The sequence below is a fragment of the Ziziphus jujuba genome, chromosome 5, assembly GCF_031755915.1.
Source record: "Ziziphus jujuba cultivar Dongzao chromosome 5, ASM3175591v1".
NCBI classification, from domain to species: Eukaryota; Viridiplantae; Streptophyta; class Magnoliopsida; order Rosales; family Rhamnaceae; genus Ziziphus; species Ziziphus jujuba.
The window spans coordinates 15,639,591-15,700,538 of NC_083383.1; the positions used below are offsets into that span (position 1 = coordinate 15,639,591).

The following is a 60,948-nucleotide window of genomic DNA, read 5'->3' on the forward strand; positions in this document are numbered from 1 at the left end:
AATGTTTCTTGGTCTAATCAAAAAGAATGTTATAAACCCACCACTTATTTTCTAAACCAAAGGAGAAGAAACCTCCTCTTGAAATGTTAATCTCATTTTTTACAGTGGAGACAAAAGGTAGATTTAATAAAAATGAAGCTAAAGTTAATGGAATTGAGTTAATATGGGAGCCTCAATGAAGAACTTCGAGCACCAAATGGTACAACTTGCTATGAGTTCAAGGGCAATTCTAAAGGTTCATATGCTAACAATACTAAGCCTAATCCAAAGCAAGTGATGGCCATTGAATTGCGAAGTGGTAAAGTCTATGAAACTCTAATGCCAAGTGAATGTGGGCCTCTTTTAAAACCTCTTATTGATGATAAATCCTTTAATGAAGAAGTCACTGGGAAGAAAAGTGATTTTGATAAGGAAGTTGTTAAAAAGAAAAATATTGTTGAGAAGGGTCATGTGGTGTTGAGAATTTTAGTGTTGGTGATGAGAAAAAATCTTTTATTTATGAGAATTCTTGTTTTCAAAATTCTAAATATACACCATTTGAAATTGTTTATGGTTTTAATCTTTTGACTCAATTAGATTTAACACATTTTCCTTTAAGTGAATGTGCTAATCTAGATGGAAAATAAAAGGTTGATTTTGTAAAGCAAATTCATGAGAAGACAAAAGCAAACATCGAGAGGAGGACGGAACAATATGTAAAGAATGTTAATCAAGGATGAATAAATGTTGTTTTTGAACCTGAAGATTATGTTTGGTTTCATTTAAGAAAGGAGAGGTTTCTTTTAGAAAGAAAGTCAAAGTTGATGCCTAGAGGGGATGGACCTTTTCAAGTATTGGAGAGGGTCAATGAGAATGCTTATAAACTCGACTTATCAGGTGAGTATAATGTGAGTGCCACCTTTAATGTTGCTAATTTATCTCCATTTACTGCAGGTGATGACTTTGATTTGAGGGTAAATCCTTTTTAAGAGGAGAGAAATGATAAGAATCCGCCCATACCCGTACAATCGACCACCTACTAGGGTGCTGATCCTTTACAAATGAAGATGGGACCAATCACTAGGGCATAAGCTACAAAATTCAAGGACAATCTAGTTAGCTTCATCCAAGGAGTGATTCAATTTCAAGAGGGCATGACAACACCCAAAGATCCAAAGCTCATATTGACGAAGGTGAAAATGGACCAGGCAAGCTGTTTTGGTACATTTTTGGAACTCGGGCAGCAAGGAATGGATTCAACACTTTATGAACTTAATCGATATCGTTAAGAGGCAATGGAATCATATCAAGGAAGAAACAAAATCATCCAAATTCAGTTTGTGTGCATAAGCTTTCTTTTTGGTCGAAAATACTTATTTTGGTACTGATTTTGACTTCTTTTGTTGATCAAGCAAGTTTGACTTATTCCAATCAAGGAGCAACGTATGGGAATCAATATTACTCCTATTTGACATCTCACATGGCATATTGGAGCTGATTTGGAGCCTAAACTAGTGATTAGATAAAGATAGTTTAGTTGTCAACTAGTCAACTAGTTTCCTAATTTGAGTTTGACTTTTTGTTTTAGGAAACTATAATTTATTTTGGTTTTTTATTTGATTATTTGCTGGGAAAATTAACTGAGTAAAGTTGATATTTTATTCTAAATTAATTAATTCCTAATTCAAAATAAAGGAATTAATTAATCCAAATTAAATTAGAAAAAGAAGTTGAAATCCGGCTACACTAAGAATTGTCTATGCTTGGCCAGTTTTGACCTCATCCTTCAGGGTTTTTATTTATTTATTTTTTTTGAAACCTATTTAAGGGATTAGTTTCTTAATAATATTCAGTACATTATTCATACAGAAAAATATTTGTGAGAAAGAATTTTCTTTGTTATCTTTGAACACCTAAAACACTTAATAAAAATCAAGTGTTTTAGTTTGACTTATCGATAGGACATCCATCACCTATTGTGGTGTCTTCATCATATACCAAGGTTTCTAATCACAAGTTGATTAGGAGTTAAGGTTTCCATTAGAAATTGAACATAATTAAGATCCGAACTAATAGAATACGGATTTAGGAGAAAGTCGACCTAGATTCGTATCATCTTTAATTGAGGAAGCTAGCTCAATTCTAAAAAAGGAGCTACCTAAAAAGCTTAAGGATTTGGGTAGTTTCATATCTCGTGTACTATTGGTGAATTGAAATTTAAGAGAGCTTTATATGACTTGGAGCTACCCTAAATTTCATGCTTCTTTCCTTTTATAAGAAGCTTGGTCTAGGTCAAGTTAAGTCTAGAAATGTTACTCTTCAAATGACGGATAGTTCTCTTTCACAACCATATGGAATTATCGTGGATGTGTTGTCTAGGATATGGAGGAAGATAGAGATGTGACTATCATTCTTGAAAGGCCAATGTGCAGGGCTTTTATTAATGTCTGAAGTGGTATTCTTACTTTAAGGGTGGACAATGATGAAGTGAAGTTTGATATTTCATATAATATGAAATTTTGGATAAAGTTCAATCTTATTACAAGATTGAGGTTCTTAATCCATTAAAAAAGTCCGTGTTTCATAAACTGAGCCTTAGTGAGATTGTCAACAATGCTTTGGAAAAGTCTATCTTAGAAGTTTGCCAAAAGAGGATGAATTATAAAGTGAAGTTCATCAATGATATTTTGGTGAAAAGAAGAATTCATAAGAGTCACAATAAGAACAAGAAAAAGCAAAGTTCCACATTCATTACCAGTGCTAAAGTTTAAGTAGTGAGTACTTGGGAGAAAGTTCCAACAAGTTCAGTTTGAAGAACATTTTTCCTTTAGGATATTTGGAGCTTAAAGATGAACATGGAGGTTTGTTTTGGGTGTTTTCTAAGAAGGTTAAGGACAATAATAATTGAAAAATGTGGAAGCTAGAAGTATGAGCATGGAGTTCTTTGGTTTCTACCACTGTTCACTAAGTCTAGCTAGAGATGTTAAATCATGCACTTCTTAGGAGGTCATCCATGTTTTCTAAAGCTTTTATTTTTATTTTCAAGTCATTATTATTACTTTGAACATGTTGTTAAATTTACTTGAAGCTTAAATTTGGTTTTAAACTTTACTAGTTCTTATTTTCTAGTTTTCTCATGTAATTTATAAAAAAAAAAAAAAAATTATAGGTTCTAATCTATTGGGAGCTTTATTTTTAAGTTTTTTGAACATTTTAAGGTTATAAGGAATGGAAATTCATCAAGTGCAAGTTTTAAAAAAGAGTATAAAAAATCAAGAAAAAGAGCTTCGGAAATTCATTTTTGTGAAAAAAAAAGTGGTGTAAACACTTAGTTTTTTCAAACAACAATCTTGGGACAGCAGGTTGGGCATGGCCAATCTTTTCTAATGTGTACCCTTACCACCTTCACTATGCATTGAACCTAGAATATCAACAAGAGACTTGCCTACTCTATTGACCATGGTACCCACGTTAGTTTCGTCATTCTTTTGGCCGTGAGACAACATGTTAAGTGTTATAATATGTGGTAATGTTAAGCTATTTAAATCACCAGAAGCCATGCCTACTCTATTTACCATGGTGCCTAAGTTAATTTGGTCCTCCTTTTGGCTACAAGATAGCATGCCTAGTGTTAAAATATGTGGCAATGTTTCCACCTTTTGGTTTGGTCCTCCTTTTGGCTTTGTTCACTTAAGTTGAGGATGTATGTTTCACATACTTTCTAGGTTATTGTAGGTCCTTTTGTGCTTGTATCATTTAGGACCCTTAAGTAAGTATTCAAGAACATCAAATGACATGTAACTAGTCATATAACCTAGATTAGGTGATGGATTAATAAGCTGCTTAAGGAGCTTAAGTGACTTAACCTACTTAGACATGCTCAATGAAGTCGCATGCTTAAATTTGGCCACTCACTCAACCAATGGAAAAAGCTATATGTGTCAAGCTTTTGTGGGACTACTTCATCTTGAGACAAGCAATATGGAACTAGAAAATGGCAAGTATGCATTGGACCAAAGTGTGTTGTCATTGACATATGGTTTCTTTGATATGAAGTTCTTAAATGTCGTTAGCTTGTATGGATGACCAAGTTAAATGCATTTACATTTATTTTATATGTAATATTTACACATGACATATCAATGAAAACTAAGTATTTTTGGCTCATTTCTTACCTTACAAAACCCTAACAACACATATACATAACCAACTTTAAATGAGCAGCTCATTAGTTGCTCAATATATATGTAAAACTGATATCTAAAACTTCACCATAACCATAACCTCAAGCCAAATAGCTTCGAATCCTCTTTAAAACTAGTCCTACCTTTAAATTGTTAATAGAGCCTTACTTGAATCATATGATTGAAAACTTTAAAGTGAAATAAAAAACACCTCTCGATTTTATTGGCTTCCTCTCACTTTTTAGCACGTTCATTAGCTTTGTTCAATGGCCAAAATTACTCAATTTGGTCCATTAAAATGAAGCCTTTTTTATAAGCCTATGACTGTTGGGAACTTGTTGAGTTTGATTATAAACCCAAATCATTAAAAGCAGAAGCTTCAGTATGCCAAATTAAGCTCCATAGTGAAGAAAATGCAAGGTTGTTCAAAGAACTCACAACCATACAAGCAGTTGTCATCGATGACTTTAGTATATTAATAACATGCTCAACACCAAGAGAAGCTTGGGAGAAGCTTTAAGAGGAGTTCCAAAAGAGTACAAGAATAACACAGAATGTAACTTCTTAACCTTATAAAAGAATTTGAGAATATGAAGATGGAGGAGAATGATCCTGGGAAAGAATTCTCTAACAGAATTATGAAGGTGGTAAACCGAATCTGATTTCTTGGAGAAACTTTCCAAAATCAAATAATTGTAGAAAAGATTTTGATTTGCCTCCCTCAGAAGTTTAAATCCAAAATTCCATCCTCGGAAGAAACTAGAGATCTTACATATATCTCTTAGGCTGAGTTGCTCAATGCTTTACAAGCCATGGAACAAAGAAGGAGTTTAAGGCAACAAGGTAAACTTCAATTGAAGCAACCTTTGTAGCAAGAAAAAAGAGAAAATAGCAAAATAAAGGCAAAGATAATCGGTTTTAAGGGGGAGACAAGAAGACCTATGGTCCTTGTTCAAATTTCAAAAAGTAAAGACATTCAATGAACGCTTATTTGTGGAGACCAAATGTTTAATGTAAACTTTGCAAGTAAGTTGGTCATGTACAGAGAGTTTGCAAGAAGAAATATGAAAGGCAAGAGACACAATATGTTCAGGAACTAGGCAGTACCAATATTAAATATAAACACTTTAATAACCATTTGAAATCTTGCAACATGCAAAGATACATGGATACTCTATAGCATTTGTACTTATAATATGAGTCATAACTATGAGAGTTTTGTCAATTTTCACCATAGAATTGCAACAAAAATCAAGGTAACAAATGGCTAGCTATGCAAGCACAAGGTAAAAGTGATATTGGCATAAAAACCTCTAAAGGTGATATTGTTATAAAAACTTCAAAGTAGCATTGTAACATCCCACATCGGTTGGAAAGGGGAACGAAGCATAGCTTATAAGCGTGTGAATACCTTTCCCTTCAAGAGGGCTTTTAAAACCGTGCGGGCTGGACCCAAAGCGGACAATATCTTGATGCGGATGGACGAGGCCGTTACAGTGGTATCAGAGCCAGTACCCAGATTGGTGTGCCAGCGAGGACGCTGGGCCCCAATGGGGGAGGATTGTAACATCCCACATCGGTTGAAAAGGGGAACGAAGCATGGCTTATAAGCGTGTGGATACCTTTTCCTTCAAGAGACCTTTTAAAACCGTGCGGACTGAGCCCAAAGCGGACAATATCTTGATGCGGGTGGACTGGGCCATTACAAGCATAGTTGTCATAGATGTCTTATTTGTACCAAATCTGTATGAGAATTTGCTTAGTGTATAACAACTCATGAAGACAGGGTACACTTTAAAGTTTTTAAACAAGTTTTATAAAATACCAAAAGATGATAAAATCGTATTGGTAGTACACATGAAAGAGAACAGCTCTGTGGTTAACTTTAAGCTCCAAAGTCAAACAATATTAAGAACCAAGGTAGATGAAGATTCAAATTTATGACATAGGAGGTTCAGTCAATACAACTATACTACTTTGAAGCAGATGCAAACATAACAAATTGTGTATAAATACATCAAATAGAAGAAAATGAAGTTGTATGCCAAACATGTCAATTTGTCAAGCTTACAAGGTAATCATTTCCTATGACAAAGCTCTAGAGCAAAGGAAGAATATGTGGCAATGTTAAGCCACCTTCTGGTCAACTAGAAGCAAACTCACTTAGGTTGAGTGTGTTGTTTCATATTCTTTTTAGGTTATTTTCGGTCCTTTTATTCTTGTATCATTTAGGACTCTCAAGTAAGTGTTCAAGAACACCAAATGACATGTAATTAGTCATATAAGCTAGACTAGGTCATGGATTAACAAGTTGCTTAAAGAACATAAGCAAGTTGACCTAGTTGGACATGCTTGATGAAGTAGCATGCTCGAATTTGGCCACTCACTCAACAAATGAAATAAGCTACATGTCTCAAGCTTCCATGGGACTACTTTAACTAAAAGTAAGCAATATATGACAAATAAATGGCAAGATGCATTGGATCAAATTTTGATGACATTTTATTCACACACATGGTTTCTTTGATATGAAGTTCTTAAGTTTCATTGACTTGTATGGATGACCAAGTTAAATGCTTTCATATTTCTTTTGTATGTAATACATACACATAGCATATCAATGAAAACTAAGTATTTTTGGCTCATTTCCTATTTTGCAAAAAGCTAACAACAAATATACATAATTGAGTTTGAATAAGCAACTTAATTGTTAAGCATTTGCTAAATCGATAGCCAAAGCTTCACCATAACCATAACCTTAAGCTAAATAACTTCAGATCCTTTTTAAAACCAACCTTACATTACTTCACTAAGTGTCACCACTTTTGTTGCTTTGGTGGCATGCCACTCACTTAAGAATCAAACCTTGGAGTAATCTTAAGGGTGTTGGAACCCTTAAAAGCAAAAGCCACATGCCACTTTCCATTTACAAAAGTTAAAATTCAGCCTTTTAAGCTCCTTTCCTTTCATTTACTTGCATTTTACTTTTTTTCTCTTTTCTTCTATACTCCATCCACTCCAAATCTTTGAAATTCATATTATCTAAAGTCTAAAACACTAATTCTTAGTTCTAAAGTCTTGTTTTCATCCCCTTTATTCTTTAAAATGAAGAACGTTGCTAAATTTTAAAAATTCAAGTAGTGATCAAATGTTCATCTCATCTTCGCAAGTTTGGAAGTTCATCACTTCATGTTATTGTTAAACCTTTTAGCCAAGCAAGAATTGAAGTATTAAAAGCTTCTTTAAGTTTTATTATACAAAGAAATGCTCTTTTTAAAGCTTAAATTTCAAAAAGAAGTGAAACTAGGATGAATTTGTGAGGTTGTGGTAATGGTGGTTCCACATTCTGTAGGGAGTTGGAATTCTTGAATTTTGTTTGTGTTGTTGTTTTTATTTAATGTTGGTTTTATGTTGAAGTTAAAGTGTTTTTACACGTTGGATGTCATTTTCTTCTTTCACGTTTTATTGTTGGAGAAGTTTGCAAGTTTAATTTGGTTGTTGGAAGAATTTGAGAATTTTTGCCTTCTAAGTGTTTGTGGAAAGTTCATTGTGAACTTTTGAAATTGAATTTGATTTGTAGAATTGGTTATCTTGAAGTGCTTCAAAGTATTTGGTAAATTTGTTGTGCTTAAAGTTTGAAAAGCAAGTTGTAGTTAGTTTTGGGAATTGTTACTTAAAGTTTGAAAGGCAGGTTTAAGTAGTTTTTTATGTGAATCCGCCCAAACCCGCATAACTGACAATCCGCTAGGGTGCTGACCCGATATCGATGAACACCGGGCCGATAACTATGGCTCAAACTAAGAGGTTTAGGGACAATCTTGCTGCCTTTATCCAGGGAGTAATTCATTCTCAATAAAGTTTGTCCATACACGAAGATACAAAGCCTGTTTTGAGCATACAAGTGGTAAAAGCGATACAGACTCGGGTAGCAGTTTTTGTGCATTTATGGATTCTAGGAAGTGGGAAATGAGGTCAAATCTTCTTGAATTCACTTGATATCATTAAGAAGTTATGGGAACTGGTCAATACCCAAGCTAAGCTGGTCATTTAAGGGTTGTGTGCATGAGAGAGAAACCGGTCGGTTTTTACTGTTTTCTTGCTGGCTTTACTATATTTTGCTAAGTTGGCTTTTTCTCTTTCCTCCAAGCAAGGGCAACGTGTGGGACTTCATGGTCATCCTATTTGGCATCCTACACAGCATATGGAAGCTGATTTGAAGCTTAAATTGGTCAAAGATTGATCAAAGTCAACTTAGTAAAAAAGATAGTATTTTAGTTTCCTAATTTGGTTTATACTTTTTGTTTTAGGAAATTACCTTTACTTTTTGTTTTTATTTATTTATTCGCTGGACAAATAAGTTTAGGAAAGTTATAATTTTATCCTTTTCATTGTAAATTAATTAATTCTTAATGTAAAATAAAGAAATTAATTAATCAAAATTAGGAAAGAGAGAGAAATTTCAGCCACATTAGGAAACAAAAGTCATGGCCAGTTTTGCTTTAGTTTTTAGGGTTTTATTTTGTTTTCTCTTAGCCTATATAAGGGCTTGTTTTCTAGGAAGAATTTATTTTGTAAGATTGAATTTCTCTTTATTCTTTTGAATACCTAAAACACCATTAGAGAGTGAGTGTTTTAGTTTTGACTTATCAATAGGATATTCATCACCTATTATGGCATCTTCAATATACCAAGGTTTCTAATCACAGGTTGGTTAGGGGTTAAGGTGACCATTAGAACTTGAACATAATTAGATCCGAGCTAATATAATACGAATTTAGGCACAGGTCGTCCTAGATTCGTATCAGTTTTAGCCATTGTTTGAAAAAGAATAAGAAAGTGTGTGCAGACAAACAACCAACAAGTTCCTAAACCTAAGAAGAGAATGACCAATTCAAGTCTTCCAAACCTAAATTCTTTTTGAAGAAAGCATAATCACAAGTCTGTAAACACTAGAGTGGAGTAACAAATTTGTGTTTCCTAAAACAAAATGGCTATTATAATGGAAAAAGCTTTAAGGCCCTTTTAATGATTTAGTGAAAACTAAGCCTTTTAATGAGTATGAGGATGTTCAAAATATAGAGAGCATAATCATTAAAAGAGGTTAGGACTGACTTATTCGAAAGCTGGCAGCTGTGGATGTCATTTTTGTGCGTGAATTTATGTAAATGCAGGTGTAGAAGAGTGGATCAAAATGTGATGGTAACAGAAAAGAGGGTTTCATTCTCCATATAAACTATAAATGACTACTATGAGATTGTGTCACTAGAGAATCTATGCTTCTTTGAATATTTGGGCAATGAATTTAATTATGATGATATCACAAAACAACTTTGTGTTTCCAGAATCAAGTTCTCAAGTGTGGAAGGAATGTACCGTGAAGTGAAGACATTTCTAAAGAATAGGTTGAACAAGTTTCCCAAAAAATAGAACAAATTTATTTATGCAAACCTTTTACCTACCCCATATGAAAATGAGATTTCAAAGCTGCATGCAGAGTTTCGTTATGCCATTTTCTCATGCATGTCCATATATATTGTATGGGTGACAAGAAACTCAATCCTTCATTATATCAATGGCAAAATATTGGATAGTTTCATGTATCCTTCATGATTATTGGGTAATGTAGAAGAGCTAGGGTTCAGGTCAACCCCACTCAAGATCCCCTCATACAAAAAGCACAGTAATGCTAGAAGCATTATCAACTAGAAAATGTGGATAAATGGCTAGCATGAACCATCATGTATAGGGTTTATAGATCTGTATTTAAGTGTCCCACCACCTAGAGATCTTTATGGCCAAAGGAGTTTGTCCAAAGATTACAAGAAAGGATTCATTTCAAAGCAAATTGAGCAAGTGAGAGCTCATGAGGTTAGAGAAGCAAAGATGAGTACATCTTCCACACCCAATATGAAATTCAAGGTAACATTTGTAGTATGATAGTTGATATTGGAATTTGTGCTAATGTAATTAGTAATTTGGTAGTAAATAAATTAGGGTTAGCAACTATTAAATATCCCGAACCACATAGATTACAATGGCTTAATAATAGTGGTGAGATGAAAGTAAACAAATAAGCCAAAGGACAATTCAGCATTGATAAATATGTGGATGATGCATTGTGTGATGTTGTTCCCATGCATGCTGGCCATATTTTATTAGGGAGACCATGGCAATTTGATAAGGATGCCATATACTATGGAAGAGAGAATTCTATTGATTTTAAATTTAAAGGAAAAGAGGTCAAGCTGGAGCCATTAACTGCAAAGGAGGTATATAGAGACTAACTTCAAATGCAACAAAGAAAGAAGGCCGAAAAGCTTAAGGAGAGATTTAGTGTGGCACCCATAGTTTCACCACCTATCCATGAGGTCAAAACCGAGCTTGTTATCCAAGGTAAGTATTTTAATCCCAATAGTGAGGTGAAAATAAGAGAGAAAGCCGAGAGTGAGAAAATTCAAGCACAGGTTTAGAATTAGGGTAAAAAAATGGAATCCATGAGTTTGAAAGAAAGAGAGAGGAAAGAGAAGAAAAAGAAGAAATTTTATCTTAGTTTTGGCGAAATCAAAAAGGCATTTTTGAGTGATAAACCCTTGCTGGTCATGATTTATAAAAATGTTTATTTAAATGATCAAGCTAACCCTGAAGAACTTGAATTGCCAAGTTCTATCTCTTATCTTTTACAAAATTTTGGAGATGTCTTTCTAGAGGAAATTCCTAAAGGTTTACCACCTATCCGAGGGATTGAACATCAAATTAATTTTATGCTGAGTGCTGCAATTCCTAATAGGCCTACATATAGGAGTAATCCCGAGGAGACAAAGGAGTTATAAAGGCAGGTAAATGAGTTGCTTGACAAAGGTTATATTCGTGAGAATATGAGTCTATGTGTTGTTCTTGTTTTATTAGTACCCAAGAAAGATGGTCATGAAGCATGTGTGTGGATTATAAAGCTATTAATAATATAACCATTAAATATAAGCATCTAATTCCTAAGTTAGATGATATGTTAGATGAATTACATGGTGTATGCTAACATTAAAAGGTGTTATTTTTACCGAAATGAGCTTGTATTTCTAGGATTTATTGTGATACTTTTTGACCCAGGAGATTGGGTTTGGTTACATCTAAGGAATGAGAGGTTTTTCAAGCAACGAAAGTCAAAGCTTACCTTAAGGGGATGGACCTTTTCAAGTCTTCAAGAGGGTCAATGAGAATGCTTATAAACTTGACTTGCCAGGTGAGTGTAATATGACTGCTACCTTTAATATCGCTGATTTATCTCCATTTTCTATAGGTGATGACTTTGCCTTGAGGGCAAATTCTTTTCAAGAGGAGGGGAATGATGAGAATCCACCCATACCCATACAACTAACAACCTGCTGGGGTGCTAATCCTATACAGTTGAAGACCGAGCCAATCACTAGGGTTCAACCTAAGAGATTTAAGAAAAGTCTAGTTGGCTTTATACAAGAAGTTATCAATTCTCAAAAGTACTTGTCAATACCTGCAGATTCAAAGATTGTTTTAAACATCTAAGTGGTGAAGGCCGATATGGGCCTGGATAGTTTTTTTTAGTGCATTTATAGACTCTGGGGAGCAAGGAATGGGTTCAACACTTCTTGAACTCAATTATTATCACTAAGAGGTCATGGAAACAAGTCAAGGCAGAAGTAAAAGCATCCAATAAGTCCATTTGCGCATGAAAGGAATTTTTGGCTGGTTTTGCTGTATTTACTGCTGGCTTTGTTGTATTTTGGTGATTTGGCATTTTCTCTTTGTTCCAATCAAGGGCAACATATAGAAATCATTATTTATCCTCTTTGGAATCCTACATGGCATATGGGAGCTGATTTGGAGCCTTTACAAGCTGAAAATTGGTCAAAGATAGTTTAGTTGTTAAACTAGTCAACTAGTTTCTTAATTTGAATTTGACATTTTGTTTTAGCAAACTATCTTTTATTTTGATTTTTGTTTGTTTATTTGCTAGAAAAATCAACTTAGGAAAGTTAGGATTTTATTATTTTGATTTTAAATTAATTAATTCCTAATTCAAAATAAAAAAATTAATTAATACAAATTAGTTTAAGAAAGAAGTGTGAAAATCGGCCAAGTAAGGTTTTCTATCCTATATGGTCGGTTTTGACTAGTATTTTAGGGTTTTATTTTGTTCTTTCAAAGCCTCTTTAAGGGCTTATTTTTAATAAGGAATCAACTTAAAATTTTTTTAAAAAAAATAATTTGTGAGAAAGAATTCTCTTTATTCTCTTTGAACATCTAAAACTCCATTAGAGAGTGAGTGTTTTAGTTTGACTTATCAATAGGACATCCATAACCTATTGTGGTGTCTTCATCATATACCAAGGTTTCTAGTCATAGGTTGATTAGGGGTTGAGGTGACCATAAGAACTTGAACTTAATTTTTTGATCCGGGGCTAATATAATATAGGTTTAGGAGCAAGTCGACCTAGGTCGTATCACTTTGGGTATTGTCATGCCCTTTTGAGAATTAATAACACCTTAAATGAAACTAACCAGGTTGTCCTTAAATTTCTTAGCTTGTGCCTATGTGATTGGCCTCGAATTCAATTGTACAGGATTAGCATTCCAGCGGGTAATCGGTTGTACGGGTAGGAGCGGATTCTTATCAAATTGAGGCATGAACTAGTTGAAAGCTTTCAGCAAAACATCTCAAAATGTTTGGTTGTATTTTCTGTGTTCACAATCCAAAAGTAAAAAAAAAGCAAAGTAGATTACAAAATAGAAAAAAAGGATTTTTCTTGACTATAGTTTTGAATTAAAAGGTTATGGAGTTTATAACTTGTAAACCAAAACTATCATTATCAATCGGTTGAGAAAAATGTAGCATGGAATTGGAACGAAGAAAAAATTGAGAAGAAAACAATTGTTATTTCAATTTAACCTTCAATTTCTCAACAAGAAAGAAGTGGAAGAAGAAGAAGAAGAGCCAAAGACTCCCACTTAAACACAAACTCTCAAACATGATGAGTTTACTCTTCATTCATCACTAAAGAAAATTCAACATGTATCAAAATATGAAGCTTGCAACTTCACCACATTAGAGCTTGAAAATTTTAATGTGCATCAAAACAAGATGTTTGGATGATAGCAATGCAAGAAAAAATAACAATGATTGAAAAAAATCAAACACGAAAATTAGTAGAACTACCTGGAAACAAAGAAGGCATTTGAGTTAAGTGGGTTTACAAAACAAAACTTAACCTAGATGGTTCAATGTAGAAACACAAAGCAAGACTTGTAGTGAAAGGCTATGCAAAATAATTTATTGTGGATTACAATGAAACTTTTACTTTGGTAGCCCCATTAGACACAATCAAAGTGCTTAGCATTTGCTACTCAGAAGAAGTGTCACATTCATCAACTTGGTGTGAAATTAGCATCTCCAAATGACTATCTTGAAGAAACAATCTATGTTGAATAATAGTTGAGGTTTCAAATTCATGGAGAAGAAAACAAAGCTCTCAAACAAATGAAAGCGTTGTATGGATTAAAAGAAGATCCATGAGCTTGATATAGCAAAATTGACAAATACTTCATCAATCAAGGATTAAGAAGGATTAAAAGTAAGCCAATACTATGCATCAATACCTAAGATAAATATACTCTCATTATCTCATTGTATGTGGATAATCTTATCTATACATGAAACAACGAGAACCTGATACAAGAGTTCAAAGAAGAAATGATGAAGACTTTTGAAATGATGGATTTGGGTTTGATGCATTACTTTCTTGGTATTGAAATAAACTAATAAAAAGAAAAGAAATTCATAACTCAAAATTAAGAAGTACACTAAAATAGTATTGGAAAATCTTAGAATGAACAATTGCAAGTCAGTAACTACACCACTTATGGCAAATGTAAAATTAAGTAAAGAAAATGGATCTGAGAAGGCAGATGGCAGGCTTTACAAAAGTTTAATCGAAAGTTTACTATATCTCACTATTACTCGAACTAACATCATGTATGCCGCCAGTTTAGCTTCAAGGTTCATGTAGAATCCAAATCAAATATATTTCAATGTAGCAAAGCATATACTTAGATATTTGAAAGGAATGAAAAATTATGGAATTTGGCACAAACTATGTGTAAATTCTAAATTGTTTGACTACACTGATAGTGGGTTGAATCAGTAGATGGCTTGAAGAATACTTTTGGATACACATTCACATTAGGCTCTAAAATATTTTTTTGGGCATCACAAAAACAAGAAAACCACAATATTTTGCTGAAGCCGAATATATTACTTTTGCAATAACAACGAGTCAAGTATTTAGCGAAAAAGAATTTTCAAAGACATGGAAGAACCTCAAAATCATGCTATAAAGATCTTTTATGAGAGCAAATCAACAATTGTTATGATAAAGAATCCTATATATCATAAGAAAGCAAGATCATTAAAATTAAATGTCATTTCCTACGGGATGCAGTAAAAGACAAAGAGATTGAGTTGATGTATTTCAAGAAAAAAAGAATAGCTAGCAGACATCTTCACCAAGGTACTACTTAAACCACAATTTGAATTACTTTAGAAACTGATCAGAGTATTAGAAATGTGGATCAAGGAGAGTGTTGATGGGTTGACCAAATTTCATGACACCTTGCGAGTTGATTAGTCATCCTTTCAAGCTAACATGCAAGCCAACACATGGCTAAACCATTTGCATCTAATCTAGTAGGTATCTTCATGCATTAGTTGACACGTAAGATAGCTAAGTGTCAACATATTTGGCATTTTCTCATTAGATAAATAGGGGCTTTCCCATTCGCAATGTACAGAAGAAAAAGGAAAAAAAAAAATCCTTACAAAGTGCTTGTAGTATGGTTGGGAGTTTCATCAAATGCTGAAGCTCTTATCTTCTTTTCTTACTTGTATTTGAAAATATTTCAATATAAGAAATTCTAGCCATTTCCAATATATTTTCCCTGTCAATTTCTAGCATTTTTCTATGAACCTTTCTCTCTTTTGCCTTATCATTACAAGTCAACAAAGATGTATTGATTCGAGGTATTACATATAGTCTACATTAGTGGAGATCACTTGGTTATATGAGCATATAAAGTACAAATTTTTAAAATGTTAATGCCTTGGGTAGTGTGGAGTTTATTTGAAAGCATGAGTTGCTATACATACACAAACTTGAAAGCAATGAAATGTTGAATGGAACATACATATTTGTTTTTCAATTCTACCTTAAAGCTATTTGGGAAATTGTAGTTGATAGAAAGATAGAATTTTAAGGCCACCACATCACATTATTTACTTGTTCTTAATGTTTTCAAAGTTTTTGAATAACATGTTTTTAAGTTCGCCTCGAAGCTTTAGTTTTTAAGTTTTCGTTTTATTAGTTTTGTTATTTTCAAGTTTAAATAAGTGGTGTTTTGCTTAAGGACAAGCAAATAGTAAAATTTGGAAGTGTGATTAATGAGCTTTATACGCACTAATATAGCCTATTCTAGCTTAATTATTTTGAAATTTCTCAAGCTTTTAGTTATATTTGATATATTTTAGTCTCTTTTGTAGGAAAAGTTTCAATGATGAATTTTGGAGGTTATTGGATAAAAGGTTGAAGAAGATTTGATTTTTTTTTTTTTTATCTTATTGGATTTATTTTTTGAGAGATAAGACAGAAAAAAAAATAAAAAAAAAATGAAGAATTAGGGCAAGCACACTCTAGTCAAGAGAGTGTACATGCCATTTTTGGCTTCCAAAAGGCAAAACCAGCACGCCTAGCATGTATACCCCTTTTCCAAGGGGTGCACATGCCGCTTAGAAACTTTCATAGAATGCGTTGACAAAAATACTCACCACAAAAGTAGATTTATTTTTAAAGGTAATCCCAATTGAACTATTTGGCATAGTCAATGGTATGGATTATATAAAGCAACTAACCTTGAAAGCAAACAAACAGCTAATGGAACTACAAAATAAGCTTTCATGAAGCGCCTTGAAGTCCTGAAGATGCCACCATAACAGATAAACCTGGACAAGCATTTGCTATATCATCAACATTGATTTTGAGCTAACCTGGTCTTGGATCTTTCCAAATAACTGAAATAATTTTAGGATATTTAGAAGGAAAACCCAACTTTCAAAGAATAGGCAACTCATCCAAAAAATTATGCATGAAACCTATTTGAATCCCATTGCCCTCAATGGTTGACTGCTGAATGAACACCATGGATCTAGCAAGCAGAATTGAGATGCATTCAAATCTAGCTTGATTTCAAGCATACCAAATCGGAGCAATGCAAGCTATGATATCCAACTACGAAAGATTAAAAATCTAAGGACTTTGTTTAATAGAGATCAATCTAACAAAAAAAATCATGAAAGGAACTTGTGAAGTCTAAAGGCACACATTATTTTATAAAAAAAAAAACAGATCTTTACGAAAATTTGATATTTTAATAATAGATAATCGAAAAAACTAAAGGGCAATTCTATTCATTTAAAACCATTAGCACACTACATTTTATAACACCCATATAAAATTTTATTTTTTATTTTATACTAATAAAATATATCAATTTTATCCTCAAAAGTTCGATAAACTATAAAAATATATGCTTGTTTGATACAATGTATACCACAATGCATGCATTAATCTGGTTTATATAATCCAAGTTTATATTTTTATTAATGAGGTATAGGTAACGTATACCACAATGCATACATTAATCTGGTTTATATAATCCAAGTTTATATTTTTATTAATGAGGTATAGGTAACGAAGAAGATATTGGTCTGCCCAATATATTTATTATTAGAGTTCATATATTACCCCAGTTTATACAATTCGAGCTTATGTTCATCTATTGTTTAAAGCGTGGTATACATAATTTGGATGAAATTTGGTTCGTGTGATATGTGCTTAAAGACATTTCTGACTTTTTAATCAATGGGGATTTTTTGAATATAAGAAAAATCATTAAAAATGTAATGTGCCTAGCAAATTATATAGTGTGAATAGAAATATCCAAAACTGAGTGCTTTTTTACTTTTTAACCATTTCCCCTACTTTAAATTTCAAATTTTATTTTAGGAATTAAAAATCATAAAAGTGTTGTGTGTGTTTACTTTTATTTATTTATTTTTTAGACTTGTCGTAAATAAATATATTTTAGAATGTAATTTTTTATTATTATTATTATTACAACTTGGAATGGTGAGGATTTTTACCTAGATTAAGGTTTGAAGACCTATCGAATTTAGAGATGTATCCCCCAACAATTTTCTATATATATATATATATATATATATATATAACTAGATTAAGGCTATCATTTTGGATTTTTAAAATCAGATGCTAAACACGTTTTGATTAGTCATTTGGGGCAATTCAATAGCAACATTATTTATTTTTTATTTTTCCTTTTTTCTTTTGTCAGCTAATGGATCAAACTCTCCAATAAAAGTGAAATAAAAAAATTGAGTGGTCATTTGGGACAATTCAATAACAACATTACTTTCTTTGGAGTAATAATATGGAATTCAAACTTGCCAACATAGGTGAAAAAAAAAAAAATGAAAATGAAAATTACAAACATCATTCCCAAAATGCCCCTGTCCAAGTTACAACCTTCGATACCAAGAAAAAAACAAAACAAAAGAAGTTACACTTTGGATACCTAATCACAGGATAACGTGTCACACGTTGGCCACACAGACTTGTTCGACACATACAGTAAGCAAAGAGACAATTTCTTTTTTACCTAAGAAACTGACCGTTAAGACCATGTCTGTCATTCAACGGCATCGAAGACTTACCGTAACTTTATCTTATACACCACACTCTTCTAGAGCTCCTCCTCCTCCTAGGTATCAAAATCAAACCGTCAATTTTCTTTCACCCAATGCTGATAATATCTTCAAAACCCTAACTAAACCCTTCCCCACCCCACTCACCTCTCTTTTTATTCCACAAATTTTCTCTCATTTTCCTCTGTTTCCTTTTTCTCCAAGTTTTTAGTATCCCTTTTCCTGAATTCTTTGTTTGAGTATGGAGTTAGAGAATCTCTGCTCCCACGTCGTCGTTTCGGATGGCCTTCTCTCTGCTGCGGTGGATGCTATGGTAGTGGAGACGGTCACTGCTGCTGCCAAGTCTGTTACTTTGGCCCTCTTGATGGTAAACCCTCTTTTTAATTTTTCCCCAAATTTTCTTTAATCCCTTGTGCCTTATTATTTTATTTTATTTTTTTGTCTGGAATTAGCTATTTTGATTATGTTTTCTGGGTGTGAATTTGACCAATTTCTTTCTGGGATTTGAAAGTTTTTTATTTTTATGATGGTTCAAATTTGTACAAAGAGACTTACCTGAAAATTAGTGTTTGTCTTGTACTGTGTTTTGCCAATTAGGGTTTGTTGGTCGGTTACTTTTGTCCTAATTAGCCCTTTTGTTTATAGTTTTTAAGTTTTTATTTTTCCCCTCTGTAGTGGATCTTTTGATTTGGTCAATTGCTTGCTTCCTTTTGCCTAAAGATAATTTGTCTGAATTTTCTCTTTGGCCAGCTATTTTTTGATTTTACTAGTCAAAAATAGTTTACTTCATAGCTGGTGTTCAACTATTTCTATTGTTTGTAGAGTATTGTCCTAAATTCTTCTATTAGATAGGTTGGGGAATTGAGGAAAATGTAGAACATGCTGTACAGACAGAATTAGCTCTTAGGATTTGCTAGTGTTCACAATAGACCTTATGTTCCGTTGACTAATTGGTCTGACGCCAAGGGCAAAAGAATGGCTCAGTTTTTGGTTTCTTTTAATTGTTGTTTCTGAAGTGCTTTGTATTGTTATTCTATTCTTGTTCTTCCAGCATTGTATTCAAGTTTGATTATCTTTTCAATTTTGCATGAAATTGACATTTAGACATATTTCTTCTGGTGTAAGCGAATGTGACACTACTTTTCTACAAATAGAAGTAGCCGTACGTGAAAGTTTTTCCCCAAACCCCTTCCCCCTAATGGAATCTTGATTGTTGAATAATTGAAACTAATTTATAGTTTGCCATTCACACTCTTCAATTTGGTTAATTCCAATTTACAAGTGAGTGCAAATTTGGAAAGAATACTTGATTGCATATATATATATATATATAAATGTTTTCCTTTGTTACTTAAAAGTTGGTTGTCTTTCTATATTGTTATACCTGCCTATTTGTGGACTTTTCTAATGCTTTGCACATGTTGCAAGTTTCTGCTTCTCTCTGGCTTGTCTCTGCTTTTGTATTTATTACCTAAGAAGACTTACATGATTAATTTTTATGCGTTATCATTAACCATGAACTCTGGTTTTGCAGGTGCTTAACGTCCTTGGTGTGCTTCTCAAGGAGACAGACACATTCAGAGGGTTAGTGAAATGGCCTTTGTTTCTTTCTTGGTTGCTTTGTTGAAATTCCTGTGTTATTGATTTTCATTATGGAGCTTGGTGAATGGTATTTCTATTTTGCAGGTTTCCCATCTCTGAGCTTTATGCAGTGAAAAAACCTGGTTCTGAGAACAAAGATGCCAGTGATACTGATGAGGACGATGATGAGGGTGATGAAGAAGGTGTGAATAATGATCAGGATGATGGTGGAGGTGAGGATGATGATGATGCTGGGGAAGAAGGTGAAGAAGAAGGAGATCCAGAGGATGAGCCTGAGGCAAATGGTGGTGGTGGAAGTGATGACGATGATGAGGATGACGATGATGATGACGATGATGATGATGATGATGACGACGATGGGGAAGAAGATGAGGAAGAAGAGGAAGAGGAAGAAGAGGAGGAAGAGGTACCTCAGCCACCCGCAAAGAAGAGAAAATAACTTGTCTGTTGGTTACTTTCTATTTGCCTACGATTTTGTTGCAATGGATCCTGGGTTAGTAGGCTTGTCTATCCGCACATATAGGGTAGAAATCTTTGCAATACTCTTGTTCTTGAAGATTTTATAGCTTCTTAATTTTAAAGCTTTAATTATTCCTATTTAGCTCATTGTTTAGCAATGCCTATCTGTGGGATCTGGCAATGGCAGTCCAACTTCATCTTGGGAAGTGAGTGTGTGTCTGTTTTACATTTCTTCTTAACATCCCATTTTGATGGCTTGTTTATTAAAGACGACATCAAACATTCTAACGTAAGGATTCATTGCATTTAAAATAATCCAATATGATTTTTTTACAGATTTTACTTTGAAAGGAATATTTTATTCGAGTGCAATTAGGGCAAAAACAAAATTATGGAACTCAAGGAAGGTTTTGAAGACATTTCAAAATTTTACTCTATTGGCACCAAAAAAAAAAAAAAATTAAAGGTTTCTTAATTTATTTTCAAAATTTTTAGTCCAAGAGTGCTGGTGTCAAAAGCTAGCTAAAAGTAGAAATAAGCATTTTCACGAAACAACAGCTGTGTGATATTTTTATCTTTCTATTTGGTTGACGAAGTATACAAGTTTATACAGATGGGGCTATTAAAATTAAACCTAAAATTCTATTTCTTGCTATGGGGGGCCAAAAAAAAAAAAAAAAAGGTTGACACTTTTTTACCTTTAATTACGTCTGAGACATGGAAGTTTTTGTTAATATTCACCAAGAACTAAATTGTACAGGCAGACACATCGATGTTCGGGATGTGAACGTAAACAATAGAGAAAGGAGCAACAGATATTGAATCTGACATATTTGTATATACTGGTTCCAAAGGTGGGATAGCTCCAGATGAATCCACTATTAGTGTTTTCCCATTTAGAACCAAAACTGGGCTCTGCAAATCCCCATCTTTAGCCATTAGGTGGTATTCTTCCTTACGATCTTGGCTTGAGCTTGTACCATTTTGATTGTCAGTTGAAACACTGACCTCAACTCTAGTTTGATCATCCAGGTTAATGAGAAGCAATGTGATTCCGAGCTGCAAATACAAAATCCTATGAATTTCCTATATTTATATAAACCATTTCCTTCAAGAAGAAGAAGAGAAGATTTGCGATTGTGAGTATATATGCATAGCTTACAGTATTTTTCTTAGAACAATGAGCGTAAGCACGCATTTTCTCTGTCCCAGAAAAGCTTGTTGAGAGGACATTGTTTCCCATTAAACGATGCCAAAGAAGAGCACTGCAGTGATGTTAAATTCATGTTTACTTCAAAGGAATTAGGAAAGTGATAGAAAATCGAAGACAAAATAATAATAATAATAATAATAATAATAATAAATAAATAAAATAAAATAAAATCTCCGTTTCTCTTCATGGAAAAGAGAAGAGGAGGTTTTACTTTCTTTTGCCATTAAACCTTTTTTCTTTTTTTAAATTTTTCGTTCCTTCTTCTATTGGGGGTCTGGGAAAAGAGCAGTGATAATGTTGTGGAATAACCTGTAATAATCTGGATTTGGGAGAAAGTTGTGGGAATTGAGAAGTCCATAATTTCCACCAATCAATGTTTGTCTGCAATATGTTTTGGTATCATAAGAAGCTGCCATACCAAGCTGGTCTAGATACCTGTTTGGTTGGTGGAAAAACAAGTTCTTAAATCCGTCAAAATGTTAAGATAGCAAAATAAGCAGCAGATAGAAAAACTCGGAAACCAAGCCTACCAAAAACTAAACACGAAAGCATTAGTGACAAGATTGTGGCCACTGTTGTATGCTCCTCCTGCTTCACCAACCCATGCCACTGCTGAAGTCCCTGATTTTTTAAGAATACTTTGCAAGCTGCTGAAGCTACTGGACTCTCCGCCAAGATAAGATGGATCTAGGATCTTGTCAATAAGATGTTCATCATTGCCTAAGTATAGCAAAAAAGATAGCAAAAAAGATAAAAATAAATATTTGTTTCTTAAACTGCTTTCCTGCAGAAAGGGCATATGCCTGAAGTTGATATATTACTAGGCTAGCTAACAGAATCTTAAGCACAGCAAATTGGGCACTAATGCCTCTTCCATGTTTGTCAAATTCTGAAGCTACCTGGACCAAGGTTATAAATGTGGTGGGTGACTACTTGAAGAGATTTAGTTGTTTTGTCAATGAACTCTGCAAACCAGTTAGCATCAAAGAACCCTCCAGGGGCAAGGACTAGTGGCTTAACTTCGGAACCTGCATAAATCTTTTGTACAATGTGTTGGAGTGTGTTAATGTCAGATGCGTATTGGAATGCTGCAACTCTTTCTCCAATTCCTCTCCCACTCAGTTCATTTCCTGTTAAGCAGCAAGCTTGACTTATTTGCTTTCTAGTATTCTGTTTCTCTTATATATCAATCATAATCTACAAGTTCTTACCCAGCTCCCAACCATGAATAGTGTATCCCTTGTTGACTGTATATTGTATCAAAGATTCTGCATTACTGGAATCCCATGCTCCTATAGCAGAACCTTGGGAATCTATCGTCCTGCCGCTTAGTGCATTTAAACCGAAAAATACAACAGCCCTGTATTTTAAAGAAAAACACATATAAAGCTGAGAATAGAATATATCCATTGTTGATAAACTAAAAAGTTATTACCCTGTTCTTTTGAAGAAAATGTTTAGTTCGTCCCACCGGGACATTGGCAAGCAACCTTGAGAGAAACCCAAAAAATCTGATTCATTTTTGACAAATGGATTACATGGTTGCTGATTATTTCTCTCGTATATGACTCTGTCTTGTAAGGTGCCTCCTAGTCTGATTTTCAGGGGTGAAAATGCTGCAAGTAGTATATAAAAATTCCGAATCTCAGTTCTCATTTTTGGGGCAGATGTTGAGGTTTATAAATGTGTTTGTAAGCATGCATCCCTTACCTTTGATTGCATTTAAAAGTATAGGATTGTTAAGGTCCTTCAAACAATAGAAAAAGGAAAGAAAATAAATATTAGAATGAAAATAATTAAATAAGCTTATGAGAAGGAGAAATAGAAAACAACTAAAAGAGAATAGAACGATTTGTAAAATCGCAAGCCTACTTAACAGGATCAAAGTTCAAATTCATGTAGAATAGGGAAAAAAACAAGAGGCAACAATAACAAATAAGTTTAAAAGCAGTACTAGGACTTTATACAGAAGTGATTACAGTTTAATCAAAAACATATATATGTATATATATTAAACAAATGAAGAACTTACAATATTAAGAAGAGAAGTTCTGCCCCAGCTACAAGTTCCATAGTCACACTTTTCCGGTGGCCACCAGTCAAGAGTAGCACACACAAAATCATCGTCAATTCTTCCTATTGGAACTGTTCCATTGATAAAAACAGTGCCATTGATGGTCTGTGAAGCGTCGGAGGTTGATCGGCGAATTATCCAGTAGATCAACAAGTAGAAGAGAAAGATAATTACCAAAGAACGCATCTCATACAAGGTCTATCTTCTGCCGTCTCTTCTTGTTTCTTTCTATCTGTGTTAGAGTGACAATTCCGTGCAATTGCAGGTTTGGTATTACTACTCACGATATCTTTTGTACTGGTTCAAGAAGTATTGTATACATATATACATAATACGTACATATATATATACATATATATATATCAATGCATACAATACAATATCTTAGGAGAATGTTTAAGAGCTCGAGATAAATTTATATACTTTCCAGGAAGCTACTGCTGAACACTGATTATGTTAATTAGGCTCTCTCTCTCTACATATATATATATATATATATTATCAAATTACAACAAGAAGAACTTCAACAGAGACTCAATAATAATAAAGCAGTGATAATCTGGTTCTCTTCAATATCAACAATGGACAAATTCTTAGTGGCATCATTTTGTGTCCGCAGCTTCAATCAACACAAGCAAAGTAGGGTCATTCATATTCACCAAAACAAAAAAAAAATTTAAAAATAAAAAAATAAAAAAATGAAGCGGGGCCATTCATTTGTTATATCTTAATTTTCTCAAGTCAATGAACGGATATATGTGAACAAGAAAGTGAAATTATTTATTCCCATCACAAATAAACTTTTTGAGCCTCAACTTGTGAGGAAAATCAGGGCAGGTTTCGAGTGTTTTAAAATTCTAAGGTAGGTAGGTTATGGAAATCATTAGTGGAAGTCCAAAATGTAATAACAATAATTGGCCTTAAAGGAACTTTGTCACAAAATTCAAAAGAAAAAGGATATTATTTGTTTATATATGTACAAATATATATGCATAATAATCAGTTCTCATGTGGTAGAGCTACAACTAAGGGAGGGTGACATTAGGTTGAGGTCAACCCAGTATCAACTAATTAATTAATCAGTATCCAATGACATGTCAGTCATAAGTATATATATATATATATATATACCGCACCCTGTAAGTGTATATAATATATATATATATATATGCATAACCGGAAATTAAATTCCAAGATGAGATTAGCTATACATACTTGAAGGTTTGTAGCTAGGATTGGAACTTTAACAACCAGGATTCCAGCGACTGAATTGGTTTGCTTAGTGTTAAAGGATATTCTGAATGTTTACCAGAAGAAGAGAACATGTGGAAGCTGCAAAGTTACCAGTCTTCTGATATGAACTCTCTGTAATGGTTCTCTTTTTTCCTTATTTTTTATTTCCTTATTTATTTATTTTTGGGTCAACAAATACAAGTTGTTTATTGACCCAAAAAACAAAAGAAGACTTACTAGTCTTCAAGAATTTAGGAAAATTCGGTGGGTTTTTCAATGTAAGGAAGCAAATTAATAAAGCCCATAGGCTAACCAAATTTGCTATCAATTATTTTGTACTTTGAATTTGGTTAAAAATGTAGCCACAAGTAGTGGTCCGAAGAAATTTCAAGGTGATTTTGCTTGTTGATGGGTCTTCTTCCTCCTTTTTGCTAGTGGGTTTTGTTTTAGCGCTTTTGTATATAATTTTTAAACTTTTAAATAAATACCTTGAAGAAAAAAACGAAGGGTAGTGGTTGACTCCTTTTTAGTTTTATTTTTTTGAGAAGGCAATGCATAACGTAAAACAAAACCATAAACATCAGCTTCCACGAAAGTGATTAGCCATTAGGCCTCTCCTCGTCCATACATAATCGTGAAAAATATTCAAAATTAAACCTTGCCAATGTATGGTTTTAGAGGTGTTCAGCAACTTGGTTGACTAACTTTATTTATTTATTTTATTGGAATGGAAGATTAGAACTCAAATTATTGTATTGGAAAAGGGTTTTTTTAGACAATTGACTTATTTTCTTGATAGGGATTTTTCATGTCCAGTTGTAGTGAAATTATAGTGGGTTAACTGTATTTTAATATTCTATAATTTAGACAAGTTGTACTTTCAATTTCTAAACTTAGATCATTCCAAATTTTAAATTTTAATTTGTTATATTTTGATCCAACTGAATTTTTATGGTGGTTAATAATTTAGATATTAAATGCAATTTAAAAAAAAAATAGAAAGCCAAAATTGCTATAAATTGTATTTTAAAATCAATTAGAAATGATGGAATCATTAATCACCATTAGCAACACCATTAGCAACAGAGATCTAACTAATTGAAATTTAATAAATTGAAACTTGAAGACCTAAATAGAAACATTTTATATTTGAAAGCTCGAAGTGTATTTTTTTCGGACCAATACTAAACTTTCACTACCCCAATTATATGTTGCTTGCACTTAAAATACCTATACTAAAAGCATCCTAAGGTCTCTTAATTCATTATATGTTTTCTATTTAGAAAAGTCAATATTTAAAAACAAGTTTTAACATGCTTTGTAATTTGACTTTTTAGAATATAGAATGGATTTGATTTTTTAGATTTGTGATCCACAGACGCTTTTTATATTTAATATTAATATTAATATAATTTAATGCTTATCAAATTTCATGACCACTAGATTATACCAATACATTTTAATTACTATTTATTGCTTTTGCCCGTTGGCTTGACTACTCAAAATAATTGAACATATTTGAAAAATCTTCCAAATATGTCTTTGACTTTAGAAATTTCTAATACATTTTTCCTTTCTTATCCCTATGGTCATAAATTTAATCATTGTACATGGGTTTATATATATTCGCTCATAGTTTTTGGTTTCTAAAAAATATGGATTTTCATATTGATAACCATGGAAATGTACATCTAGATTCTAATGAGACCCCCCAGTTTTCAATCCAACCTCCCAACTCTTATGATCAATATTCTTCGTTCAATACTCCAAATTTTCAAATGTGTACTCCATCAAAATCCAATTCTAAAAAACCATGAGGTTCAAACTTTATGGTGGAAGAAGATCTTATTGTGTCAGCATGGCTCAATATCAATTTGAATGCAATACAAGGGAATGAACATAAACACAAGTCTTATTGGACACAAGTGTGGGAATTTTTTCACAAGCACAAAACTTTTGCTTTAGAGTATACACAAATTTCTTTGATAAACCATTGGTCAACAATTTAGTTGGTTACAAATAAATTTTGTGGATGTATACCCAGAAAAATCTAGAAATCAAAGTGGTGTCAATGAGCAGGATAAGTTATTTATGATTTACATATTAAAAATATTTATTATTATATTGTTGCATAAATATTACTTGAGTTCTTTTTTTTTCTTTATCTTTTTCAAATTGCTAATGCAAAACTATTCTACCAAGAATTGAATAAAGGTAAATCTCCATTCGAGTTTGAACATTATTGGAACATATTGAGATAACAACCAAAACAGTTGGAGGATTGCCAAAAGAAAAAACCAATTATAAATAAATCCAAAAGCTCTTCCCTTGTTTCCTCCTCTTGTCCAACTCCAAAGACTATTTATATGAAAGTTGAAGATGACAACATTCAAAATCCTGGCTCTATAAGTATAGAAAGACCACCAGGATGGAAAGCTGAAAAAGAAAGGAAAAAAAAAAAAGGAATAGAAGAGACTTTGGAAATTATTCTTCAATTTCATACATAAATATCTTACAAGATATGAGGGAAGAGAAGAAACAATGCAATGAGAAGAAGTTAGAAATGTTTGAAAAATATATAACCAAGAACAAGAAAGGCTTGTTTATGAGCAAAAAAAACTTAAATTAGATCTTCTTGCACAGTAAAATGCAAACAGTATCAAAGTGAAATCATTACAAGAAGATCTAAAAATAATCCCTGAGTTTGTTTTTCTTAAACAATTGTTAGTTAAGGTTAGATATTATGAGTCCCATGTATTTTTCATATTTTACATGTAACTTTAAATGACAATTATTTAATAATTTCTTTATTTTTATTTGTACTTCGTATGAATCCTAATGGAAACTATATTATGTGTACAACAACTTGGTTTCTGGTTATATTTTAAAGATGACAAAATATTTTGGTGTGTTTAGAAAGGATTAAAGTGGTGGACTAGTTTTGTTTTGGAAATATAAAGTCCCATTTACTATTTTATCTCTTTCTGCGAGTCAAATGGACACACTACGCGAAAATTGATATCTAGCGACACTTATTTAGCGACGCTACGAAACAAACACGTCTGAAAAAACAAAACCGCGACTTTGAGGTTAATGCGTCAGTAAAAATTCAATAAATATACGACGTACTATATAGATTGTGCGTCGCCTGTTCTCTCCTCCACTTTTTTTTTTAGTTTTTTTAATTAATCTAATTTTAATTTAACAACAAATAACCCATAAAGATATTAGAGCAACATAATTGAAGTTGGTTTTTTTTTTTTTTTCTTTTTTGTTATACATGTAACAGGCGACCCACTAGTAAGATTGTGCGTCTCCTGTTCTCTTTTCACTTAATTTTTTTTAGATCTTTTAATCAATCTAATTTTATTTTAATAATAACAATCAATAAAAATATTAGTGCACCAAAACTGAGGTTTATATATATATATATATATAGTTAACAGGCGACGCACCAATAAGATTGTGCGTCGCCTGTTCTTTTTTTTTTTCAATTTTTTTGTTTAAACATTTAAAAAAAATAAAATCAAAATAGGACCATAACAAGAATTGAACCCAGGACCTCCTACACTCTCAAGAAATCACCACACTACTATGCCAAATCACTTATATGTACTAATACAGCAAAAATTGGCTAATATAGTGTTAGGCGACGCATTATTGAAACAATGCGTCGCCAAATACAAGAACAGGCGACGCATTCCTCAATAAATGCATCGCCTGTTCCTTTTTTTTTTCAATTTTTTTGTTTAAACATTTAAAAAAAATAAAATCAAAATAGGACCATAACAAGAATTGAACCCAAGACCTCCTACACTCTCAAGAAATCACCACACCACAGGGCGATCCTTCTTGAAGAGAATATGTCGCCTATTCTCTCAATTAACAAAAACAAAAATTTTGAAAGACATGCAAATTTTATAAAGAATAAAGGTGTACTTGAAAAACAGAAAAATAAACAGCAATCTTCGATATTTTGCTTCGCATTTTTAAGAAATATTTTTAGTTTTTATTTGTAGTTGAAAAATAAAAATATTAATCAAAGAAAAAAAATGCAATTGGGAGAAAAGGCGCGTTCTTGCCATTTTTTGAAAATTTTTGGCGCGTTTTTAAATTTTTACGCGCTCCTTTAAATCCATTTTTTCTTTTTTAAAACTACATCAAGTACACCAGCTAATCGATATTAGATTTGGAAGCAATCTAAGAGAGACTTAAAGAGTGAGATATTTCAGGTTTCATTTTTCATTTTCCTATGTTGTCGTTGGCCGAGAAGCTAGATTTCTCTTTGTCGCCCTCGTGATTTTTTGGTTTTCTTCTTTCTTTATCTCCATCGTTTAGGTGAGTTTCTTTTTTCTTGACATGAGGTGGGTTGTTTTTTTTTTTTTTTTTCATTTTAACTGCAGCTTAGGTTCATTGGGTTTGATTAATCTTGCTTTTTTAGAAATTATGTTTGTGATATTGCTTGACATTATTTTGCTAAGTTCAACAAGTATTTTGTGTTGAAGATTAACTTGAATCAAGATGGTCTATTGTTTTAACTTCACCACAACATCGTACGGTTGTTGAAGAAGATGTTCTTGGAGATACAAAGATGGCTCACAATCCATTTGTCATATAGTTGCCAAGTGTCGATGAAAATGATAATGAGGATGAATGTGAGAGTGACTATGTTTGTAATGACTGTGAGGGGAGAAATGTGATTCGTCAAATCTTAAGAACAATGGTAATATTTTTTAAATTTTCATTTATACTAAATTACAAATGTAATAATGATTAATATTTTATTTATTTTGCATAAGTGCTAATAACTTTTTTAATGTTTCCATATGCAGTATGAGGATATAATATCGTCAACAAGAGGTCAACTTCCATCTCAATGAATATGCATTCATGGAAGTTTAATTAATATTAAATTTGTTATGAAAAATACAATAGCTTACAAATTATGTAAAAATATATCAATGAGATGATATTTAATTTATTTGATAATTAATTTGTTATGACAAAATATTTATTTAAAATTTTTGTATTCTATTTATTTTGGATGAAGCTAGTTTTCATTTTTTTGTATTTTAATTATTTTTATATTTTTACTATTTTAATCACTTTTCACAAAATTTAAAAAAATTAAAAAATAAAAAAGAAGGGGCGACGCATTAAGAAATAATGCGTCGCTAAAAGTGTCGATCAGTCGTTAAATAAGCGACTCTATTAATGAGTCTCTAAATAGGCAATTCTACTAATGCGTCGCTAAATAGTCAACTCTATTAATGCGTCGCTAAATAGGCGACTCTATTAATGCGTCGCTAAATAGACGACTCTACGAATGCGTCGCTAAATAGACGACTCTACGAATGCGTCGCTAAATAGACGACTCTACGAATGCGTCGCTAAATAGTAAACTCTTTTAATGCGTCGCTAAATAGGCGACACTAATAATGCGTTGCTAAATAGTCAATGCGTCGCTAAATAGGCGACTCTATTAATGCATCGCTAAAAGTAAATATGAGTCGCTAAAAACTCAAAGATAGGCGACTCTTATAATGCGTCGCTTGTTGTCTTATAGATTTAGCGACAAGACGTTAGGCGACACCTTGCGATACGTCGTTATTTATTTTGTGCGACGCATTTATTGCGTCAGTTATCAACGCCATTCTAGTAGTGATAGTACAGTATGCTTGAAAATGACCTTCCACTTGTTCTTACAGGCTTTTATATGCACCCGAAAGCTTCAATGCGATCATCAAGCTTTTATAATATGGATTGGGTAGTTCAAGGGGACGTGTTGAGTGTGTCCTCTTGTTGAGTGCTCTTGCTACTCAACCTTTCTTGTGCTCCAAGTTGGATATTGACCCATTATGATTGAAATCTAACATGGGGTGGTAGATGTCATTTAGGTCAAACCTTTCCTAATAGTTGCCTTTATCATTAGTTAGGTTGTAACCCTTCTGATTAGGTCGTTCGGCTTGTGCCTTCATGAAGATTAAGTTGTCTTGTTCCAATCTTAGGTTATGGAGCGACCTAATGTCATATTTCGGTCCGAGTCTACTTAGACAAGCCAAGTGAAAATTTACTCATACCTAATTTATTAATTAAAACTACATTCCATCTATGCCTGACATATAGTAGATTAGTTTCACAATCAAGGCTGCAAATCCTAACACAAAACTTAACCTTTAGTCTTTACCACATGAAAGCATTAATTTAGTAGAACTATTAATTTTTTAACAAATCATTAATTATTTACCAAAAAAAAAAAATCAATTTCATCTTTTTAAATGGCTACCAAATTAATCAAGATTCCCATGCAAATGAAAATAAAATCCCTATATATTAAATTTCTTACCATTATTAGCTTTACTACATGCCATCATGTTTAGGAATAAACTAAAATAAAAGAAAATTTTCAACTACAGGCCTTGAGGTTTACCATAATTCAATTTTGATTCTCCAGCTTTCATAGATTATAACTACAGTTCCTGATATATATAGATGTTTATGTGATGTTAGAAGGGATCCTACACTTGCATTTTATTAATTAAACCCACAATCCATCTATATTTGACATATAGTAGATTAGTTTCACAATAAAGGCTGCAAATCCTAGCACAAATCTTAACCTTTAGCCTTTGCCACTTGAAAGCATTAATTTAGTAGAAATTATTAATTTTTTAACAAATCATTAATTATCATTTATTAAAAAAAAATCATTTTCATCTTTTTAAATGGCTACCAAATTAAATAAGATTCCCATGAAAATGAAAATAAAACCCCTATATATTGAATTTCTTACCATAATTAGCTTTACTACATACCATCATTTTTAGGAATAAACTAAAATAAAATAAGAACGAGAAAGTTTTTTGGGTTATGCCAGCCCCACCAGAGATCACCTCCATCTCCAAAATATATAATATACCAAGTTAAAGTCTTCAATGGCAGCTATCATGAAGTTTTTCATAGTCATTCTTTTCTTGTTCGGTCTTTTTTCCGGAGGTAAATATGATTTTTTTCGTAATCATTTTTTCTCGTTCGGTCTTTTTTCTGAAGGTAAATACGATAAAAACTTACCAATTCATTCTAATGGTGAACAAGTTGGTATATATATATATATATATATATATTTTAAAATATTTTCGCTTAAATTAATCAACATATATTCCTGCAAACCCCCTTTTTTTGCCGTTTAAGGCCATTCTATATACAACATTTTTAACCAGTATATTTGATATTATCCGGACTGGTGGCATAGTCTAATTTAATATGATGAAAAACAAAATCAATTATAAACATGAGATTTTTAACTATTCATCTTTTTATTCACTGTTGGATTAAACTATATATAGCAAAAATTATTTCCCAAATACATTGAAAAAAAAAAAAAACGTTGGTATCCGATAATGTCTATTAGCAAATTTTCAAATTAATTAATTAGCATGAGTTGAGTCACACAATTAAATCTTTTGAATATTCAACCATGACATACATATATTTTACACTAAATGTGAATATCTAATAATTACAAAACAAGTAAAGCTATACTAAATTTGTTTTTTTGCAATATATTATTTATGATATATTTGCAGGGAATTGTAGTCAATTGCCATGCAGTCTCAGTAATATAAAGGTTAGTCAATCGAAAACAGGAAAAATGGTGCAAGACAAGCCAGAATGGAAGGTTACGATCAAGAATGATTGCGACTGTTCACAAAAGTTGGTTACGTTGGAGTGCACAGGATTTGAAACAGTGGAGCCTGTTGACCCTTCGATCATGAGTTTTAGTGGTTCTGTTTGTCTTCTCATAAACGGTCAACCATTCCTCAATAGCGATCCAATCTCTTTCAACTATGCTTGGGATGCCGATGTTACATCTTTCAACCCAATTTCCTCTGTGATTAATTGTCCTTAATCTTTTAATTACATTTTCAAATTTTCAACTAAATCTCGTATCCACATATTTGTATTAATAAAAGATATATATATATATATATATTTTTATAAGTAGCTTGACACCAAATTATTAAGAAGAAGGTAGGTTATTTGCTTGCCCTCTAGTGACAATCTCTCTCTCTCTCTCTCTCTCTCTCTATATATATATATATATATATATTTATATATATTTATCTGAAATCATGGGTTTAAATCACCTAATAAAAATAAAATATAGATGTTATCTATGTGACACATAAATTGAAAGGATTCACTCTATACATGGCATATAAATGTCTATTGAATGGACAATCAATCCTATAATCAGTTGTCAAAACTTATACTTCATACGTTTGCAGCTTTCTAAATTTCCTATTATTTTGCTTGCCAGTATTATTTTACTCAAAACAAAAAGATACCGAATTCTTAATGGAATTATGAAGAAAATTTTCTAAATAAGAAATACTCCTGCATATCATATAATGCCACAGGGACTATTTTTCCATGTCAGAAAAAATTTTCTCCCTCCTTTCTCATGAAGCTTTTCTAAAGCCAGAGACCTTCAAGATTAATTTATTTTGATAAAATTATTATGATTTTAGTAGCTCGCTCATCATCTAATTGAAAAATAAAATAACTAAATCAACCTTACTGTAAAGCTTTGCCATTTAAGTATATGAGGTGTACAAGTTGTGTGTTTGTTGTAATTTGAGTGCTGAGCTGGTTTATCTGCTGCAATGTGGTTAAGCTGAGTCAGTTAAGTTTTAGAAACTGGTGTGCATAGGTTTAGATTGTATAAAAAGCTGTTAAATCAATGAAATCCTTATTTGAAAAATTCTAGGAAAATTTGCAATGTTTTTTTCTCTTCCTTTTTCTCTCAGCTTTTCTTGGTTCTTATAGATTTTCTTTTTCATTCTCTTTTCTATATCATGGTATCACAGCTGCGATTGTCGATCTAGTGAATTCGAGCATGGCAGATTCAATTCTTAGTGCGATTGCAGACAAAATGAGTGGTTCGCTGATTACAGTCTCACCTTTTCCAACTAGTATTCAGAAACTTGATGATGAGAATTTCCTAGTTTAGAAATATCAGATTTTGCCAATTTTGAGACAACACATGCTTGATAAGTCTGTGCTTATGGATGAACCAAACTTTATGAGGGTTTTTGTTTCCAATAAAGCTTAAGTCGTCGAAGAAAGCTTCTTGAAATATTCTCTTGAGCAACAGTTGTGGATTTTGCAAGATCAGCTTTTGCTAGGATGGCTGGTTTGCTGCAATTTCTGTGGAAAAGCTTAGAGATTTGGTAGGATTGAAGATACATCAAGAAGAATTTGGGCTACAATTGAGGAAGCCTATGTTTTTCAATCAGAGGTAGTGATTTTATTATGACTTTTGTACTTTGTTTTCCAAAATGAGGGGGAAAAAAAAAAACAAAAAAAAAAAAAACACTATTTTCTTAGTGTCACATTAATTCAATTATGTCATTTTATATGAGGAATTTGACAAAATCAGACACATACACTAATAAATATAAAAAAATACTAATAATAAAATAATTTTTCAGTGGAATTACATATATTATGTATAATTAAGTTCATTAAATTTATTGATCAAAAGTGTACAATTAGAGTGCAATGACAAAAAAGACATAATTATAGGATAATATGAAACTTTTTATAGTTGAGAGGTAAATTATAAAGATAATTCGAGGCCTAATTAGGGATGGGCATAAATCAATTAGACTGATTGAATTAGACTTGTTTGATTCAATTTGATGTTTTCCTTATGGTGGACTCATTTGGATTTGGATAATTTGTTTTTATCTAAACTATGCTAAAATAAGCTTACACATATATAATGTATAAATTTTTAAAAATATTTTTATTAAATCTTTAGTTATATTTTTTAGTATTTTTTAAATTACCGATACTGGGCCAAATCTTAAATTGAACTAATGATAGTCGTTTTGGTTTGGTTTTCTCAAATAGTTGGACTCAGTTGGATTTGTGAAAAATTAGTTAAAAATTAACATCGAATGGACGTTCTTCATTGGCCTATCCAAGGCATAATTGCATTTCCTTTTTTCTTTTTTCCTTTTGAATAATCTTTGCCTTTTCGAAATCATAAGATGAAACAATATGGTAAAGATTATAAAACAATCACTTAAAAAAAAAAAAAAAAAATCATAATTAAGTTGGGATTAATCAGACTCAACATAGACTCGTCACTCGCTCTGGGCCGTCAAAACGATTGAAAAGCGAGTCAACTCGTCCAGTTTTCGATAAAATGACAAGGCATGGGAAAGAAGAGGGTGAGTGGTTAAGGAAGAACCGAAAATGGGCACTTTGCTGAAGTGCTACAAACCCTTGTTCCTAATCCAACTCTCCGCATTTCCCAACTCAGCTCGGACGTTTCGACTCGGAACTCACCGTTTCTTCACCTTCCGCAAAGCCAATATCCGCTGCCTGAGTTCTCCGAGCTCTTCACAACCGTTGGTCAAAGAGAAAATTCGCGGCAAACCTGAGAATCCATGGCCGTCGGAGCTTTGGCTGCACAACACAATGAGCAGAAAGAAGGAGGCTTTCAAACCCAAAGTGGAAGGCAAAGTGGGTATGTATGTTTGCGGAGTCACTGCCTACGATCTCAGTCACATTGGCCATGCTCGCGTCTATGTCACTTTCGACGTTCTCTATAGGTCTTCTTCTTCTTCTTCTTCTTCTTCTTCTTCTTCTCTCTCTGTGTCTTTTTCTAATATGGCATTTATGCTAATTTTTGTAAATTTGTTTATTTGTTTTTTCGATATTAATTGGGTATTTGATTTTTGGGTCTAGTCAGATATCTTAAACATTTGGGGTACCAAGTTTGCTATGTTCGCAATTTCACCGATGTCGATGACAAAGTAAGTTTAAATATAGATAAATAAATAAAACCCATTGGTATTTATTGTTTGCATTTTTTGCTCTGTGAAACCGCTGGTCTTTTTTTTTATGGGTTAATAATCCGCTGTTCTTTTGGTTTGCTTTTTTACCGTCTGAAAAAGGGTGTAAATTGGTTCTTTGAGCTCTTGAAAGTATAATATTGTTAGTGCTTGATATATGTGCTTAAAAAAGGGTGGATGCCAAATACCAATTACTTTCCACATTGGTATGACAGGAATTGCTTAGTCTACACTTTTCAAATTCTGTAGATAATTAATAGAGCAAATGAATTGGGAGAGGATCCGATCAGTTTGAGTAGACGGTTTTGCGAAGAGTTCAATCAAGATATGTCCTATCTTCAATGCCTGCCTCCTTCTGTGGAACCGCGAGTGTCGGATCACATGCCACAAATAAAAGACATGATCAAGAAGGTAGATTGTTCACATTTTATTAACTAGGAATATCTGCCTTCTACATCTTGTGTACTTTACATAGGTTATACATTTATTTGTTTTGGCTTTGCCTATTATGCTTCTATGGTGAGCTGGTGTCCTTGCATTCGCCTGCTTGTTAATGTTCTTGAAAAGTAAAACAGGAAGCATGAGTTTGTGGGTGATAGAAGCGTGACTTATGATTACTACAATACTAGAACATAAGACAAGCTTGTCTTTTCATGTTCTACATCGAAAACATTTGTTTCTTTGTTATATGTCTGTCTCTGTGTGTGCATGCTTGTGAATGAAAGAGAAAGCATGGAGAGACAAAGAGGGGTAAGGGTTAAGAGGGGGACCTGGAGCATAATGTATGCGCTTTGAATGTCCATTTTGCTGTTTTGAATCCTAGCCTGCTTAACATCAAATTGATTGAGCAAATTGGTGTCTTTCTGCAATATTCTCAGTCTTTTTTATTAATTCTACTTCAACATATAGAAAAAGTTTCAGGTTTGTAATATGAATGATAAGGCTCACCTATTTATCTGATGTTAATATAAAAGTTAGGAATTTCTCTATTGCCCGTGTGCACTTCTTCATGTTGGTTCTGCAATTATTTTGAAGAATGCATATATGCTGTGCATTGATTCTGAATATGTTTTCTTGACAGATTATTGATAATGGGTATGCCTACATAGTTGATGGGGATGTATACTTCACTGTAGACAAGTTTCCAGAATATGGGCGTCTATCTGGGCGGAAGTTAGAAGATAACCGAGCTGGTGAGCGAGTTGCTGTTGACTCAAGGAAGAAAAATCCTGCCGATTTTGCTTTATGGAAGGTATTATCTTGCCTGGCAGACAGATTATGATAATGTATATGCACAGTGCATCCATGCATCCAATTATCATGTATGGCAAATATGACATTTGGACTATCACCATAGCTGCCTGGCCCTGTCCATTTACAAAATATATTGATTTATTTAGCAATCTAATGTATAAAATGTCCATAGACCAAGATAAGCAAAGTCACACTGACACTTTGTGATATATATATATATATATATTATTGTAAGCTTAGAGGTGATTAAATATTATTAGTCGTCTAGAAATTATTCATAGAAATTATTTTCTGTGCCAATTTTAGTTTAAGTTTGTAGCATAAAAGGATTTTGGTAATTTCGTTGCACATTACAGGTGAATGTGAAAATTGCCCGTAATATTACAAATTTTTTATTGTCTTATCTTACATGTAAGTGGTTTCAATTTTTGTAACATGGAAGCTAGCACATTCTCTTTTTTCATGTCAGCAGCCAAGTTTGTTCAATATTTGATTTAGTTCCTTTTTTTTTTTTTCTTTTTTTTCTTTTTTTTTTTTTTTCCAGTCAGCAAAGGAGGGGGAACCCTTCTGGGACAGTCCATGGGGTCCTGGAAGACCTGGTTGGCATATTGAATGTAGTGCCATGAGTGCAGCTTATCTGGGTTACTCTTTTGATATACATGGTGGAGGTATGGACCTTGTGTTTCCTCACCATGAAAATGAAATTGCTCAGAGCTGTGCTGCTTGCGAGCAGACTAATATAAGCTATTGGATACACAATGGATTTGTCACTATTGACTCAGAGAAAATGTCCAAATCCCTTGGAAACTTCTTCACAATTAGGCAGGTTAGAGATTTTCTGCCATTTTCTGTGGTCACCTTTTTCTACTCAGGGAAAAAATATATATATATTGGCCTCCTCATTATTATCTCTTCATAGCACCGTCATAGATCTATTGGACTCTAAACTAGGACGCACTCATGGACAAAGTGCCATTTGCCACCAGACTGCCTCTTGAGTTACATATAATCTGCTACATTTAGGAGTCATTTGGTATAGCTGATGAAATAGAGCTTTAGCCAGTAGAGTTTTTTACAATAGATCTTTTTAAAAAAGAGTTTTTATTAAAAAGTTAATAAGTATTTAGCTGTAAATAAAAAAGCTGAATTAAATGTTCAATGAGTTTCCAAATAAGCTAAAAAAGCTGTATTAAATGCTCATTGAATTTTTTATATAATTTTTTTTTAAAAAAAAACTTTTCTAAAAAATCATAAAATTTGGGCTTCTCTAAAACAGTTTTAAAAAGCTGTTTTTTTTGTTTTTTTAATAAGTGCTTGTTGATTTTTATCAAACACCCTTCTTTTTTAACAAAAAAGCTTTTGGCTTTCAAGTAGAGCTATTGACCCAAAAAAAAGTTCTGTCAAACAGGCATTTAATGTTGTAAATTTGTGATTTGTGATCTTCCAGGTTATAGACGTTTACCATCCATTGGCTTTGAGACTTTTCTTGTTGAGCACCCACTATCGGTCACCAGTCAACTATTCTGATGTACAGCTTGAAAGTGCTTCAGACCGTATTTTCTATATCTATCAGGTACTATAACATCTGATTCCTTGGATAAACCCTCTCTCTCAACTTGCTCACCTGTCAGCATGCGCAGATGCAAATATGCTTATGCACAAGCGCACAAGAAAATAAAGACAACCTCCTAAATCTTGCAGATCACACCTGTTAGTCTGTCGGCTTGTCCTTTCTGCTGTTTTTTTTTTTTTTTTTTTTTTTGAATTTATTTATTTTGGATCGTTGATGAAAGCTTGTTGACACCATCACATTTTAAAGCTTGTTGACATTTCGTATTTTATTTCTTTGAACTTACCCATAAATATATAATTAGAAACTAAATTCAGTGTCACTTTTTATACTGCTAGAAGATTTCTTACTTATTCATATACTTGCCATTTTTTCTATTTGATTTATTTTCTTTCTAAGTTTCAATAGATTTATTTGGTTGCAGACATTACTTGATTGTGAAGATGTTCTAAGCCAACATGATGAGGCAACTCGGAAAGATTCCATCCCACCTGATACCGTTGATGGCATCAATAAGTTTCATAACGTTGTTGTGGCATCAATGTCGGATGATCTTCGCACTCCCGATGTTCTGGCTGCACTATCTGATCCATTAAAAACAATTAATGATCTTGTACATACTCGTAAGGTATAGGCCATGTGCTTCAAGGTGTAGTTCGCTCATTATTCTTTAATTGAACTCAGTGGATATAGCTTCACAGAAAAATCATTTTGTCTAGGGTAAGGATTAGGGCCTTTTTCCTTTTTCCTTTTATTTTATTTTTTCTTACAGGGTTTAGTGGAGGGAAATAGCCCTAAGAGACAGAAACCAACCTAGAAGAAAAGTCCTCAAGCAATTCTTAAGCAGCAGCCTCGTTAGCCAAACTGGGTGCTCTCTAAGAATACCTGCATAACATGCAAGTATTTTGGAGTTGGTTTTGCTATACCAATTCAGGATCCAGATCATTGGATTTGATCAGGAGTATTTGCCTTGGTTAGATTAAACTAAATTCTAAATTGATCCCAAAAAAAAAAAAAAAAAAAAAAAAAAAAAGGAAAAAAGGCAGTTGAGGGCTCTTGTTTAGTTGCTGAGTGTTGATCTCATTGGTTCTCCATGAGTCCATGTCATGGCCCTATTTCTCACTGATAATGTGTACTTTTTGAAAAAGAAATGGAAAAAGTACATGATCTTTGTGACATTGCAATTGTTGCTACTTGCAGGGAAAGAAACAAAATTTACGAATAGAATCACTTGCAGCTTTGGAAAAGACAATCAGGAATGTGTTGAGTATTTTAGGACTCATGCCTGCAAGTTATTCCGAGGTAAAGTAATTAGTGAATTGAGACTACTCTCCTTCACCACCGCAACATGTATGCATTTTGTAGGAATTTATCATAAATTCACAAGATATCTGTCGGTCTACCATGAATTTGATTTGTCTATTTAGCTCACCATTAACTACATAAATGATACAGATCCTACATCAACTAAGAGAAAAAGCCTTGAAGCGTGCCAAATTAACAGAAAATCAAGTCTTGCAAAAAATTGAGGAAAGGACAATAGCAAGGAAGAATAAAGAATATGAAAAATCAGATGCAATCAGAAAAGATTTAGCTGCTGTGGGAATTACCCTTATGGACAGCCCAGATGGAACAACCTGGAGACCAGCTGTACCACTTGCACTTCAGGAGCAGCAGGTTACAGAAACTTAAATGGCATCTGAGATCAATATTCTAACAACTCGTCATTATTACAATACATTACAGATTAGGGTGACTTTGTGTTTTTTATTATTTGGCAACATGTGGAGGATGCCATTAGGGAGAGTGGGTACATGATGTTGGAATTATATCTTGACATTTTCTCCGTTGAGCATGAGGTCGAAGTTTTTGGCGACTTGTAATTAGCGATATAAGTTTTGTTAAAGTGAAATAGTTATGTTATCACCATAAGATGTAAATGATTTTTGCATCAAATTTGTATCTACTGCAATATTTTGATGCTTTTTGATCTTTCATTGCAATTGATTGAGGCCTTTGCAATGTTAAAGAGTTTTGAATGCGAGTTGTGGGACCCGAGCAGCATTTACTGGTCGCTTAGGCGTGAACGTAAGTCCTGTTATCATTGATGATTTTACTTGTATTTGGATTTTGAGAAGTAAAAATTAAAAATTTAGTAACTTCTTTTTCCCTTAATGTACTGCAAATATAGCCCCTAAGTTCTTGAATTTATGCTTTGTTTACTTTTTCCAATGCATGACCAAACTCAACATTTTGGATCCTTTCAGTCAAGAATTAAAAACTCTACCATTTGAGATAGCCAATACGTAACTTGTGCTTATGCATCATACATAATACCATTATGGAAATTTTATAAAACCTCTTGTATTTGTAATTTCGTTATATTTGCCATTTTAATTAAAAAATCATACGTCAATAAAATTATACACTAATAAACTTTAATATCCAACTTTGTCAGTCAACAACAATTTTAGCGTCTATCAACTCAGACAATAGTGTCAAAAAACGATGATTTCTAAAGTCGAAAAGAACATTCAGAAAATCAATAAAAGATACAATTATACTGTTGGTTGTTTTATGCTTTTTTTAATGTGAAATGAGAATCAAAATAACATCATATATTGCATTGTAGTCATGATAACCTCCACAAAAGCAATTGATTGAAAAAATATTATACTGTTCCGAATTATTCCAATGTTTCATACAAAAACTGAATCTGTGTATATGTATCCTACAAAGAATTTCCTGCCAGTCCCTGTAAAATGTAATCTACCAAATTTTTGACACATAGATGTGCAAATGATGATCCACAAGTAATGCTGATGGCCCAGAACAACTTTCCGAAAACCCAGATCAACAACCTGCGAAAGGATTTCTACATGTTTCTTCCGATATAAAGTTATCTCCTTTCTTTATGCCAGAGAACACACCTTATCTGGAAAGAGTTCACTAATATTGTCAAATACAGATTCGCCCAGCAGATCTTAGCTAGGAAAAAAAAAGAATTTTTAAAATCAAACCTAAATATAACAAATGTATGCTAACCAAAATGCTAGGCTCTCTATCCCACAACAATCCGAAAGGAAAAAATAGTCATTGCCAAGACTCGGGAAACTTTAAAATAGATTGAAAATAGAATAGTGGTGCAGCAAGAATTACCTTGTCTAATGCTACTGCAGCAAAGGCGACTATCATCTATATATGTTGCTTGGACACCCATCATCCATGAACCCACTGATATATCATCATGAGCATAAGTCTTCAAGGAAGCACTGCATATTAAGGAGGAAAATGAAAATGTAAGAGATATGAGTCTTAGCAACAGGAAAAGAATGGAAATATAAAATCGCGCAAGGAATTTATATTTTATTATGGTGAAAGTAACCAAACAAATAAAATATATAACCGGTCAAACAGCTTAACACCAATGATTTGTGCATCTCAGATTATAATGAATTATACTTGGCTTATTTACTGCTCAAAGTTTTAACCAAACTTTCTTTTCTTATAACTTAAGCATGTATTAAGCATTCTATTCACAAAATCTAGAACGTGAAAGTAGATCAACTTTTCTATGCAGTCATAAGCTACAGCAAACAAAAGTGATAATTAAACACTATATTTAAGATTCTTAAAGTGATCGGTCCAAAGATGGATAAAAATTTTACACTTAGCACACAACAAAGAAAACCTATGCACTCTAACACTTCAACAAGAATTTCATACCCAAAACTAGATTTTTCCCCAGCTAAGGATAGCAACTAACCTGTTAATATTAATATACAAAGTCAAATTCTTGGAGAGAATCATAAGTGAACCAGATGCATGTCGGAAGTACCTGAAGGAAAACAAATTTAGAAAAATCTAATAAGATTTAGATAAATAATAGTTGTGCACAAAATTCTCTAAGATGCTTTTAAAAGAGTTAATGCAAAGGATAATAATAGAATAAAGAATAATAAAAGTTACAAATAGATTTTATATTGATATATAAAAGCAGGGGTAACCTCTATCACATCCCAAAAATACGAAAGCTTGCCACTATGTTATTGTTCATCCTAGCCAAAGGGCTTGAAATGGTATAAAGTAATGTGAAGATATTTAGGAACTTAATATAGGTTAAAAAAAAATAACAGGTGCCAGAACTTTTCCAATAAATGCATTTAATTATAGTCCCAAGATGTAAATTCCGCAAGGTACATCTCACCACTTAAAAGAAGACCATATGTTGATTCCAAGTTTTTAAACCTTGGGAACTAGCTAAATATAAATCTTACCTCTAGTTTCCACATTAGGCACTTTTCCTAGATATGCCCAAAATTATAAAGTTGCATCCAAAAAGAATAATTATCATACTGTAAAAGCAGTTTGATGTTTGAATAGTAATCAAGGTACCAACTTTAAGCCAAAAGGGATTTAAGCAAGTACACAAAAGACAAAAATCTCAATGGTAGACAAACAAACAATGAATAAACATATCAATATAATGATCTAAGATATCAACATAACAGAATGCAAACTGCTAAAGATGAGAAACGTCATTAAAAAACCCTATCATAATTTATTCAATATAGAAAAACAAGAGTATGTATTTACTGTTTACCAGACTTTACTTATAATTTAAATAACATGTACGAAAACTGTAGAGAAAAATAAACTCATCACTTACGATTTCTCATCTCCGAATTTCCACCACTCCGGTTCATACCAAGGCTTTCCGCTGAAAAATCAACATCCATTTAGATGCTAGCAAGATTTCAATAACCTTCATATTGAAATGCTATTAAACTTAAAATAAGCAAATAATAATCTTCAAGCCATCTAGGATAAATTGCATCACTACATATTGACAAGAAAATTATAAGGAACAAAAGGAAAATCAGAAAGATCTATTTAAACCAAACCACTGAGAATGACAGGAAGCTAAAAAGTGAAAGATGATAGGTTGAAACAATATCTTCCATCATTCTTAATTATCTTAATATCTTAGACTAGTACTTATGATGCACACACATATATAAAATACAGAACTGCACCAACACATCACAAAGATTTTCTACCAGTAGAGTGGAAACTTCTACAAAGGTTTACTTGTTCCTGCAATCCAAAAATAATTGAGGAATAAGGGAGCTTTTTCAACCCAATCAGAAAGTACACACCATAACTGGCCAACGTCACCATTAAGACAGGTATAGAGTGATGTAATAAATAACATGTGAGACCGAAAAAATAATTAAAAATAAAAAAATAAAAACAAATGGAAATGTTCAAGGTATACAAGATCCAGAGAGAACGAATATGAGAGGAGAAATGAGGCATAGGAACTCCTCCAGCCAAAACAATTTAAGAAACATATTTTTCTTCTAATAGTAAACAATTTGAAATATTAAAGTATCAAAAGGGGTAAATTATAAGATGTACTTATACATTATATGTAACCAATGCCCAGTATATGCAAACAAGCATGCTAACATAACTATTTCCAAGATACTGACACAGAATTTATGAACTTGAGCGATGGTTACTAACTGAAAGATATAAACCAGTATGTATGGATACTTGTTTAAATGATGATTAATAATAACATGTAGAATATATAAACTCCATACTAACAGGATACATTATATAATTAAAACATAATTTAGAAATTAAAACAGTTATGCAATCAAAATAACACAGAATAAAGTACAACATAATACATACTCCTCAGATATCACATCTCCCGATTTCATGCATCCAATATAAGAACTGTTTTGACCACGACGACGATCAAGAAGTCCAATTAACCCCTCTGATTAGAAAATAGCGTAAATAATGGGTCAACAAATTTTGATGAATATATTAACTTGAGATAGTCTAACTAGAATAGAAGCTCAACCAAGATCGAGGTTAATATTATCATCAACTTTGACGTAAAATTCTGCATCCCAGTTTTGAACGGCAGTACTGAAGAAGATCTTTGCTTTCTTCGGCAACTCTTCTTGAGCCTCCTCATGACCATCCTAATAAAAATGAGTGATAAGACATATTCAAACTCCACTTCTAGCTTGTTCATAATCCAAAATCAATTGAAAACGAAACCTACTCCAACTTGAGAGAAAATCAAACTTTATCAAACAAAAACAAAATAAGCAAAATAAAAATTTCAGTTCAAACGGTTAATTGGTACATTACATTTGAGATTTCCCAGTAAAAGCCTAAATTCTCAAATGCGGATATGAAAGTTTAGAGTACATCCAGAAGATCTAATATATACAAAAGATTTTAATCCAAAACCTTTAAAAATATCTCTGAGGATGCATTACCATATACAAACATATAGACATCAGCTCATAGTCTAAGATCATATAGACATCAGCTCATAGTCTAAGATAAAAGATGGAATCACAAAATTTTTGGTCTCTGAAATTTTGCTGCTTACAAGAATTAGGAAATCCTTTGTCGAGCGATTTTCCTCATCAATAATGCGATCTAAGCTATCACCCCGGTTAGCACTGCCAATTTCACAAGAATAAATTAATTAGGAGATCAGTCCATTTATATCTACTGTAATTAGACCATTCTTACTATTAAAGCAACCTAAAGGATCAGGAAAATCATGTAATGTTGAGAGGATTAAGGTGTGAGAGAAAACCTCCGACCAATTACAAAACGTATGACTACTCCTTTTTCTTCGAGTTTTCTCAATGCATCACCTAAAAAAAATCATTAGAGCATATGTCTAAAGAATTATTTGCAAATAAACATTCAAAAGGTGAGATATATAGTACTATCCATGCTATATAGCATCTTATGTATGCTTGTTAAGCCACATTGAAACAAAACATTATCAGTTACGAGGGAGGGGGGTACCATTTGTTAGAAGTTGGACTAAAATTTTCCAAGTAAAAATCACAAGCTTCAGAACAAGTTGAAGATTATATATAGACTATTATATCAATAAAAAAGAATGTTCCTGATACGCCAATGGTGTTGGCTGCAACTGAAACTTTCAGTGCATCAGCAATATTTTGAATTGCAGTATACAGGAGTTGACTAACTGTCAATACCAATCGGTTTAATTGACAAAAATCAAGAACTAAAAGGACTGATGTTAACAGATCAGATAGGAACACTAACAACTACTAACTTCAAGAACGCCTTCCAGACTCCACAGTGACCAAGTATTTTTTTCCTATACACCTTCCAATGGTGCTGAAAAACAATGTAGCTACCTAGATTGGTGGGATTCAAATTTACGAAACTGATTCTTTATAGTGTATATGCTGGTTTTTTGCTAAGTAATCTCGTTAGAAGGTAGACCGTACTTATTCTAAAGGCTGTCAAATACAGGAATACATTTTTTATTAGTTAGAAGTGTTGGAGTAAAAGAGACCCAATTTCCTCCGTGGATAAAATCCTTTCTACATTTTTTGCTTATTCTATCATTCTATTTGCCGAGCATAAATTCATTCTAACTGATACACAAGAATCTTAAAAATTTATGTTTAACATGTATCAGTTATTTATCAGTTAACAATTCATTTCATGTATCAGTTATTTATCAGTTTAACAATTCATTTCATGTATCAGTTATTTATCAGTTAACAATTCATTTAGCTTTATATCGCTATTTTTGGCTAACTTGAAGTATGAAACCAGCACTTCAAATGAATTTGAAAACTACTTTATCTTAGTTAATATGTTTCAAAATAATAATAATAACAACCTACCACATATCTGCATACTTTGCATTTGCAATAAAAATTCGAAACTTCACATGAATTTGTAAACTATTTCTCCCGACTTCATATGTTTCAAAAATATGATCTCCCACAAGTCTGCATGCTTTGAATTTGCAATAAGGAATCCAACTCACCTGTCGGCATCCAAGATCCTCTGAAGACATGGCGCTTCGATTTACTACCAAACCCTGTATAAACTCCAATAACAGCTAGAAGTTGGGCAGAAGAAGATCCACTTTGTCGCAATTGATTCTTCAGGTATCCTTGACTCTTTGCCAATGTCAGGTCCATCTCAGCTTCCACAATCCTCCTCTCCAGATCTCTAAAGTATCAATTCCATTAATACATATAAATTCACCCAGTATAAATCCAACAAGAACTCATTACAGGAAATAATTAGGAACCTACTTGCATCCAAGCACTGTCAACTTATCTTCGACTGAAAGAACCTTTGGTCTCTACAAACATAGAATAGCTATACATCAGAACAAACATTTTGAATCAAAACGTCAAAAGTAAACAAGCATCAACAATCGTTGGCATCCTCATCTCAATTGGTTGGAAACCGCAGCAAAAACTATTTTACAAAGTTAAAATTTTAAAACAAAGAAATGGAAATAGTTAAAAAATTTCGTGGGCAAATTCAAACGGCTGTACAGGCCACAAAGAGCACAATCACTGTTTTGTCAGATCCTACAGTTATAAAATCAACACTAATGAATATATTTTTAATCCATTTGAGTACATACTCTACTCTAACAGTCCCTATCAACCAAACATATTCCAAATAACTAGACTGGAAATAAACCTGGTCTGCGTTCCGCTTGAGAAGGGAAACGAGCAATGCTCTACTTTCCGAATCTTGCCACAACCTGCACAGCAAATTCAAAAGGGGAAAGAAAAAATAAAAATTAGTAAATAAAAAAAGATGCAAATTCAAAGTTAAGGCTGGTATGTTCCAGTAAACTGGAAATTTTCAGGATCGAACTCAAAATTCTAAGTACTTAAACAAGTCAAAGTTGAATTGTAACTAAGGTTCAATTATCAAAATCTACCAAAAATCCATACAAAACAAATTAAAAATAAATAAATAAATAAGCTTAATATTATAAAATCTCATAGGATTGGAATTATAAATCCACCATAATTGTCAGTAGCCAAACAGGAAAAAATAAATAAATAAATAAATAAATCGTTATCGAGATTGACCAAACAAAATTCAAACCCACATTCCCCACTAGACTGAACCAGATAACCACAATTAAGCACCATGTCAGACTTTAAGTCCAGTCTTCCACAATAATCCAAATTTTCCTACATTTTGGTGGGAAACAAACAGGAATTTTAAATAAACAAATAAAATTTGATAAAAGAGGAGGAGGATCGCACCGTCCGCCGACATAGAGCCAAGCCACGCAAGAGAAGAAAGCTAATAGGAGCGTAGGTCTGGAGTTCTGAAGAGGCTTCGATCTCCACCGTCTTTCCGATTTCGCCGTCGTCGTCGGCAAGCTCTCCATCTCAAAACGGTAGAGATAGAGAGAGAGAGAGAGAGAGAACGCAAATGGAGCAACACTATGCACCTATATATATATATATTATATTATATAATCGCCGATTAAGAGAGAGAGAGAGAGAGAAAGAGATTGTAATTGAAGAAAGAGGAAAAGAATCAGGATGAGTGTTTTTATGTCTTCAGAGAGTTCAAATAGAGCTTGAAATTTGCAGGAAAAGAGAGAGATTTCGAGCAGAGCCTGAGCGGTTATTACCGTGGCCACTCTGTTTATATGCCTCTCTCACATTTAAATGGTCCTTTCCTTTTAGGAAAGTTATTTCCTTCCTCAGTCGTTTGGTCGGTTAAATTTTTTCATTTCATTTTTTTTTTGGGTAAATTAAATTTTTTTCATTTCTGGTTTTAATAAATTCTCCCAAGTATATATTATAATGTATATATACATTATAAATTCTCCTATATGCATTATATATATAAAGTTTTAATACATTATGAAATTTTCAAGGATTATTTTTCTTTCAATAATAATATCAATAATTCAAATTTTAATATGATTCCTTTATATATATTTAGTATGATGTTTAAAGAGATTCAATTTCTAAGATATAGTATTAAATAACCGGCTATTTTTATGTTCTATATTTTTTTTCCTTATTTAGGATTCAATAAATAATAGGGTAGGTATTCTCAAAATAAATAAATAAATAAATAATAGGATAGGTCCCTCAATCCTGTACCAATTCCCATAATAACCATTTGATGTGAACATATGAGCTAGACAATGAAACTAAAAGGAGTTCAGGGAAAAAATAACTACGTAAATAAAGAGTTCAGGGAAAAAATAACCAAGTAAATAAATATCAATTTTAGGCCTGTTTAGTTAGAAGAAAAGATGGTTAAAATATATGAATTCATGAAAACGTTTTATTTTAAAATATTTGGAAAATTTTGCTTAAGGAAAATGCAAAAAAATAAAATAAAATAAAATAAAAAGGATTAATTATACCTTTTATAACCTAGAATATATATTTAGAGAGGTCTATGGGTGCTTTACAATTTGATTGCATGTCAAATTACAAGGTATATATGATTGAACCTTTGATGTCCTACCCATTAAAAAACAGAAACAATGAATTGAGATAATCTGCTCCAACTGTAAATTAATACATAAATCATGAAATTACTTGATGATCGTCAGCATCAAAGCACAAACATTGAAACCTACTCAAATTTTTATGGAAGTTCAACCGTAACCAGAATTTTATCAAGGCCAACACTAAAGCCTTGTACCCAATCACAGGATTCAACAAAAACAAATGCATTTTTGTGGTTAATTTTCTATATGTAGAGTTTCGTTGAAAAAACAAAATCCTAGTGACCTTAATGTTTAGCAATCTATCTAAGCTTCTGATCACGAAAAAGCCCCGGATCTTGCATGCATGGTCTGCGGCAATCAAATTTTGCTTCCTAATTGCTCCTCCCAGCACCAGGTAATAAGTTTGCTATAGATGGAACTCCTTGGTTTCTCATTTCTTCTTGTGCTCGCCTCATTTCTTCGGGATCTATTTTCAAGATAAAATATAGATTACAAGGTTAGTTGAAGAATTTGATAAAATACACTAGCTGAAAAACCCAAACCATGAACCAATAAGAGTATATACTGTAAAATGCATTATACAAACAGTATTGGACTATAAAGAGCAGGTCATGCAAGAGATTCCACCACAGAGTTTATACCACATAAACATGGAGCATGCATCTAGTTGAACAAAATGGAGGATCTAACCATCCAAATAAGACACAAAATATGAGGCAAGTGTGAAGAGAATTTGAATTAAGGAAAGGACCAAAAGATGCTGTTTACAAGGAAGTTTATGTCCATCAAAATAAATAAACAAGGCTACAACAGTGAAAAAAAGAGGTACATGTCAGCAAGAAGGTTTCAAAAAACTGTTCAATGATTGGAGAGTTCCAAGATTAACTAGGCAGTCGTTCACAACAACCATACACGCGAGATTTTGCAAGCTTCTCAATGTACAAATAAAACTAAAAAAGGTATCTTCCACCAGATCAATAATAAGATCACTGATTGACAAGCCAAATTACACAGGTAAACATGCCATTATGTCAGGTTCCACACTTAGGAAACTCCAGAGAAAAATTAGGCAAGCTATATACTCCCACAAGACATGTTGTCCCAATTAAATTTAAGACATCTCATAGCCACAAGCCCATTGATGAATAATGAAATCTTATCAATCAAGTATAGAAAACTTACCCATGTTCTCTACTAACTTAGGCATTAGGAACACAACAATCAGCATAAATCCAACCATCAGACCCATTGGGCTTTTTACTACTGACATTATGGAGAAGGGTTCCCTTATCTGTAAGAGAAAAGATGCCATGAGTTCAAAAAGCAATGATTATATAAAAGTAATATGATACAAAGAGTCTTTAAAGACGAGAGAAGTTCATCTAAACAAACCTCATAATACTGTTCTTCGCTCAACGGCTCTAAAACAAACTCATTTAATCCCCTCCTGTTTTCTGTCAGCGCTGCCTGTACCTTCCCAGGGTTTCTGGCACTAACATCAACTCGGACCTAAACATCATTATAAATATGCATGAATGGGGAATCAGATTTGCAATGATATACTTGAAAGAAAACAAAATAAAGTTCGTTCATTGAAAGCAGAACCCCACCGGTGAAAAGAAATAGCCTATTGCAGCCACTTCAATTAGATGAGTCCCAGCTGGCACGTTATGGCTTTAAGCAGACATGTTAAGGACTCAATGTACTGAAGATTGAGTATTTTGTTATTAAAACATTAATTAAAAAAAAATCACACTGTAAAAAAAGAGATTAAATATTGAACAATACAGATTAATCTTCTACCGAAAAAGTAAAAAAGAACCAGAAGTTCAAATCATATTTGTAGACATTATACACCAAAAGTATTCATTACTTAAAACGATGCGTACACCAATAAAGTAGAAGGATACAATGAGAAAAATCCATCAGGCCTCAAAAAGGTAATCTTATGGCCACCATTAAGTATAACTTTGATATTTGATATTTTCCCAGGAAGACCATATCCTTTAGACCCAATACCTGCAATATAGATTAATCAGTCATATGCATAAACTAATGGCTTAATTCAAGCTAAATTACAGAAGACAGAAAGATGGTATAAGGGGGAATAAAAAAAGCAGAACTGAAAGGTGCTATTTCTCCATAACAATTAATTTGTAGTCCAAATTTCAAATAAGTGACTTAAGCTATTCTCTCATGATGCTATCTCAATCAAATAATCAACATCTATGATTGGTGTGTTGAGTTGGTAATCGCATAAATCCTTCTTAAAAATTATTATCTAAGACAAACTATCTTCTCAACACTCACCCATATCTACATGAAATCTTTACATGAAACGAAAGGATCTTTCCTCATTCTTCTGCAGTGAAAGATTTAAAAAAACACTAATCCTAGAGCCAGCATCTAGACATCATTTTAGAAAGAGCCCATTATTGCTCGCAACTAAGGAAGGAAATTTTGGCAATGGCTTTTCTCGTTCATCTGATAAATCCTATTATTCTTCTTGTGGGACATTCTCTTCTTACTGTTCTTCATTTCATATGAGGCATTTTAAATATCAGTCCATTTAACTACAGAATAATTCATGAGGAGCACGGCAAACAAAAGCCTAACTCATATTTTACGACATCAAGGCATTTTAGGGCAGCCCTCTATACACAATGTTTTCTGGAAAGTTCACATAAATCTCAATCTCATCATTCAAACGAATGACCAAATATTGAACTTCCAATGGACCAAGGAAAAAATAAAAAATAAAAAAGGGACTGAATTAGAAGCAAATAGCAGCCATAAAACAATAATAATAATAATAAAAATAATAATAATAAAAAGAAAAATAAAAAAATAAAAAACCTCAATTTTAATATCTATCTGGTAATCCTAATCGACCTTCAAACTTGAGACCAATAAATGATAAGCAATATAAAACGTGAATTGAGGATTTCAGTAACCTAAGCTTCACATTCCAATTCATATCATTACTATTCACCCAAAAAAAAATATATACATATATTCCTCATTTTTAAGCGGTTGGAGATTCGTGAACATGGGGAAAAAAAAAGTCACAAGTATTGATTTTTAACAGCAAACTACATAATTCTTTTATATTACATGAAAATTTAAAATTAAAAAAAAAAAAAAACCTTCAAATTTCAATTTTTTGGGACAAATATAACTAAATGAAGAGGAAGAATCTAATCCAAACTGACAAAGAACTTACTTGGGATCTTCACTCGACCATGAATAGTGTAACCATCACCGGAACTGCAAAAAAACGTAATTAATTGCAAAATAAATAAATCGAACAAAAAAAAAATCAAACTTCAAAACTCGCTAACATATTGTTCTTTGTTAGATTACGACAAAAATGAGAAGAAATAGTAGGGGGGAAAAAAAACAAAAAAGATCAGAACCGACAAAACATGAGACGGAGAAATCGTACCTATGAGAAATTGCGAGCGAGGAAGATATAAGAGTGAAGCACATCTCCAAGAAAAGTACGAGAACTATTGGATTGGATCGCAAGCTCGACGCCATAGCAGGAAGAGCTTCGCAAAGTTCTCTCGCAGAGACTTCTTCGTTTTCTCAGTTCTTTGAAGGCTTTAGGTTTTGATCTGGTGTTCACTCGCTTTTAGTGGATTGCTATAATGTCTCCCAATCACGCCCGTAGGCTGAAAATACATACTTCTGTTGAAATTTTAAATCAAGTAATTTAGCTTTTAGTCAAGTTTTTCATTTTAAAATACCGGCCTTTCACTAAAAATTAAAAAAGGACTAATAGTTAATAAAGGTATACAAATATAACAAGACTATCATATAATCTGTATCTTATCTTTCCAAATATATATATACAGTCCGTCTATGATGCGGACGGTTCTCATACGGACTATAGTATTGATATTAGTGATAGTTTTTCATAGTATTGATGATAATTTTCTAAAAAACCATCGTTAATACTATAAAAAACCGTCACTAATACTGCGATTTTCATGCGAAGCGTAGTGAAAATTTCCGTATATATATATTTTATTAATTTTATTAATATAATAATCACAAAAGTCTTTCTTTTGTATTTTGATGGTGTCTCAATTTAATGGTAAATTTTTGAAGTTATACTGCTCATCATGAACTTATATAATGTCAAATTAATTGCTAGTGTTCTTTTTCTTTTTTTTATCATTAATTAACTCCTAGTGTTCGTTTGACAAAATTTATGTCAGCAGTTTCAATTGCTCTCAATATTCTTTCAAGAAGGAAAAAAAAAAAAAAAATTGGTCTCAATAGTTTTACTTTGTTGAGTAATTTTGTTTTTTTTTTTTTTTTTTGGTTTCTTTTTCAAATAAAAGTTAGATTTATAACTTTATTACAATCATAAAGAAGGTAGAAAAAAAATTTGAAAAAATATTGGAAAAAAAATTTGAAAAAATACAATATTGAAAATTGTTTAAAACTGTTTGTAAATTAGGTTTATTTTGATATATATTTTTTTTATTACCATTTAATGTATGCTTAGTCGCTTCAATAAAAGAAAAAATAGTTAATGAGTTTGACAATAGTGCAATAATGGTTTAGCATTCATGTAAATAGATACAAATATAGAGTAGTTCCACAAAAAAATGAAAATATTTCTTACATGATAAATAAATAAATGAATAAAAAGGGACGAAAAGCTGATTTCTAGTGTCCTTGTAAATCTGATAAAAACAATTTCAAAGCTAAAAGTTTAGCAAGTACAATGTGTGCTATATATATATATATATATTTGGTCTCCAACCTACATTACATCATATATATATATATATATATATACAAAACAAACACATAGACAAAGAATGCATAAACACAAATTTTCATTTAACCAAAAAAGGGATTATTACAATAAGGGCTCAACACTCAAACTCTCCATTGTTGTGACAAAAACAAACCTAAGCCTGTATTTCATTTACACAAAATCTAGTATGCCATTACATTCATCCTTTTTTTTTTTTTTTTTTTTTTATTATCCCTCTCTGAACAGATGCCAATGCTCCATACCGATCAATGAGCAGAAATCCCAGAACAGAACAAATCAAGAATTTGGCATCCGAGCAGAACGGCTTTGAGAGTATAGCCCCACAAAAGAATTAAGGATTGCCAAACCAAACCACAAGAGTTATAAGCAAATGTTATAAGCCCAACTTCTTAGAAAGCCAGCCGGAAAGATTAGCTATTACGAAACCTGCAAACACCTGCTACATACAAACGAATACGAACATGAACAATTCATACATGCAATGAGCCGTAAATTTAAACCATTTCATTCTGCATTTTAACTGCATTCTAACAAAAGCAAAAAGTGTCTCTTCGATAAGTAGAATTTGAACAGAAAAAGTTGGTAAGGTCACATAGCTACCATATCATAATCATTGGACGAATTTAATAATACATAGTTTATAAACAACTTGATCTAAAGATTCGATCAATTCACCCATTATAGGGTGAATGTCCACCAAGGACAATGAATTCTAACAGCTCCTGACAGAGATTTTTTGCCCTAATTTACACGTCAGGCCTCATAAATCATAATAAACAGTCAGACACTTACAGACCTGTTTCCGCAGAAAAAACAGATGACACTGAACACCTTCTAACAAGAAGTAGTTCCAAGGTGTTATAAATGTTTGAGTTTTCTACCATTTATTGTGCTTGATTCTAAAATTGGACGCATATTTGTGACAGAATCATACCTGAGTTGAGCCAAGAATGTAAACTGCTGAATAATGACGGCCATGGATCACCATGTCAGCCACCATAGCAAGAGGAATGGTTAGGGACATGCCCAAGGTGGCCACCAGTGGGGTTGTCCATACCACACACAGTGCCCTATGTAGAAAAATGGAAGGTTAAAATAAGAAGAAAAAAACAACGTGAGTGCATGGATCACAGATAAAAATTGATCACATAACATACCAAAAGTAGTCAGAGAGTACACTTCCCACTAAGCCATTGGCAATAACAATTTCATCCACTCTAGCAGAATGAGGAATTTGAAACTTAGGCTCAATTCCCAAGGCTGTCAATGGCCAAACTGCGGAAAAACAAGAATTTTAGCAAGCAGCTGCATTGAGATCTTTCAAAGTAAAAACTTGACCCGTATTTTTGTTGGACAGATATATATATAGATTATTGTCCTAGAGAACTCTTATAAGTTATCAATGAGAAAAGAAAATCAATGAAAAAGTGACATGTAATTGGTAAAAGATTATTGGCCTAGACACATTTCACCAAGACAGCATTGAGCCTTGCCTGATATATGGCCCCTAGGTTCTGGTCATCATCTTCAGAAGGCAATTTGAAGATTTGAATTGAATGGTCAGGAAGCAAAACATAATAAAGGAAATTTAGCAGGCCAACCATGTGGAACACAAAGACTTGCAGGAGGAATCATGAGAATATGTGATAGGATGAGTAGGCAGGCTTTTTCTGTAAGTTGTAAATGAATGTTGGGTTTTGTTTGGACAAGAATAAGCTTAGCTGAGGAATACCAGGGAACGGTTCAGGTGGAATGTTCAGGATATTGGGAACTTAAAATACATGTCCCCAGTATGTCCAAAATGTTTAAGCATTAATATAATAAGAGCATAGCAAAGATGCTTTTAGAGGCCTGAAAGTAGAAGAAAAGACCCAAGTCAAAATGGGACATGGAAATGACTGAGTAGAAAAAAACATCATGATTCTCACTATCTGAAAAACAGAGACGTTAGTGTCTAAAGACACTTACCAAGCCACCACAGTGCTACAAGTGTGAACAATCCAATGTATCCAAACAATTTTTGCACATCAACCCTTTCACCTTCTTCACCAGCGAACTTTTTTAGCAGCACTGCAACGTTAAGAGTAAAATAAAATAAATTTTCGGTGCAGAAAATTCGAAAGAAAGAAACATGTAGATATGAAAGAGAAGTTGCCAACCTGTAAATAGACCATATGACATAGCTGAGAGAAGGCCAAAAAGATCACCAACAAGAGAGCGCTTCCCATTTCTACATCCAAATATCAAATGTCAATGTTAAATATGCATCACCCAAGGCAAATTGATAATATGAAATAGGTGGACTGCAGAGTCTCCAAATATATATACATCAATAGAGGATCACATCCCCACATTCCTCCTCATCTCCCTTCCCCTCTCTTTTGCAGAAGTTCAATAAGAAATCCGATCAACTAAAAGTTATTGATAGAATTGATGCTACAGTTTATGACCATTTACCAGCCTATTCATCACTAGAACACTTTAAAAATGCATTGTACAATATAATATCACAACAAAGTGTTTTATGCCAAATGGCAAAGAAAAGAAATCCTTATTTAATCTTCCATCAAGACATTCCTATTAAATGCAAGTGAATAAGAAGTATGTAGTGATCTGGATGGAGTTAAAACTTACGCAGAAGCACCTAATTCTGACTCATCTGAAGCCCAAGTTTTTCCCAGAGTCGTCATTACAACACCTGCCATGCTAACAAAGACAGCAAGCACTTTGGCTACATTTAAAGAATCCTGTCCAAGAAATGCTCCAATAAAAAGAGTAAAGAGTCCTGATGTAGAGGACAATACAGTTGTACTTGCAACACTTGTTCGTGCAAGTGCAGCATTTGATAAATACTGCAAAAGGCAAGGAAAAGGAAATAATCAGAATTCTCCTGTGATCATTCGTACTAATTTAAGACCATTAAATCTATCAATATTAAATAGAAAATTTCCATGAATTGACTTCAACTCAGTAATTGATAAATGAAATCTGTACAGCAGATATCATGTGAAAAAAGACAATGCTAATATCCATGTGCATTATTTGGTTCAGCAGCCCTGGGGAAAATTTCCAGGACTCAGCAACACGACAATTCCAGTCCCAAACTCTGATATTGTCACCCAACCAATTTTCAATGTACATACACCTATCTGTAAATCATTAATTCTTCACATTGGAAACCTAGTGGAATGGCTGATCTCCCCCAGAAAATGGTTCCAACGTGCTTGGCACAAACTACTCCTTCGTGGGAAGAGACAAACAATATATCGTAGAGCTATCAAAGTGAAACCTAAAGTCTACTAGTTACCCGCAAGACATGCACCTTATATATTGGTTGAACAATAAAATGAGGCCTTATAAGGGTCACAACTCAGGCACAAAACTTTGATTGACCTATCTATCTGACTCAATATAAATACATAATGTTTAGGTCATTTAAAATATAAAGACAACAATTGCTACAACAGCATTGTCGTGGGCACGGCAATCTCAAAAGCTGACATATGTCATCCTGAAAGAACTCTACATCATGTCACTAGAGCAAATATGGTGTCTTTTTCTTTGGCTCAAACGATTACATGCATGCAAAAAATTACTAAATGTAAGAGACTTAGATGTAATAAAATGAATAACTATTTCAGAAGCAATAGCATTATCATACAATCAGATGAAAAATCACATGCAATCTTTTCTTTCCAAAACATGAGCACAAGAATCAGGCACAGAGGTCACATGGTTAAAAGGGCAAAATATATTGTAGAAAGTAGCCTCTGGAACTTTGTTACCTCTGTAACAAACCAGATTGGGGCTATATAAAATCCATAACGAGCAATTTCCTTGGTTGTAAGCTCTTTATCATGTTTCAGGACATCCAAATCTTCTTTATGTCTAGAAACCAATGGCCTTCCTTCTGCATGTGGTGAAAGGGTTGCTTCACTGTCTTTTCTAGTCAAAGTCCCTTGATGCTCCAATTCAAAGTCTTTCTGCCCTCCATTGTATTTTAGAGAAAAATCACTTATGCTTTCTGCACCTTTACCACCTTTTGAAGATCGATGTTTCAGTAAATTACAGAACCAATCCTTAATCAATGCTATTGGGAGGTAAATTACCATAAGTGAAGCTCCAAGATACGTTACAGCAAATGGCTGCTTGTAGTCTGTAAATATATCCTATACAAAAGATATGAATCAGCTAAACCTTGACAAGATATTTGGCTTGAGCAATAGCACACTGCAGGATTATGTAAATACAAAGAACAATCAATAATGCATTATAAATTACAAATTAGAGTCTTAAAAATTATAATTTAGGTGGATATATGCATAAATACTTGCTGCAAGCTATTCGACATGATCTCTACCTAAACAGGGGCATAAATTTGAAGAAGCAGATAATATTATTAAGTAATAAAAGTTTTATCCCTACATTGAGATGATTGATGACTAGAGTGTTGTTCGATCTGGCCGCTAAATGATATCCAAAACCAAGTCTTTATCATCCAAAACTCAATTAGAACTTTTATTCATAATTTTGAGATGGAGAAACAAAGATAGTGAAAAATTGTAGTCTTTGGAATCAACTTAAAGTGAGAAAGCCAACTAACTAAAATGGCGCACTAGATGACAATAAAGGTTAAAACTTTAGAAGGTTTTGGCATTGACTTTATAAAGTCAAGTAATTTCTGAGGATCTCCACGTGTCCCTCAGCCCCAAGGGCTGTCTGTTTACAAATGCTAGCTCTCTCCTGGTAAAGAACCGATCTTTCCCCTACCATTTGACACAACCACCACTTCATGATGTACACAAATTCAAAATGCTTTTCTCTGGGGTATGTTGGTGACAAGGACCATTTACAAACGCATGATAACGTTGAAACTTGAATGGAAACCCAAAAGGGTGTCATATAATTATAATTGTTTTGATTTCCAATGAATTACAATAATGTACTAAAAGAGAAATGATTTTTAATTAAACACAAGCTCAGTGCCTTTAATTAGCTAAAAAACTAACATCCAATGTTCCATTATTAATGCGCTAAGGCAGCGGGATAACTTTTTTCTTTCCTTCAAACCTCTCCTCCACATAAACAACATAAACTGATAGACATATAAATTTCAGCAAATGAGTACAATTCCATATCAAAATCCAACATTTTTCCAGGCAAAATAATTAGCCACAACCCCATATATGTATATATATATACATATAACTCATAAATCCAACAAGCTATACCAATCACATGGAAATGCATTTTAACAAATAAAACTCCACCAAAACCATCCACAAAACCAAATCCAGAACGTTACAATAACAAACTTTGATCAATTAAAAAGAAAGATAAGAAATGTGAAACTAACCTGGGTGACCTCTGCAGAGGTAACCCAAATGACAACAACAGCAGCTATGAGGAGCAACCCAGCCCTGTATTTCCAACCCATGATTAAACCAAAAAAAAAAAAAAAAGACCCAGAAGGAGAAAATCACAGGATTTTCAAAGATCTATGTGGTCCTCCCAGATCTTTTAACCTGGGTTTCAAATTTCACTGCCCACCGACATGTCTGGGGGTGAGATCTTATGAGGTGGGTTCCAGTTTCCGGGAAAGAATATTCAGGACACAGAGAGAAAGTTAGCTGTAGGCTGTGTTTATGGGCGTGCTTGTGAGGAAAAGAAAAACACAGACAATGAGGTTGGAGGAGAAATTCTTAGGAAAAAGAAAAGCCAACAAATTTGGGGGAAAAAAAAAGTGAGAGAGAGAATGAGGAACTGTTAGAAATCAAGTTTGGTGGAGGTTATTAGTTAATTGCCCACCTTCTCTCTCTTACATTGTATAAATCTTGTAATAAATTATGTCTTTTAATTTTTTGTTCTCAAATTCCTTTTATATTTATTATCATTATTGTTATTATTTATTATTTATTTTGATGTTTCGCTCCCTCTCTCTCTCTCTCTCTCTCTCTCTCTCTCTCTCTCTCTCTCTCTCTCTTCCTTCTTATAGTCAGTTTCTTTTTCCTTCTCTTCCTTTTTCTATCTGACTCAATTAAAATCCTCCGATCTTGTAGCAAAAAATAAATAAAATTAAAATCCTCCGATCTATTTCCATGAAAGCAGGGTTTTTCTTATTCAATGCCTTAGAGATTTTAGAGGACCCTCTTTGCCCTTCAGTTTTCTTTTTTTAGTACCACATTGCACACCATCATCTATTTGATTTGAAATTTCTTTCCACCAAAAATAAATAAATAAATTATTTTGGTAATTCTTTTAAATTTAATTTCGGTGATTTTGTTTTATAATAATACTATAAAAAAGAAAATCAGATTTATATGTCAAATTATGTGTCACTGTCTTAATTGCATTTATGTTTGAGTTTTTCTCTTTTTTGGTGGGATAACTAAGATATCACCTTATTACCTAATATATAAAATTGAATAAATTTATTTATATAAACTTATTATTGTTTTTTGTTCTATTTTAATTTATTGGGAATTGGCGTCATGTGGACTTTTAAGAAATAACAACTCACAAACAATAGATACCTTCAGCTTCAAAGCGGAACAACAAAAAAAAAAAAAAAAAAAAAAAAAAAAGGTCGCTTGCACATGCTTCTCATTGTAAACATCAATAGCAAAGTTATTTTATTCCATAAATTTTTTTGAAGTACTAATTTATTCCACAACCAAACATAATATTTTGGACCTCACTGTGTATTTTTTTTTTTTTTTTAACCAAAACCTTATGTAATTAATTAACCCTAACCCTTTTAAATTTGCAGCCTATAAGCACATTTTTTCCCGAGTTGTTTATTTATTCATATACAAGCTCAATATATATACATATATGTACATTTTTCAAGCAATATATATATATATGTACACTTGCATTTCCAGACCCTACCTTCTTACCAAAAGAAAATAAATAAAAAAACAAGTTGGATGTTATGCTCAGCATTGTCTAACAATATTTTTCCTTCCTATTAAAGGTAATATCATTGGCATGAAATATGACTATATAATTTTTTTTTTTTTTCGGACATACTTTAAAATGCGGGAGGGTGATATTTTTATATCTAGGTTTGACCAAATCCAATAGTTAGGAGGTTAGAGGATTTGAAGCCAGTATTATTGTATGAAAAACAATTATGGGACATATACATATTTTTGATAAACAATAAATTAATGTAAAATTACCATATTTTGGGTTAAATTTAATTAGTATTTTTATCAAATGTTGGACTAAACTCAATTAATATTTATGTTGTCAAAATACCAACTAAATAAGAAAATAAATAAAATGGAAGATTACAAATAATAGGTTTCGATTTGCCCAAAATGACAACGTTTTTTTATTGTAAAATTTTTTGATAATAATTTAATTTTCTAGAGTTAATTTATAAAAAAATGCATTAATTAATTAGTAGGTAGAAAAGACAATATGCATGCGCGGAAGCATATTCCCCTTATAGTGATCACGTTGGAAACCCATTCTAGCATATATACAAAGACAAAAAGGTTTTGTATTTTTATATGATGTAATTTTTATTTTTAATTTTAATGATTATGAAGATGAAAATTACAGAAGAAATGTCAATA

General features: G+C 32.7%; 7 protein-coding genes across 17 annotated transcripts; 3 read left to right on the top strand and 4 right to left on the bottom strand.

Annotated features, from left to right (window-relative positions):
* The first annotated feature begins 17,983 nt into the window (after nt 1-17,983).
* On the top strand, nt 17,984-20,167 carry LOC107421164 (phosphopantothenoylcysteine decarboxylase subunit VHS3). Its single transcript, XM_016030341.4, has 3 exons — nt 17,984-18,331; nt 19,499-19,548; nt 19,651-20,167. The coding sequence occupies exons 1-3, from the start codon at nt 18,206-18,208 to the stop codon at nt 20,003-20,005; spliced, it is 531 nt and encodes a 176-aa protein (XP_015885827.3). The 5' UTR covers nt 17,984-18,205; the 3' UTR covers nt 20,006-20,167.
* On the bottom strand, nt 20,070-24,817 carry LOC107421895 (heparanase-like protein 3). 3 transcript variants are annotated; one of them, XM_048476339.2, is made up of 10 exons: nt 24,528-24,817; nt 23,271-23,544; nt 22,949-22,985; nt 22,674-22,854; nt 22,450-22,598; nt 22,138-22,368; nt 21,769-21,925; nt 21,548-21,673; nt 21,188-21,290; nt 20,070-21,084 (listed from the first exon to the last, which is right to left on the bottom strand). In XM_048476339.2, the coding sequence occupies exons 2-10, from the start codon at nt 23,496-23,498 to the stop codon at nt 20,773-20,775; spliced, it is 1,524 nt and encodes a 507-aa protein (XP_048332296.2). In that variant the 5' UTR covers nt 23,499-23,544; nt 24,528-24,817; the 3' UTR covers nt 20,070-20,772. The 3 variants fall into 3 exon arrangements, with proteins under 3 accessions (XP_048332296.2, XP_015886737.3, XP_015886732.3); XM_016031251.4 differs by having other exon boundaries at nt 21,769-21,958; nt 24,528-24,815; XM_016031246.4 differs by lacking the exon at nt 24,528-24,817 and having other exon boundaries at nt 21,769-21,958; nt 23,271-24,497.
* A 6,579-nt stretch (nt 24,818-31,396) lies between these two features.
* Nucleotides 31,397-32,549, top strand: LOC112491941 (uncharacterized). The gene is made up of 2 exons (XM_025074440.3): nt 31,397-31,541; nt 32,132-32,549. The coding sequence occupies exons 1-2, from the start codon at nt 31,481-31,483 to the stop codon at nt 32,452-32,454; spliced, it is 384 nt and encodes a 127-aa protein (XP_024930208.1). The 5' UTR covers nt 31,397-31,480; the 3' UTR covers nt 32,455-32,549.
* A 2,128-nt stretch (nt 32,550-34,677) lies between these two features.
* On the top strand, nt 34,678-40,220 carry LOC107421146 (cysteine--tRNA ligase, chloroplastic/mitochondrial). 7 transcript variants are annotated; one of them, XM_048475442.2, is made up of 9 exons: nt 34,685-35,170; nt 35,311-35,374; nt 35,663-35,824; nt 36,495-36,665; nt 37,212-37,493; nt 38,115-38,240; nt 38,662-38,865; nt 39,438-39,539; nt 39,693-40,220. In XM_048475442.2, the coding sequence occupies exons 1-9, from the start codon at nt 34,812-34,814 to the stop codon at nt 39,927-39,929; spliced, it is 1,707 nt and encodes a 568-aa protein (XP_048331399.2). In that variant the 5' UTR covers nt 34,685-34,811; the 3' UTR covers nt 39,930-40,220. The 7 variants fall into 7 exon arrangements, with proteins under 7 accessions (XP_060672966.1, XP_048331399.2, XP_048331402.2 ...); XM_048475445.2 differs by having other exon boundaries at nt 35,030-35,170; nt 35,307-35,374; nt 35,629-35,824; XM_048475443.2 differs by having other exon boundaries at nt 35,030-35,170; nt 35,307-35,374.
* A 666-nt stretch (nt 40,221-40,886) lies between these two features.
* LOC107421845 (hydroxyproline O-galactosyltransferase HPGT3-like) lies at nt 40,887-47,743 on the bottom strand. Of its 3 annotated transcripts, none has more exons than XM_025069923.3 (12): nt 47,351-47,743; nt 46,770-46,833; nt 46,370-46,419; nt 46,096-46,283; nt 44,872-44,932; nt 44,659-44,731; nt 44,116-44,239; nt 43,941-44,028; nt 42,907-42,957; nt 42,004-42,075; nt 41,397-41,509; nt 40,887-41,220 (listed from the first exon to the last, which is right to left on the bottom strand). In XM_025069923.3, exons 1-12 carry the CDS (start codon nt 47,476-47,478, stop codon nt 41,150-41,152), a joined length of 1,083 nt encoding a protein of 360 aa, XP_024925691.3. In that variant the 5' UTR covers nt 47,479-47,743; the 3' UTR covers nt 40,887-41,149. The 3 variants fall into 3 exon arrangements, with proteins under 3 accessions (XP_024925691.3, XP_048331406.2, XP_015886673.3); XM_048475449.2 differs by having other exon boundaries at nt 40,887-41,225; XM_016031187.4 differs by having other exon boundaries at nt 40,887-41,172; nt 47,351-47,740.
* An 873-nt stretch (nt 47,744-48,616) lies between these two features.
* Nucleotides 48,617-52,268, bottom strand: LOC107421819 (ER membrane protein complex subunit 7 homolog). Its single transcript, XM_016031154.4, has 7 exons — nt 52,013-52,268; nt 51,791-51,834; nt 50,478-50,586; nt 50,178-50,241; nt 49,960-50,076; nt 49,750-49,858; nt 48,617-49,033 (listed from the first exon to the last, which is right to left on the bottom strand). The coding sequence occupies exons 1-7, from the start codon at nt 52,105-52,107 to the stop codon at nt 48,939-48,941; spliced, it is 633 nt and encodes a 210-aa protein (XP_015886640.2). The 5' UTR covers nt 52,108-52,268; the 3' UTR covers nt 48,617-48,938.
* A 1,278-nt stretch (nt 52,269-53,546) lies between these two features.
* On the bottom strand, nt 53,547-59,182 carry LOC107421154 (thiamine-repressible mitochondrial transport protein THI74). Its single transcript, XM_016030331.4, has 8 exons — nt 58,719-59,182; nt 57,148-57,531; nt 55,997-56,214; nt 55,522-55,592; nt 55,331-55,432; nt 54,520-54,637; nt 54,297-54,432; nt 53,547-53,798 (listed from the first exon to the last, which is right to left on the bottom strand). The coding sequence occupies exons 1-8, from the start codon at nt 58,797-58,799 to the stop codon at nt 53,736-53,738; spliced, it is 1,173 nt and encodes a 390-aa protein (XP_015885817.2). The 5' UTR covers nt 58,800-59,182; the 3' UTR covers nt 53,547-53,735.
* Nucleotides 59,183-60,948: the final 1,766 nt, after the last annotated feature.

Excerpts from the sequence above, each read along its gene's own strand:
- LOC107421164 (XM_016030341.4), top strand. The coding sequence starts at position 18,206 with ATGGAGTTAGAGAATCTCTGCTCCCACGTCGTCGTTTCGGATGGCCTT. Across the intron at positions 18,332-19,498 it reads TTACTTTGGCCCTCTTGATG|GTGCTTAACGTCCTTGGTGT; the intron begins GTAAACCCTCTT and ends CTGGTTTTGCAG. Across the intron at positions 19,549-19,650 it reads GAGACAGACACATTCAGAGG|GTTTCCCATCTCTGAGCTTT; the intron begins GTTAGTGAAATG and ends TCTATTTTGCAG.
- LOC107421895 (XM_016031251.4), bottom strand. The coding sequence starts at position 23,498 with ATGCGTTCTTTGGTAATTATCTTTCTCTTCTACTTGTTGATCTACTGG. Across the intron at positions 21,674-21,768 it reads GCTTTCGTGTTTAGTTTTTG|GTATCTAGACCAGCTTGGTA; the intron begins GTAGGCTTGGTT and ends CCAACCAAACAG. Across the intron at positions 21,085-21,187 it reads ATTGTTCTAAGAAAAATACT|CTCGGAATCACATTGCTTCT; the intron begins GTAAGCTATGCA and ends TTGTATTTGCAG.
- LOC112491941 (XM_025074440.3), top strand. The coding sequence starts at position 31,481 with ATGGCAGCTATCATGAAGTTTTTCATAGTCATTCTTTTCTTGTTCGGT. Across the intron at positions 31,542-32,131 it reads GTTCGGTCTTTTTTCCGGAG|GGAATTGTAGTCAATTGCCA; the intron begins GTAAATATGATT and ends ATATATTTGCAG.
- LOC107421146 (XM_048475442.2), top strand. The coding sequence starts at position 34,812 with ATGGGCACTTTGCTGAAGTGCTACAAACCCTTGTTCCTAATCCAACTC. Across the intron at positions 35,375-35,662 it reads TCACCGATGTCGATGACAAA|ATAATTAATAGAGCAAATGA; the intron begins GTAAGTTTAAAT and ends CAAATTCTGTAG. Across the intron at positions 35,825-36,494 it reads TAAAAGACATGATCAAGAAG|ATTATTGATAATGGGTATGC; the intron begins GTAGATTGTTCA and ends TTTTCTTGACAG.
- LOC107421845 (XM_048475449.2), bottom strand. The coding sequence starts at position 47,478 with ATGGAGAGCTTGCCGACGACGACGGCGAAATCGGAAAGACGGTGGAGA. Across the intron at positions 46,834-47,350 it reads TGGCTCTATGTCGGCGGACG|GTTGTGGCAAGATTCGGAAA; the intron begins GTGCGATCCTCC and ends TTTGCTGTGCAG. Across the intron at positions 44,029-44,115 it reads TAATATTAACCTCGATCTTG|AGGGGTTAATTGGACTTCTT; the intron begins GTTGAGCTTCTA and ends TTTTCTAATCAG.
- LOC107421819 (XM_016031154.4), bottom strand. The coding sequence starts at position 52,107 with ATGGCGTCGAGCTTGCGATCCAATCCAATAGTTCTCGTACTTTTCTTG. Across the intron at positions 51,835-52,012 it reads TCGCTCGCAATTTCTCATAG|TTCCGGTGATGGTTACACTA; the intron begins GTACGATTTCTC and ends GTTTTTTTGCAG. Across the intron at positions 49,859-49,959 it reads GCGAAGAACAGTATTATGAG|ATAAGGGAACCCTTCTCCAT; the intron begins GTTTGTTTAGAT and ends TTTCTCTTACAG.
- LOC107421154 (XM_016030331.4), bottom strand. The coding sequence starts at position 58,799 with ATGGGTTGGAAATACAGGGCTGGGTTGCTCCTCATAGCTGCTGTTGTT. Across the intron at positions 57,532-58,718 it reads CCTCTGCAGAGGTCACCCAG|GATATATTTACAGACTACAA; the intron begins GTTAGTTTCACA and ends TCTTTTGTATAG. Across the intron at positions 53,799-54,296 it reads ACATTCTTGGCTCAACTCAG|GTGTTTGCAGGTTTCGTAAT; the intron begins GTATGATTCTGT and ends TGTATGTAGCAG.